Source organism: Labrus bergylta, chromosome 23 (genome assembly GCF_963930695.1).
Source record: "Labrus bergylta chromosome 23, fLabBer1.1, whole genome shotgun sequence".
NCBI classification, from domain to species: Eukaryota; Metazoa; Chordata; class Actinopteri; order Labriformes; family Labridae; genus Labrus; species Labrus bergylta.
This window is the reverse complement of record NC_089217.1, coordinates 18,455,501-18,527,589: the sequence shown is the minus strand read 5'-3', so window position 1 is coordinate 18,527,589 and position 72,089 is coordinate 18,455,501. Positions and strand designations below refer to the sequence as shown.

The window sequence follows — 72,089 nt, the reverse complement described above, 5'->3', positions numbered from 1 at the left end:
TATTCTTTAAAAAGGTTCTCCTCTCATCATTTTCGTGCCGGCTGGTCTCGAACATTCACAAAATTATTTTATAGTTAAAAAATTGACATGGCCCTAATCCTCCGTCGTAGGTTCAGGTTGTACGCGACGTGGAATGATAGACGTGTCTCCATGAGATATAGATGGTGGTGTTATTAGTTTGTCAACTTTACACAGGCAGTTTAGATCTTTGCAGTTCAGACACAAACTCCACTCTGATCTGTCAGGATCAGCTGAGCCAAGAACACATGATTCACTGATATACGATGATGCTCCTGAAATGCATTCAGGCTGCTACGTGATGACTAAATCGCATTATGGGAAACTGGATCTCCACGCAGCAGGCACTGATGTTGCACTGAGAAACGCACACACCTCTGAACTCGTAATCGCGAGATTATTATCGCGTTAATTCAGAAAAAAACAGATGTATTTTTTCTCATGTGAATGCAATACTCTTACTTAACCTACCAATACACGTTTATTTCACTGTGCCAAAACTCTACCTGCACTGCTGTGTCAAGGTTCGAGAAAAACGAGGAGGACCCAGATGCAGATCTTACAAAAAATTATTTATTCAAAATAAAGATCAAAAGTCTACAACAAAACCCAACAGGAGAAAACAAGGAGCCACAAGGAGACACTAGTAAACTGACAATCGACATGAACTGACACAGAAGGGAAGAAACACAGAGACTAAATGGACATGGGGTAATCACACAGGTGAGACTAACGACACAGGTGAAGACAATCAGGGCAATCACGACAGGGATAAACACAATACCAGAAACACTGAGGACAATACAATATAAATCATGACACACAAGTCAAGAGTCTAACAAAACACACTAGAACACAGAGATACACGAGGATAAGAAATGGCTAAATAAAAACAGAAAACACTGAAGACAAAACTAGGGAACATTAACACACAAGGGAAACAAGCAACACTGGGATAAAACAGGGAAACTCAAATACAAAACCAAATCATGGCATGCTGTGTATTCACAGAGCAGTGCTGGTAGAGTTGTGACAGACACAACAGACATAACGTTATAGCCTCATGAGGATTGATTCCTCATTTTCACGACACGTTTAAAACAGATACAATCGCTGATCATATCTGTTGCCTGAAAACAAATAATTAAAAAAAGAACTGCCACTTCATCAACTTTACACAAATTCATGACACTCTTAAACCTGCGTGTTTAAATCACACTCACCAACATATGTACTGTAGTCCCGGGAGTAATGGACAGGAGGTTAAATCTGCAGAGTCTGAAGTCCCACTGGTGGTTTATGTACGTGGCCAATCAGACTGTACCTGCTCCTGCGCGCCTCCCTGACAGACAGTTATGACTGGAAGGTATGTGTAGCGGTTTGTGCATGTGTGTGTGTGTGTTAACTCCTCAGTAAGGAAAGTAGTTATTGTCCAAAAAGTCGCTAGAAGTCGCTAAATGACGTCATCGCCTAATTTTCAGAATTGACTATTTGCGTGTGATTGTCATGGACGCTGTAGGAGAGAAGAATAACGTCATGGGAATAAAAAAAACACCCTTAATAGGTTTAGAACTACAAATGAACTTTCTTCTGTTGATTATTGTTTTTTTGTTTGTTTATTTTTGCCATTGAAATAGGCCATCACTTCTCAAAATATATATATTTATATATAAAATATATCAAACTGTATTTTGCACCTGTATATTTGCACACTTGACTGCTTTTTTTTAATCATACTTCTTTATTTATCTATCATACTATGCACTGGTAGAGCTAGTATTTTGTACTGTTATTTATGAGTAACAGCTACTTGGACCATCCATACCACTTTTTTATCCTGGTATTGTGGGCTCATGTTTTTTGTATGGGTGGGATATGTATGTATATATGTGTTGTGTTGTGTGTTTGTATGTATGCTGGCTGCTGGAACACCTAAATTTCCCTGCTGGGATGAATAAAGTATATCTTATCTTTATCTTATCTTAAAATAACTTACATTAACTTACAACATTACATAAATCCATTTTGTCCTGTATTGTTAAATGATAAAATATCAAATTTAATCACAATACTTATGTGGGGTGGAATTGCTAGCAAGCTAGATGTTTAACTACTCACCTTGTGCTCTCTGTGACATGAGTTGGCAACACTGTGGAGGAGCTGTCCACTTGTTTCACAGTTCACAATATCTTGCAAAAAAATCTTGCAGTATACATTCCCACACAGTGTGCAGTGTAAACATAGCATACTCAAGTCCAATGTGGGTTAATGTAGTCTGTGTTATACGCGAGTTGGGGGGTAGGACAGATGCAATGGAGGCAAAAGCAGGAGTCCCATGAGAGATGTGTGTTTATTTTTCATGAGGGAAAGACTGAGCTCTTTAGAGAGCCTAATCAGGTGTGGCATCAGAGCATGTTTGATCAGTTAAAAACTAGAGTGATCTGATTGATATACACTGTACAAATCTCTACAGGCGTATTTTGAACAGGCTACTCTAAGCAAGTCGATAAGATTGTCAGTGACCCATCCCATGTTCTCCATACAGAATATGAGCTGCTGGTTTAGAGTCCTATGTTGACTGAACAATTGGGAGCTAATACCTGCAATATAACCTGATCCTTCGTAATGAGGGAGGAGGAGCGAGGACTTGGGTGGGATGCCTGGGGGAAGATACTAGCTGCAGTGGCTCGACTGTCAAACCAGTTAGAAAACAACAGGTTGTGCTGGTTTACTCTGTGTCTCCCTCTTCTGTGTCGTTGCCCTTCTTCTCGCACACTGTGACGGGTCTTCATGCCTTTAGACCTCCCTGATGTTGTTTGTTATGCAGCCTCTGCTCCACCTTCCTTCTGCACTCCCCTTGCACGCGCTTCAGCTCTGCCAGGTCTTTTTGGACTTCTTTAAAGGCCTTCAACAAATTCATTCTTGAAAGTAATAGTCGAGGCATTTCTCTTCTCAAACAAATGACCATAAGCTGGTCAGGTAGCTGATGACACTACACTGTTGCAGCTGCCATTGAATTCATTCAAACATTTTCTGCAGCAACAGGTCTCAGTTTGAATATCAATAAATGTGAACTATTGCCCTTACCTCCGTGTAAACCCCCCCCCCCCCAAAAACAGTCTTATTTGACATTTGTTAAATCCCGAGACACAAATTTAGGGATTACAATAACAAGCTGAGCAGGAAGACAGGTAAAGATCACCAGGTTGGGAAAGGATATGCTGGAGGCCAACAGTCAATGTCTACATCCTGTATTTGTGTTTAGGATATTAATGAGGACTGTGCAAACAAGGACAGAGGGAAATGAGCAACAATTGTTAAACTTAAAGGGAGGTTTCAGAGCACAGGGTGAGTGTCATGGCGGACAAGAAGGGGGGGATGTAAGGTCCCTGGGTGATGGTCAAGTGCCAGAAATGCATTGTACTGTACACCTCTGCTTTACATCCATCGGCAACTGCTTTCCTGTTCCACAAGATTAAGATCCACAGACACACACTTATCCCAAACCAGTTCAAAAACATGTGTATGGGGACTCACCTTTCCCTTTGTCCCACAGAGACGTAAGAAACATCAAACTGCTCCTCATGATGTCAGGAACAACTCTGAATACTAATTAAGCTTTAGTAAAAAAGTCTGGAGTAGGGCTGGGTGATATGACCTCAAATCAATATCATGACTAATTAAACATTTGACCTTGATTACAATTAATAAACAATTATTTTGTTTTTCGCCCTCACAGTTCACTGACGAGGTCTCTACAGTAACTATGCTCAACTATTAAAGCTGGGATATGTTTTTTTAATGAAAGAGTGCATATTTTGTATGTACTTATGCACTTGATGTTTGGATGATTTATTAGTGTTGTTTATGTATTTATATGTCTCCAGCTGCAAACAAATGTCCTTGTGGGGACAATAAAGATACCTTTGACTTTGACCTTTTATCTGATGAACTATTTTGTTTTTCTGCAGTGTTGACACAGGCTCTGTTGGTAGAGTCGGTCCTCTCAACTGAAAGGTCCAGCTCCTGCAGCAACATTGTCCTTGGGCGAGACTCTTAACCGGAAGTTGCTCCCTCTGCTTCATCAGTGACATATGAAGGTGCATGAATGGGATTAGTTACCTCTCATGGACTCTTTACTCAGCAGCCTCTACCATCAGGGTGTGAATGTGTAGGTGTGACCTGCGATAAAAGCGCTTTGAGTAGTCCGAAGGCTAGAAAAGCACTATACAAGCTCATGTCCGTTTAGCATTTATTAATCCAGGATCAATGAAGGATCCATTCTTTGTGGTCCAATTCATCCTGAAAATCATTTCATGTTTTGTAAAGCTCGACCTATAATCCAAGTCTGACACAACAATTATTAATGAAGAGCTTCAGAGTGTGTTCCACTGTCTTGTTCTGAAATATGGTGCTCTAACATTGCAGTGAGATGTCTTAATGATTCACATGACACATCAACAGACGCTCTATGAACACTTTATTGTAGTCGTAGTCTTTCATAGTACGCCATGATGGCTTTGGTCGCGCTCACTGAGAGTACAGTCACTCCCAGAAAGCCTATCGATCCAGCCACAACGAAGATGACCATCATGTGCTCCGCCCCTGCAAAGAGATGGACACCAGTCATTGGATGTAACTCTGAATGAACTGAACACAATACACCTCGAATTGAAAAGTCAGTCGACTCCGATAAGAATATCAACATTCAGATTAAATAGAATTGTAGGATTTTTTTTCCAGCAGAAATTCAATACATTTAATCTTGTGAAAAAATTATCTTACCTGGAAAAAAGGCAGAAATCAGTAAAAAAGACCTTGAGCTGAAATGACTAAAAATCATACAACCTGAAGCATGCACATTGTTGTATACACAAGTCAAAATATAAAGTAAGAAATGTGTCACTTAAGATGAAGGGAAAGTGGGAAGCAGTCCCTGTTTATCCAGATTATAAAACTGAAGGTTTCTCCTTGATGTAGAAACTCACAGGATGATGGTGTCGTTCCTGTTTTCAGCTTCTTGTTGATCATCAGAGGTCCAGCAGACACAACAGCAGCCCGCCTACCCGTTCTGTCAACCCGACTCGCTGACCTCTTCCTGCGCTGCTCCCCGGTGCACTTCTACGACCAAAATCAGTTTGTTATGATCATTCGTTTCAAAACTTTACTCACTGTCAGTTTCAGGGCATTTACACATAAGGCACAATTGTTTAGGACCGTGGCTGAGAAAGATGTGTTTATCTTATAGTTCTGCTGTTTTTTTTTTTTTAACTCTGCAGAAGCGCTGAGTAAAATCTCAATGACAGGAACCCAGCAGGCTTTCAAAACATAATCAGCTTTGAAACCGGGACTTTCAGGTTTTTAGTTATTTCTGCTTCACATGGTGTTCCTCTCTTCAGCACAGTCTAAAGTTTACAAAAGGACCTCCAATCATTTCAGTTACATCCTTGAAACTGAAGAATTTGGAAGCTGGGTTGTTACCGTCGCTCAGGACAGCAAAACATGGCTGACTGGAAACTTTTTGGGCAACATTATTTTGTGACCTTTTTGTATCTCTACATCATTGTAAATGAGGGAGACCTCAATGATTTAAATAAAGCTTTGAAATGAAATGAAAACATCAAGAGGCTTAGAAAGGTCGGTAGAAATGTACACTACCGCAGTGACAAGGAACTGCCATAAGGGGGCAGCAGAGAATATGTGTTAGATGCAATAATTATTTTTAAAAGAAAGGAATATTGATGCTCTTTTAAGTCCTTTTCTTGGTGCAATTCTTAACCTTGTTTTTCTGGCTGTATCAAAGAATCACTCCCATGATTCCCCGCCAGCCTCAACATTATCTTTTGTTAATGTTTTGATTGGGAGCCCCCTGGTGGAGGATTTACCTACAGTGCGTTTAAGTTGAACCTTTACATTTTTCAGCAGGACACTGAGCCAATAGTTTGATGATTTACATGTTCTAACCACCCTTCAGTTTTACCTTTTCACAGTCCTCATCATGTCCACATATGTTGGCCAGGCAGTGAATGTAGATCGGCAGCCGCTGGGGCATGGTGAACACCTGAACAGAAAACCTGCTCTCCTGGGCCGCGCCGTTTACAGAGAGCCAGTGCAGTGTGTGGTCAACGGGACAGCTGGGTAGAAGAGAGGAGAATGTTCAGTATCCAGTTGAAATGTTTTACTGGAACGTTGCATTCCCACGTTACAGGTTTCAAAAGGACACAATACTGGATACCTCTTTTGTTACCAACCTGCATATAGTTCTCATGCATAAAAACGTCACCTGACAAAACAATTGAAAGGGAATGCGCTGTGATGGGGACAAATTGCAGAAAAAAAAAAAAAAAAAAAAAAACAGCCAACAGCAGATCAACATCTACGTCCTGACGAAGGCCATTAGGCTGAAATACATCAGCGGCGTCCACTCTTCCTTCCTCTCTACTTGAACCTCTCACACATAAGAGGGGCCTTGACCGCTAAACCGAGTCAAACTGGTCCACTGCTGGCTTTCTTTTGAATTTTTTTTTTTTAATGCTAATAAAAGTCACAATTAAAAGCATTTCTCTGAATAATAATACATGGGACCCGTACAAAATAATCCCTCTTACTCATCTCTCTTTACCCTCTGGAAGGCTGTGGATTTCTGGCTCTGCTCTTCTTTTTATATTTGCTCTTTTTTTTCCTGTGTTTGGGACTTTTCTTGTCATTAATAGTTGGGCAGCTGTGTGGAGCGTTTAGCAAGCCTTTTAGCTCGTGGCGGTTTCAGTTACAGATCAGAATCAGAAATTCGGTTGTTATTGTTACTCTTAAACACAAAACAGCAGTAGGAAATATAGAAATAATGTATAATAAAATAGAGATAATAAAAGTAAAATAAGATAATCTACGTACGAAGCACAGTGACTTAAGTTGAAACAATATTTACAATTATGAATATACACAATGAGCTGTGTTAAACAGATATTCCACAGCAGTGTTTCTCAAAGGGGGGCACGCAACAATTGTCGTTAAAAAAAAGTTGCACCACAACAAACAAATATGATTTCTAGGAAGACAAATTAATTAACAGCATATATTTTCTATTCAGGCACTATTTCCAACTTGAGGATATTCATTTATAATATAGCTTGCATTATGAATGTATGAAGACCACATGCATCGATTTATTCATGTTCTTTTCCCAAATTATTTCCTGAAAAATGTTCCTGGCAGGACAAGGGGGTACTTTGCTGATAGAAATTCTGAAACAGGGTACACACAGGCAAAAAAAGGTTGAGAACCCCTGTTCTACAGTGTTCTGATAACGCTCAATATGAACAACATTTTGACTGGTTTGTAGACAGATTGCACAGTTTTAAGGTTAAATAAATAAATCCAGGTTAATAGTCCTGGGTCCAAGTGTCTGACTCTAAAATCTCAAATATGATTTAAGACCAGTTCTTTTAAAAAGTGTTGATTCTTTTGATACAAGCAAAACTAACATCTACACCGCCTGCATCATTTTAAAAACACGGCATTAAAAAGTGTCAAAGTGTCTAGACTTTGGACAAAAATATCGCTCACTCATTTTTACTGTGAAACATTTTTCCCCTTACCCATCGTGAAGAAGTAGACCCTGCACGTCGTCCTGTGGGTTAGGGCTCTCAGTGGCCCAGCACGAGTCCACCTGCAGCAGCACGTCTGAAGCGAACGAGTTGTGCGTCTGCAGGGCCACCTGAAGGAACAGCGTGTCCTCAGGATCCAGGCTGATGGTGTCCCTGTATCTGTCGGTGAACGTCAGGTCAGTGAACAGGCTCATGTTCAGGCCCAGCTCCAGAGAAGAGTTGAACTCCACCAGGGAGAAAGAGGAGAGCCTACAAAGACAGAAATCACATGTTGATGTTCTTCATTTCCTGTTCAGGCTTTGATTTTTAATTCGAGCAAAGAGGAGAAAAATTATTTGCATCTCACCACTTCTTGTCCACTCCGACATGTGCGTTACGGACATAATGCCGGGGGTAGACACACTTCCAGACGACCTTGAGATCCCTCCGGCTGATGGTGTGCTCTTTATTCAAGGACACAGCCACAGTGTTCTGGTACTCGATGTGGGTTTTGTTCACCTAAACACACATGTACTCAACAGTCACACATCTTATACAGAATGTGATCGCAGCAAATGCTAATTCATGATAATAATAACTTTATTTATATAGCACCTTTTCACAAAGTGCTTTGACAAACAGCAAAAACAAGAACAAAGCAAACTAAACCAAACACAGAAGAACATAAATAACAGCAAGAATATAACAAATGCAAAATACTAAAAATAATTAAATACAATTCAACAGAAAAGAACCCAAAGTGCACGATACACAACCAGACATATATAACCCGACCATCATAAGAACCATCATAAGAACCATCATAAGAACCATCACAAGAACCATCATAAGAACCATCATAAGAACCCAGGAACACAAGAACCCAACAACACGAGCTGAGACCAAGAGGAATAAAGATTTAAAAAGATGTAAGAAACTAAAAGAGCTAAAAGCAAATAAAAAGAGAACAGCAATAAAGGTAAGAGTAGTAAAAGAAATACAAACAAGGGAATTAATTATAAAAAAAAAACAATAATATTGATGTCTGCTGAGAATTTGAGCCAACAATAATGATTTTTTTTTTAATCCTCTAAGTTTAGTAAACCGACACCGTACTGTGTCAGAAAATTGTATCTGTTGCATCCGGACTTTTGGAAAGCTCTGCACAAATCTGTCAATCACTTAGCAACAAACTATATTTCATCACCTCGGTGGCTCACCTGCCTCTCCGTTCCACATTCAGAGGAATTCCGTGAGGTGCTGAAGTAGTAGAACATCTCGCTCTCCTCCACGGTGCAGCGACCATTGTTCAGCTTCACGTCCACCGCCCCGCCCAGGTGAGACATCAGGTAAGGTTTGGCTATTCCTCCACTCACCAGTTTATCCAGACACTGGCTGAAAAGACCTTTCTCTGTCTCAAAACAAATTAAGAGCAAAGCGTGAATCACTCTTTGATACTGATGGCAACTCTTAAGGTGGAATGTCAATGTCACAGTTTAACATGCAGTTCTCCTGAAGTCCACTAGATGCTGCTCTTTCTAAACATTACATGGAAACTACAAAATGAAGTGTTATACTGTAGTAGTGAATGGATCCTGTGTAGACCATTCTCTGATCTGCATTACTTCATGGAACTTTCTATACCCATCATTCTTCACCGTCTTTTTTTTATTGACTTTCACTTTGAAAATAAAACAAGAAATACCCCTGAAAAAAACAATATGAATATTTCAGGGACACACATGATCTTTTTTTTTCCCCATTGCATCCTCCCTCAGTCTTCACTTTAAAATGTTTTTTTTTTTTTTTGTCCACTATGATGATAAAGTCCTTCACTAAGGCTCTTTGCTCAAATTACAGTCATCATATATATTTGGGCCACAAACACAACAAAATAAGAATCTTTATAAAATTAAAAAAAAAAAAACAAGGAGAACCTTTGATTAGCTTATTGACAACTTCTAAAGCTTACACATTTTACTTTTTGCACACAGTATCACATTTCTGAGGTCTCAACTGCTTGTGTTTGGATTAACTTCTTTACATGCGACTGTTTCAGGCCAAGTGTGACAGACTATGGGATCAATTCACAGAGTTATACATCTTAATTAACCCATCTGTCACATAACTGCATTTTACTTATCATGTTACTTCAGCATCTTTTGCACTACTCACCACTGCAAGGTTTCATATTTAGTCATGTAAATATTAGACTTTTCTTATGTTTATTGTTGATATTTAATGTTGTACCTGTACATAAGAGAGCACAGTTCAACAAAGTTAAATTCCTTGTGTGTCTAAGCATACCTGGACAATAAATCTGATTCTGAGTTACAGGCAGAGACAGAAAGAGTCTATGAGCGATTAAAGGGGGAGGGATGAGGTTGCAGTCTGCAATTTGGTCACTAGATGCAATTAAGGCCACATTTAAGCACAAGAACAAGTTGCTAAGGGGCACTGTAATGCCGTATTTGTTGGTGTATACTGTAGACTCTTTCCATCCACAGAGCACTTTGTTGGATGCAACAGTGGGATTTGTAGTTTTTGATGCTGTTTAATGCTGTAGTATGGGTTGATAGTTGATGGAGTGACTTTGTAATGAAACAACCTGCAAATGCATTGCATACACTCCTCCTTTAAAAGTAAGTAGTACAATTGTACTAGATATGTTATATTTTTTACCATTGCAGTGTGGACTTGAAACTGCACGATGTTTGATCAAAGCGCTCACGTCGTAGTAGCCGTGTCGGCACACACACACGTAGGAGCCCAGAGTATTGATGCACAGAGATTTAGGGGGACATAAAGCATGCTTAGAGGAGGCACACAGATCTGGACCTGAAACAGAACCAAAATAATGAGATACATCCCAGGAAACACAGGATATCTGTATGAATTCTGTGACAGATTTTAGACTTGTTTTCACCGTCACCTACCATCCCAGTAAATGGCGCCGTCTGCTACAGTGAAGTTTGTTGAATTCAGAGAGTGAATGAAATCCAGCTGATCGTCTACAGACAGAGGCACGTCTTCATCAGCTTTGGATGCATCAAAAGACATAAACAGAACCTCTGTTTCGTTTGGCTCATCTGCAGGTTCAAAGGTGGCGAGCTCAATGCGAACCGGCAGATGGAAGTCCTTCAAAAGATTCTGCAGCTGAAAGACACAAAAACATGCGATGCTTCAGAACAAAGACAATGCACTGACAGCTGTTCAAATGTTACTGCATTACGTAGTAAGGACTCCAAACACTAATGTTGTGATTTTCCATGTGAAATAATAAATAAATAGTGCTCAATGTTGTTTGTCGGAATTCAAATGTGCGTTTAATCAACTTTGAAATTAGTCACCTAGGAACATTTAAAAGGTCACATATTATCCAAAACACACTCGTATATGTCCCTAGTCTGTCTACACACCCCCCAATTATAAGAAAAGTCCATCCTCTCCGTCTTCTGCCTGCTCCACTTCTCAGAAAATGTGTGCTCAAACAGGCCGTTTGGAAATGTACCCTTCATGACATCACAAAGGGCAGTAACCCCTCCTCCAGGTGGGTAACACTCCCACAGCTAGGTGTTTGTTCTGCCCTCTGAGTGTGCCTTCTCTCCTTAAACAATAGGGCATTGAGAAAGCCCAAGTACACCCAAGCCCTTCCAGAGAGGGGGCGAGGTCAGACACAGCTCATTTACATATTTAAAGGTACAGACACAGAAACAGTCTGTTCTGAGCAGGGCTGAAATAGAGGGGTTTATAGACATGATCAAATACAGGATCAGAGTGGATTTAGAACAAGAAACTTCACACACATGTTGTGAGGAGCTCTGAGACTTATTTACACTGGTTGAAGAGGAGGAGAATATGTGACCTTTAATATATACATGAACTAGATGGTTCCAAAATAAATGCATGTACTGGAAAATACACTGTATTCACTGGTGCATATCTCCGTCTTCGAACAGTTGTAGTGTTTAGATATTTAGAAAAGGATGAATTTAAGCAGAGAGAACAAATAATACAAAAAATCCTCTGATCTCAGAAAATATGCAGAATCACAAGTGATGTATTCTGCTCAGCACTGTATAAAACCAACGTCTGACAGTGTAATCAACGATGTTTGTAAAGGAGTTTTCTTTTACCTTGTCTTTGACAATCTCCCCCATTTTAACTCTTGGTTCTGACACGTCGTCCTGCAGATCCTCATGCAAAGACCAGGGCAGGACCATGGTGAGACCCATCGTAGACATGTCTAACTCCAGATCTGTTGAAGACACAAATATAGACACTATGTTCTGGTATGCCTATAAGGACTTTAAATCATCAAACAAATCAAGTCATAATCAGATTTAGGCCTCTCCTGGAGAAAATGTTCCCGTTTCTTGTTCTCGACAGTTTGTCTCTCTTTTATTAAATTCCCACTTCATGAAACATTTGTTTCACTCACAATAACCATCTGAAGAAATACAGGCTGCTCAGTGGATAGTCTAGAGCAGGGATGGGCAACTTTGGTCACAGCAAGGGCCACATTCATTTAATTCTCACTGCCAGAGGGGCCAAATTGTAAGATACAAAAACGATTACAGTCAATTATGTCTCCAATTTAACTCAACATATACCAGTGATCAATTATTATCATAGACATATTTCTGGTTTTCATGATTTCATGGCAGATTTTGTCATGTTTTTCTTCATGTTTCCATTTAATTGATATGTAAAAATTGACCCAAGGGCCACGTTGAGGGTTAATGGGGGCCGCATGTGGCCCCCGGGCCGCCAGTTGCCCACCCCTGGTCTAGACTAAAGGTTCCTCAGACTGACCTAGATGCAGAGCAGACTCATCGGCCATCAACAGGAGCTCCGTGTAAGAATTTGTTCCCACGAAACACAACTCCGAGTGTTCAGACTCCCACAGTCCGTCACATTCCTCCCACACATCCAGGACGTAGTTCTTCCCCTCCTCCAGCCCTGTGAGTTGGAGCACTGTGTTGCTCACTCTGCTGCTCTTGATGATGGGGCCGTTCTCCAGAGAGAGCTCGTATAAGAAGGCCACCGCTTGCTGGCTCCTGGTGCTGGACGTCCAATGGATGGTGGAGTCGTTGGCGCGATACCTGAGGTCGGACACGCTGTGAGGTCCTGGGTATGCACACAGACACAGCAGGTCATACATCTGCATAAACAAAGATGGACTTGTATTTATGTGCATCAGTCAAATAAAGTTTGTCTTGGTGGTAGTGACCCCTGTTCACTAAACCTAATTGCATATCTCTCTGCTGATTTTGTCATGAACATGTGTGATATCTCCTCCTGCTTCTTTTTATATCCTGGCTGCAGTTTCAGGCTTTCAAAAGTAAAAATGTAAAAATGTAAAAATGAGCGGCCGCACAGAGAAGGCGGAGCGCTCAGAAAAAAAGATGCCTGGCGCTTTGCTTTTTCTTCAGGCGGCCTCCTGCTGCTGCAAACCCTAAAATAGGATGGAATTCTTGTTAAGGATTTTTAACCTTCTAACCAGAGGACAGCTGTTTGTGTCCAATTTTAAAACCAATGATCAAATCATGACATATACAAGTTTGGATGAGAACAGTCGTTCAAGGCGGACACAAACAATGGTCTCTTGTACTCCTTGGTGGAAAGGTTTCCTGGCAGGAAGCCCTGAAGGAAAATTCAAGGCAGCAAGTGATGGCCAATCACAGCAGAGTACATTGGTATGAAGCTGAACCTTGTCGGAAAAAGATGTCGTCCTTGTCGGGAAGATTTCAAAGCAATTTTTAAAAATGTAATTAAAGACTTGTAGATTTTAACCCCCCACACACACTACCTCCAATTCAACTGGCTGACCTGATGATCTGTCCTCTTCCTTTATTGAATCAAAGTCATGCAGGAGTCATTTCAGTCAACACTACCTCTTATTGTCAAGTCCTCTAGTGGTGAACACCACACACACACACAGAGAGAACAGCGAGTTCCTCTTAGGCGCCAAGGGGCTTGGCATGATAATATTTATCTGCAGGGTCAACTATCTCGTCACATTGGATCTTTCTCCTGATCAGCAGCTGAGCTTTTCATTTCAACTGGAGGTAAAACAACACATTTGCTACTTCAGTACCATGGACAGCGCCTTAGATTTATCAATGCACAAACCTTAGTAAGAAAAAAGACATGCACCTTGAGAGCCCACCTGCTAACAAATGATCTCTTTACAGGATGCAAGTCAACAACAAGGATGCATTCTGGATATTTCTCCTGAGAGTCAAAGTAATAAAATGGGGAATTTGAATTTGATCATTGGCTGTTTCACATCACCTGTGTGAGTTTCAATCGTCTTGGTGCTCATGATGACGCTGTCCCCACATAGTGCCTCCACCTTGGCTTGGTAATGTTGGCATGGTTGCAGCCCCCCCACAGTGTAGTCTGTGAGGAGCGTGGTGCCCTGCAGTGCCCCCTGGTGGTGAACTCTGAACATGGAGATGGACGAGCTGTTCCTCACTTCCCAGCTCAGGGTGTAGTTGTCGGAGTCGAACGCTGTCTGACGCAAGACCTGGATATTGGAGTGACCTGAGGAGCATAGGGGAGGATTAAACTGGAAACTACATTGTTTATAGTGAACTGTAAAACAACTGTTTGTTGGAGAGTTTACTAAAAAGGCTAAAAACCATCGAACTGCTGGCGCCTAATATTAAAATAATGTCTGACGCCAGTAAAAAGAAGTTAAAGGATGCATCGGGATAACCAAGCGGCTCTCTTGAAAAATTAAGCAAATGCGGGAGTGCAAAATCCTGCAGAACCCCAGAAGTCACATACACACCACAGCCCAAAAAGCCAGTTTTTACAGCATAAATTAATGATATGTGTTATTATAGTTAGGTGCGTACAGTAGCTGACATGATTGACAGGTGGGTGAAATGTAACTGTTCATCAAGAGGCTTAAAACCTGCCTCAGCCTGTCGTTAGGTTGACTGAAAGTTAGACTGAGACAGAATTTCCAACATAAGCCTCCAGAGCCCCCTGCAGGAACAGATGGCTGAAGTCACTCAGGCTTCATCCATTAATATTTACAGTCAATGGTGATGACAGGTGACTGACACCAAACTGCAGTGAATAAATACAATAATCTTGCTCCTTGTTAGTTACATTTTGTATCCTTCAGTCAATCAGATCACATGATACATCATTATAGGACTGTCTTCCAATATTTCAATAATTGCTGTATTTGGATATCATCGTTATTGGCCACATAACGTAACCCATCCTATCGTGAGTAACCATGCCATTCACATCACTTCCTGGTTGTATTTGAGGTTTGAATGGCTTACCAGAGTTGCCATCATTTCGGACCATCTTGCTGTAGCGGGTCTTCATCCCTGCCTGACAAACCGCCTGTAGGCCAAACGTCACCTTGCTGCAGGGCTCCAGGTCAGACAGGGTGAACTCAAAGTTGTCCTCTTTGTGCCACAGGGGCAACTTCTTTACGATGTGGTTGGCACTGTTGAGGAAATAGGCGGTGACTAAGAAGAGGGAGAACTTGTGGTTCTCGGGAAAGTCCCAGGACAAAGATATGCTGCGGCTGTTCCACGCTGAAACCTTGAAGTTTCTGGGAAAGTCTGGGTCTGGTGGGAGAGACAGAATTTAAACCTGAAATAAAAGATCTCTTTGTTCACTTAAGGACAGCTTAAAAAGAACAAGAATGACAAACGTTAATTCCCCACATGTAAAAGTATCAGAAGATGAACAGTCAAATGCAAACTAACATGATGTTGTGTGTCAGGCCACTTCAAGTCTTTCTATGTGATTTTTCACACTTAAATGTAATATAAATGAAGTATTTCCTCTGAAAATAACTCTGTGAGTCATGACTGTCTACAATGGGTGTAACACCCGAGTCCCACTGTCTGGGATGTTTTCAGAGTTCTATCTTCAGTTTGTTTACATCGCCCGGACGGCTGGCTGACTCCTCCCCTCATGTATAAAAGTTGTTTAATTGAGGGACTAGAGAAAAGAAGAATAACATACTGTACTCACTGTTTAACTGTGTTTCTAGATCACGCTCATTTCAGGTAAATTTACATGCAGTGTGAAGATACCAGCATAATAAAGATCGCTAGCACTAGCATGCTAACACAACAATGCACCGCGAGTTGTTTTGGTTTCATTCTGGTGTTCAAAAAATAAAAATCGCATATAAAGCATTTCATGAATATTTGTATCGTATGAAATCTTCTTTTAGCTTTGCCTTGGTCTTCACAAACCACAAACCCCAAAACAATGAGCCATTCAAAGATAATGCTCTTTAAACACAGAGTCTGGGATCAAATCATGAAACTGGTCTGTTCCACAGAAGAGAAGGATTGTAAAGTTGGATTAGTTCAGGGAATCCTGAGCTTAATTTTGTCAGGATTAAACCTCCAGTTTGTGTTGTTCAGAACATAATATTTATTTCAGGGCTTTTTGCCTTTATTTGATAAGTGGATATAGAGTAGGAAACAAGGAGACAGAGTGGGGAATGACATGCAGGAAAGGAATCTTCAAACTAAGACATAAAAGAAGGTACTTACATGAGATGTTACCACTTGAGATAAATGAGGATCAATTCTTTCTGTCATCTTTGTGAACTGGAGGAACTTAAGGATGTCTGGTAATCAAACCTTGACTGCTTACCTGTAAAAGTAGAGAGGCAGGTGGAGGTCTGAGAGCCTGCTACGTCCACACAGGCCACATACGGACTGCACGAGTGGAGAGCTGTGAAGTGGTAGCTGCTGTCGGTGGATGTGTCCGTGCTGAGGGTCTGATAGGAATCCAGTTCAGTGTGGTGCAGGGTCACAGTACTGCTGACAGCTCCACTGCTCTCCACCCAGGACACCATCAGAGAGGAGGTGGTCCTGGACTCCAGCCTGACAGGGAGACGTCTTGTGTGACCTAGGAGGAGAAAAAGTCATCGTTTCAGTCATACAAGATGTTCAAGAAGACCGGAATACTCAATGAAAGCATGACTGAACTCTACATTCAAACATTTTACTTGCATTATGTGCTCACATTTAGATTTATTTGGACTATTTTGGTTTAATGGTCAGCTAGAATCAGGGCGGTAAGGGAGTCCCCAAAGACGTTAGGTCCAAATAAATCCACAGAAAAGTTTGACATCAGCTGAGAAAAGATCTAAAACGTTCTAAAATGTACATACTACCATCTCAACGAAAAAAAAAAAGAAGGCTGAGACTAAACATAAAACACTCTTACCAATAGTGAGGAAGAAGTGTTCATCCTGGTGGAAGAATATTGTACCAAGTTCACACGCAAACACCTCGTCTGGACTCATCATATCCAGGGTGCTCTAGAAGAAGGAACCAAGCGTTGTTAGCGAGACGTACCAGCGTCTGTAAACATCCAATCTGTATTTAGCTATCATAGTCACCTTAGTGAAACTTGTTGGTTTGTTCTGTGGTTGCTGCATGCCTTTGACTTTAGTGAACCATGTACCTTAAAGTGAGTTAAACACATTTCATCTAACATTTAATAACTACTGCTGCTGCCTGATGGGTTGAAATTATCAAGAGGATAAAGACGCTTACCAGGGGCGATTCTGAAAGTCCACGCCTGAACGGAGTCTCCATACTTAAGTGTTAGCTTGGTTTCCACAGCTGGAGACAGGGTCAGGGAGGTTAATTTACCCGCCCTGCCGATGGATTTGACTGATGTTTCGTTCAGCCATATGTTTCCATTCTGCCTAAAGAAGAGGAAAACAATGAAGCCTCTGTTAAAACCAAGTGTTGTCCCAAACATCCAGATCTCATCCACAGATCTGTGTGTTAATGCTGTTCTGTATATCATCACATGCACCAGTCACAATGATTTAATTTAATTGAAGGATGGATGGCTCTAATAACATGTGGGCAATCTATACAGATAATAGTTTTATTCATTCATGGCTTGAAGATGAGTTCTAGATCTCATTTAGAGAAATTTTATGGCTGCACAGATGAACACAGAGTATACATGGAAATACAATACAATACAATACTTTATTGTCCCCCAGGGGGAAATTTGTTCTCACAGTTTTGCACGGTTGGTACACATGAGGAAAACATATAAAGTTGAAGTATGGGGAAGTGCTTGCAAAACATCCACCCATTCAATTTTCATTTAGCAAAAAAAAGCCGTAAGAATCATAAGTAGAAGTCGGTATAGAGATCCATCAAACCGCTATTCATTCAGTTAAAGTTGTTGAAATTTCATGAATTAGTTGATTACAGTATTCTGCAAATTATGTTTAAAGCTAATCAGAAAACATTGCCAAAAAACATCCAAAACAGATTTGAAAAAAGGGAAAGCCGTTATGATTTAAAAGGAACACAGATCTTTAATAAAATGAGATTCAGAACCAAATGGAGGGAATGTTGTTTTACTTTGAAAGGAATCGGTTTATGGAACAATCTCAACAGAGAAACTAAAGAATCAAAATCAAACATGATCTTTAAAAGAAAAATTAAAGCCAGTTTGTTGAATAAATATGAGGAAATATGTCAATGAGATGTAATGTTCTGTTTTGTGATGCTGGGACAAAAATGTATTGTGATATGCTTTGTACGGTGTAAAATGAATTGTTAAGGAGGACCTACGATGGGGCTGACAGTGGCTGTGTTTGCCTGTAGCCAATCTATTTTAATTGTTCTGTTTTGTTTTAATTAATGCTTTGTGAAAGAGGGGCAGATTTTATAAGATTAGTCTTCTTTCTGCTCCTTTTCATTCAAAATTTGAGATTTTATGTTTGTTTGTTTTTCTTAACTTTATTGTTTGTTTGAATTAAATTAAATGTACAAATAAAAGAAAAAAGATATAACAGCAGGTAGAAACACATAGCAAGGGGCCCAGTCAGCGTGGAAGCTTGTTTAGGGTTTCAATCGCTGAGGGGACAAAGCTCTTTTTGAAGCATGCCCTCTTACAGGTCAGGGTTCTGTCCCCTGCCTGCTTGTCTTTGTTTTTTTTATATTGTACTGCGTATACGTGTGTATGACTGTACGTGTGTTGGACCCCGAGAAGAATAGCCAATGCATATGCTGCCACAGCTAGAAACCTGTATTGATGACATCTTAGTGTATTTGACATATAAAGCACTGCTTATTGTATGTGTCCCTGTTACATAAATCAATAAAAATATCCCAACATCATCTGCTGGGGTATAGGGATAAACACTGAAAAAATCAGGGGGTGTAGTGTAGGGTATACACTTGTTTGTGATTGTTCAGTCTCCATACAGTATACCCACATCTAAATCTCCTCTGATTCACACCAATATCTGTGGTACGCTGCAATTGTTTTCTCTAGGATGGTAAAGGGATGACTCTCCCTACTCCGTCTCTAATTGGCTCATACGTACTAACTAAATATTCAAAAGGAGAGCTACATGGGCAGATTATCCTCTCTGGACGGGCCACATTAAAAAAAAAAAAAAAAAGTATACCCACGTCTTAAGGCACCACTACACCACTGGGTGTAATGTTAAGCTTTCCACATATATATAGTCATAGATTTGATACTGTCATTCGTAGCTTGGAGGCCATAAAAAGGCCCAGTGGGAACATAGGGCCTAACTTGGGGAAACATCCCTGAGGGAACATATAGGGCTTAATTTTGATGCTAATGTACGTTTAAAAGCATTAAGAGTTAAAACGTATGAAGACTCAAATTACATTTTTCTAAAATACGCCGACTTCATCAGTAATATATATTGAGTCATAAGACATAAGCCCGTTATGTTTTACCATGTGTTCAGACTTGCTAATTAGCCTAGAAGACTTAAATGTGTGGAGTTTGGCGCCAGGTTATCTTCACAGAAAATAAAGCAATTCAAGACCAAAACGTCAAACACGTGACTTTCTCGTGCTTACCTCTCCAGAACATTGTCTTTGGCCATCCAGCATATAGAGAAGGAAACGTCGTCGCTTCGTCCTGAAGAAACACCGTTTTTTTAAGTATCTACAAATAATGATGTAAACTGAAGGCTAATATGTCCGATTCTTTGAGCTACTCACCAAACGTAATCAAACGATGCAGCAGTATTAAGATGAAAGAAAACATTGAGGAGTTCCTGAAATAACAACATTTGATTAATTCACTGAGAGCAAATGAAAAGAGAGCTTTAGAAACAACCGGGAAATCGTATTTTCTTACATTTTCTTTGAAATTCCGTCAAAGGAGCGCACGTTGTGTTTCTTTTAGGGTCGATGCTAGGCTGGAGGTGGAGGTGACGTACTCCTAATGAGAGACAGGTGTGTGCTGCGTTCAGGTACCTGCAGTACCTGAGTCAAGAAGTTCCTGGAAATCCTGATATAACACGGTGACGGTTACTCTTCTTTTTCTGTGGTAATATAATGTAGAAGACGTCATTATCATCATTATCTAAAGCAGTGGTTCTCAAACTATGGTACGCGTACCACCGGTGGTACGTGGGCTGATGCTTCTCGTCTTCTCTGAAACTGGGTTTGTTTCCCCGACATAGAGGAAATCATTGACCAACACACACGCACGCCAAAAACAACAACAACAACAACACGGCTATCTATGGGCATGACAAACCATATAACCTACAAAAATAACTGCAGAAATCCATAACAGATGCAAACAAACAGATGAACAAATGAACGATCAGCACCTTGGACAGCGCCGCGGCACGTGATGCACAAACCTGCGGTAAAAGTGTTCAACCTTTAAGGTGCACTTCCCACTCACAGGGTGCCTGCACCCCTTGCAGGAGACAATGGTCATGTTTTTCTTGCAGTGCGTGTTTGTCTGACACTGCCTCCTTCTCAGCTCTTGTGGATGCTGTGGCTCAGTGGGCATCGACGTCAGACTGGCCTTGACACGCAGGTGTTCCTCTCTCTGTTCCTTTGCCGGCTCAAGAATGATCATGTATCTATCTGTTTATGGTCTCTATCTATCTATTTGTATATCCTATCTATCTGTCTGTATATCTATCTGTCTGTATATCTATCTGTCGCTCTTTGTTAAATCCCTGCGCATATATATGAAGTCTATAAATAGAAACAATAACTAATAAAAATTAAAACAATCCAGAGAAATGTATCATTTTCAACTGCTGTCAATATGAAGGCGGCGGCGGTTAGAGGTATAAATGCTCAGAAATCTTGTGTGTTTTATTTTAGTTAAACATAGGCTTCAGAAAACATACAGGACAAATATTTAAGAAAAGTCATTGGATGAGAGGCTCGTACGTTTTTATTTAAAAAGAGTTATTTGTATTATAAAAACCCAAACCGTCCATCACAAGGTCTTGGCGGTTCTAGTGTTAACGCTCCTCAGGAGTCGAGAGGGATTTTTTTTTTTTGAAAGGCAGTTTTGCTATGTTGAGCGCAGAGACTTATAATACAGCAGCTCTGGTTGCACGGAACCTGCGGAGCGCGCGCCTGCACTCTCTCGCTCTCTCTCTCCCCCGCTCCCTTTCGCTCTCTCTCTCCCCCCTCCCTCTCGCTCTCTCTCTCCCCCGCTCCCTCTCCCTCTCGCTCTCTCTCTCCCCCCGCTCCCTTTCGCTCTCTCTCTCCCCCCTCCCTCTCGCTCTCTCTCTCCCCCGCTCCCTCTCCCTCTCGCTCTCTCTCTCCCCCGCTCCCTTTCGCTCTCTCTCTCCCCCCTCCCTCTCGCTCTCTCTCTCCCCCCGCTCCCTTTCGCTCTCTCTCTCCCCCCTCCCTCTCGCTCTCTCTCTCCCCCGCTCCCTCTCCCTCTCGCTCTCTCTCTCCCCCCGCTCCCTTTCGCTCTCTCTCTCCCCCCTCCCTCTCGCTCTCTCTCTCCCCCCTCCCTCTCGCTCTCTCCCCCGCTCCCTCTCCCTTTCGCTCTCTCTCTCCCCGCTCCCTCTCGCTCTCTCTCTCCCCCCGCTCCCTTTCGCTCTCTCTCTCCCCGCTCCCTCTCGCGCTCTCTCTCTCCCCCGCTCCCCTCTCTCTCTCTCTCTCTCAAGCACGCAGCAATTTTATGAATAAATGAAAAATTAAATGAGAAATATACGACGTGTTCGTGTGGGAAACACTGGAGACTAAATATTCTCAAACAGGTTGTTGGTATAAAGTTGTATTTTTTATTGTGTTGCACTTTTTTTTTGATTTGGGTAAATGTCAGAGTTGTGTTAGTTTAAGTGTCAGTTCTAGCGCTAGCCCTTAGTAGTCCTGTAGTGTGGCTGCCAGCAGTCAATAATAAATAACCTCCTGCGTAAAATGTGTGTAGAAATAGGCCTACAGTGTATTTTAACATCTACCATAATGGTGATATACTTGGAGAGACAAATATTTTCGGAGGTGGTATGCAGTCTAAAAAGTTTGAGAACCACTGATCTAAAGGCTATGAGATAACTATTTATCAGGGTCATAGCCAGGGGCGTTTACAGATTTTTCTGACTAGGGTGGCCCGCCTGGGGCACTGACTTATGCAGGGGTGGCATGCAGTTTGTGGGTCCACAAATTCATTAAATGTTTACCCTTTCTATCCCCACTAATGACATGTACTCCTAAGTAACACAATTTGACAACATAGAAATCTTCTTAGTTTGATTATTTAGGGACTCAAAAACAAATGGGCAAAGTCAGAATTTAAAGTAGCCTACTTAAAAAAGTGCATGCAAACTCTTGCACGCTGTCTGAAAGATCTTAATCTTTTGCATTGTCAGGAAAATTATTTTGTAATGTGACACCTTAAAATCAAGCTTTGTCCTTTTGTTTCTTCTTTTTAGAGATTATGTTTTAAGATATAAAGTGAGATGTGTGTCCCTCTCAGATTGATTCATTTTAAGTTCTTCTACCATTTAGCGGAGTAATTGATGTGTTTTTGTCTTTTTGTGCGTCTTTCGCTTCCATGACTCCTTGATCCTTCTGCATGTTGTTTCAGCAGAAGGCCTGCAGGGGGCGATGTAAAGCCTGATGACGTTTGCAGGTGATGTTTTGAGCTGCACAGTTTTTTGTTTTTTGAAGAAACTTCAGTCACTGACAAACAAAAACAGGAGGATAAAAATGTAACACTTTTTGCTTATTTCTGAAGCTTTTTTTTTATAACTTATCCTCATATACCTTCTGTGTGTGACACTGTGATTAAATTATGGTAAGGACAGACGACTTGTCCCTCATTAGTCGTCCTGCATCACTGTCTCTTTTCAGGGTCTACTGGACGGCACTCAGCAGTCACACAGAGCAGCTTTTGTCTGATGAATCTTAACAAGCCATGAGCTAAATTGGAGTCACAAGTGTGCACAGTTTGCGGACAGTTTCAGGCTGCAAGCCGTCTACCTCTGCTTTATTCCTTACAAATCATGATCTGAGCAGCAGAGTCTGGAGGAGTGTGAGAGTGTGAGAGTGTTCTAGCACAATATGGAGAGCTGGCTCTGTTTTCTGCTGCTGTGCACACTAAGTTCAGTGCCTGCCTCGGGAGAGCAGACAAGAAATGATGATGACATCGACCTTGTCAGCTTTCTGAGGAGTATCTACTCGGGGCTACTGGTGAGAGACGAGCCGTTCATCATCAACAGAGACTTTGAGATAAACTCCCTGAAGGAGCTGGGACGCCCTGCAGACTTCTCCATCACGGAGCAGACCAAGGATAAACCAGTCAGACAGGATTCAAATGCAGCTCCGGGACCTGTGGTGTTAACTAAAGACGGACAGATCAAGGGGGTGACGGTGGATAAGAGTCATATTTTCTATGGGGTGCCGTTTGCGGATCCTCCCGTCGGGGCTTATCGCTGGAAGCCCCCCAGACCTGTGAGTCCTTGGCCGGGGGTTTATGATGCCTCCTTTCCCAGGGCGGCGTGCATGCAGGCCTGCAGTGGACCAATCTCAGAGGAGTGTTCCCGGATAGTAAGATACAACAACAATTCTATAATTGTGGTGATATTTCACTTTCTGGTAAAAGACTTTGAACTTGTGGTACTTTGGCACAGAAACTTTTGGTAACTGTTGATTTTGGCGACCCCTGTCGACAAAGTGGTACCTATTATCTCTTGGCTTATTTTGTCTTGCACGTGTCAGTTGTGATTTACATTTTTTTTTTTTTTTTTTACAAAAATCTCATCCTGCTTTGTTGAAAGAGTCAAATGTATCACTCATCGAGAGGATTCTGGCAATAAAATATAACTCTTTAGAGACAGTAAATCTTTATGCTGATTTGTATGTATTAACATAAAGACATCAGCTTTAATTAGTTTTTTTAGAAGAAAACTCCTCACAGGAGATTTAAATACAAGGACATCATATAGATGCATAAAGCTAAGTTAAAGTTGACAGAACTAAAGAGCAGCCAATATTTTAACGAGTCTGAGCTAAGCCATGCACATATTTAAGACGGATCGTTCAGACTCCAAGATGGTATTTATTTATTACAATACAACTATTGTATGCCAAGAAATTGTATTTTCATCTTGTGCAGCTCTTGATACACCCAACTGTCTCTCCCTGCAAAAGCTTTACCAGGGCTAGCAAAAATAATGATGTCATGATTCTAAAGCAGTGGTTTAGCAACCCTTTTTCCTTAGCGGTTCCTTGGGTTTCACCTAAACCCAATGTTGTTAGCCTTTAAAATGTTAGTGTGTTACCTAAAAGTTGTTAAAAAGACATCAACATTAAAGATAATTGTACCAGAACAAACAGAAATTCAAAGATGAAAACCAACCGACATTGTTTTTGATCAACAGATTTAATGAACATTTTCTCTTTGGTCCTCAAAAGGTGAGCGAGGACTGTCTCTACCTGAACATCTTCGTCCCTCTGGATGTGGACTTCAGCTCCCCTCTGAGGAGCACACTGCCCGTCATGGTGTGGATCCACGGCGGGGATTTCATCGCTGGTTCTGCCTCCAAGCCGCTGTATGATGGACGCTTCATCAGTAACTTCACACACACTGTTGTCGTTAGCATGGAGTACAGACTGGGTGAGGAGCTTTAATGTGGACATCAATGAGGTTCTTTAAGGCATTATCTTAATTGTACTGTTTGGAGCTGGAGCAAACATCTTGTGGAGCTCTTTATTCATATAGTTAAAATAATATTGTGTTTGTTGTTGAAGTACTTTAGTGTATGTGTGTGAAGCTTGATGATGTGCAGTATTATTATTTTAAATGACTGAGCCTGTTGGTAATTACTCTGCTGTCCCGCAACACTGAAAACAGAGGCACGGAGGAAAATGAATGTCTGGTTGGAGTCACTTACATCTTTCTGATCATGTCGATTCGTGCATGATTTAAGGTGCCTTTGGGTTCCTGGTGTCGGGGAAAGACCCCCACACCTCAGCTGTGGGAAATTATGGGATCTTGGACCAGCAGGCGGCTCTCCTTTGGGTCCAACAGAACATCGCAGGGTTTGGAGGGGATCCCAGCAAGGTACCCAAGCAGACACACACACACACACACATGCACAACTAGATTACCCCCCCATCAGTTTTTCTATGCCCACTCAAATATGTATCACACAACTCTAACCAACATTTAACTCTCTGAGTATTTTCCTGCATGTTGTTTTAAATACATTTGAAAGTAGGCCAATGAAAACAAATGTCCTATAAATGTTCCACCCTCGTGGCAGAATTTGTAAATCCATAAATATATGAACACAGATAACTGTAAAGTTGTGTTACACAAGTTTGAATCCATTTCTTGGGAAGTAAACCTCTTCTTTTTTCCAGGTGACAGTATTTGGGGAGAGTGCAGGTGCTCAGTCAGTGAGTCTTCACCTGATGATCCAGAGCAGTAAACCTCTGTTTAAACAGGCTGTGCTGCAGAGTCTGCCCTTCTCCATCCCTCTCAAGACCAGGTGACTGATGTCTCACTCATTTGTGCTTTTTGCTAATATTACTAAATATTACAGACTTGATGTGCTGACATAAGCCTGAGTTTTCCTCTTTAACTTTCTGACAGTCAGAGGGATGTTCTTGTGTCGCCTGCATGCTTCCAGTCACAGACAACCTCGATCTGAACTGTTTTTCTGTCTCTATTCGACTCTGTCCCAGACACGACGCCCTGAAGCTGGGAAAAGACTTCGCCAAACAGACCAACTGCTCAGTGAGCGACATCGTCTGCCTGCTGTCTCTCTCTCCACAGGCCGTCCTGGCCGCCCAGATGAAAACAAGTAGGGCGCCCGAAAAACACCGGCCCACACTCAGCAGGTTTAGAGCAGCGCTCAGGGCTGCCCACACGTTTACATAAGAAGGCTGATATAGTATGTTTCTCCAAAAGATGATGAAAAAGATAATTTTGATCCGGCGCTCTGACTTATAGGAAAACAAAGTGGTGTAATCTGAGGGATAGTGGCCCTGAGGGGTAATTAGAGGGATTTACTGCCTTGTAGCACAAATCGACTGTAATATATCTGCAGGGGTGATGCTGTTATTGATCAGCTGACTCATGATAACATGACCAATTCCAGCCCCAAAAAATCTGTGGATATTGGAGACAAAAATGTCAAGTCTAGTGAATTAGGAAAAAGGGCGTTCAAGTATGCTGCTCTGCGGGAGCTGGTTTCCTTGAATGTTTTTAAAGGTCGCCTTCATGATCTGGAGGCAGAAATATCTGACTGTAGATGTTTTAGCTAACTCGTGTTGCCCTTTTTGATCGCTTTGTTGCTGATGACTTATGACAGATTCTGATGAACTGGTTCTTTTTGTGATTCCTGTATTTATGTTTTATTGTTGTTCAGTGTTTTATGTCTGAAACCCTGTAATTGTGCTGCTGCCTGTCTTGGCCAGGACGCTCTTGTAAAAGAGATTTTTAATCTCAATGAGACTTTTTCCTGGTTAAATGAACAATCAAAAATAGTTGCATCATTTTCATGTTTCACTTCCCTCTCTGGGCTGCACGGTGGTGCGGTTGGTTAGTGCTGCTGCCTCACAGCGAGGTGGTTCAAATCCCCGTCAGTCAGGGTCCCTCTGTGTGGAGTTTGCATGTTCTAGGCTAACTTGTCACTCTAAATTGTAAATATGTGTTTGGTTGTCTGTCTCTATATGTCAGCCCTATGACTGACTGGCTAACAGTCCAGGGTGTAACCCCGCCTCTCACCCAATGACAGCTGCGATCGGCTCCAGCCCCTCATGACCCCGATTGGAAACAAGCGTTCGAGATAATGGATGGATAGTACTTTCTCTGTACAGCTTTGGTCTGAAAGATACATGTCCTTTTTTTTGTGTAAATCAGATGAGTTTACCACCGGACGCGATGTGTTTTTTGATTTCAGGTTCCAAGATTGTGAACCCGTTTAGGTTTCTGGAGGTTTTCGAGACGTGGGGTCCCCACATCGACGGGGAGTTCATAAAAGAGCAAGCTGTGACTGCCTTCCTGAAGGGCCACTGGCAGAAGGAGAAGCAAGTGCTGCTGGGTAAGAAACCAAAGCAGAGACAGTAAACTTCTTCATATTTCTGTAGAGTTAGAATTCATATTTGATATTATTAGGTATTATGAATAGTTCAAATAAGGAGCAGCAGTAGACCAAGAATGAAATACAAAAATTAAAATAGAAAATAGATAAAGTAGACCATGAAGCGCTCCTGTATAGATCCTTGCTTGTGTTGTACTTACTCTCAGAAGTCCGCCTCTTTGGACAAAAGTGTCTGAAAGGAATTATAAAACTGTTGAAAAAAGCTAAACAATTCTTCCTCCACTGCTCAGATGACTACTATCAAACCGTTTGATTTTTGACTTTGACATTTAACATTTACAGATTTATAAAAAGCTTGGCCTGAGGTGGGGAACTATGTGAATGCACTCAGAAGCATGTACCACAAATCATGCTGTAAATATTTCAGTGAGAGAAAGACTAGAAAAAACTTTTAGAACATGTTTTCAGAATTGAGTATCAGCAAAAATAAAATAGAGCAACGCCAGGAGCCCATTGATGTGAAGACTCCCAAGATCCTTACAGAGCTAAAGGCGATGTTAGAAATCCTGAGTAAAAACTGAGCAGTCTCGTCAATACAGGTGAAAGCTGCAGCCTAATTACTTTTGGGTGCAAACCGCCTGAAGTCATGACAAGAAGTCAACATGCAGAGGAGACAAAAGACAAAAGGGTTGTGTGAGTGTGTAACGAGAAGGCTGCAGGCAAGATCCAGTCTACAGGCCGAGGCTGATCTTTTCTGTCCTTTAGGTACTACCTCAGAGGAAGGGGTGATCTTTGTGTATGGTGTCTTCAACAAGCCGGTGTCTGCAATAGAGAGCACGGTGTACATCACCGCCATCTTTAAACAACACGCCCTGCGGATCCTGCACAAGTACCTTCCTCTGTACAGGGACACCGACCGCAGGAACATGCTCGCTCAGGTAAGAGGAGCTCCAACCGCAGACAGTGTCTCTATATGTCAAACATATGAGGAGGAGCATGCTTAGTCTTTGTGTCTATCGGTAATTACTGAAAACACATACTGTACATCACAAGTACATAGCTTTTTTTTGTTTTAAACAGGAAGCTAAGGTTCAAACTCTTCAAATTTGGATTCTTATCACTGGCCGTCGGGGGGGGGGAATCTATTTTTTGCAAAAAATAGTGATAGTGTGCAGAAATTCCCCCACTTCCCCTTTGATTTATTACCATATCAAAGATTTTCCTAAAACGTTTACAGGCCTAATTGCGTTTGTAAGTCTCGTCTCAACACAATATGGTGTTCATTTTGTGAACTATAGTCCCATTTATCGGATATTCTTAAATAAAGCTGTAGTGGCTATTTGTCCAAAACAAAAAAAATCTAAATAAACTAATATCAAACATAATCAAATGACCACTGATGCACCATGGGGGATGTGATGCACGCAGGCAAATAAAGTCCAATGTCCATGCAAGAGATCTGCGGTTTTTTTTGGTGGTTTAATTGGTTGAAAAGAAAGCAAACAAAAGAACAAAAAAAGCCTCTCTTGCGCTGGTAAAAAACCATAGGCCCACCCAGGTGCATGCTGGTCCTCTACCTGCCTCTTAACCTGAATAACCTCTGGTGCCCACAGTGTTACCCAAATACCTAACAAAAACACTAGTGCAAAACTAAATTTACTAAACAAATAACTAGCAAAAGAAAATATTACCCAAAATCTATTCTAAATAAAGAAAACATGAGAATAATTAAATAAACAATAACACCCAAAAATTAGTAAACTAAATACCAAAACTAATTCAAACCACAATTAAATCGCTCTAACAAAATCAGGGCAGGATGCTGCAGGGTCGAGCTGCCTTTGATAACAAAATGCTGGCCTGTAAACCAGGCTGGGTAGAACAATGTGTAACCACCATGTCATTCAATTATTCTTACTTCTATTGTATGTTATGCCCTGCCTTCTGAGACGCTAATGCAGAGGTCAGATACACGTTATAATCACAATCTTAGCCCGATCCAGCAGACGTAGGGATTTGGATTTTCTTTTTTTTAAACATTGCTGTACATATATAAGGTCAACACTTTTTTATTTTTTATATTCAGGTAATTGCAATTTAAATTACACATATATTTTTATCCCTGCACGGGTTATGTACATTTCTTGTATAAGTCTATTTTTTAATTGCACAGTTTAAGTTTGATTCATCTAGGGGTATTCTTTAAATCTTTTTTCAGGTTAATATATATGTATGGGGGGGTGGGCGTCGGTTTTGTGGTTAATTTGTAACAAATGTTTCATGTCATGTACGTCTTTGTAACCTGCTACTGGATCTGTCTATCTGTCTATCTTGTCCCGTAGAGTTCGTCATCGCTAACCACATTAAGGCCACACAGGCTTCCTGCCTTCTCTGATGTGTTCTGTCACGGCAGTAATGTTGACCAATGAGAGCACAGAGCTCTCTGCACGCACAGTAGTTACGAGTGTAGACAAACAAAATGGTGTAGCCAAAGAACAATGATGAAGTTTGTGCTGCTCGATCGACCTGAGAGAGTAAAAGTTTCTTGAGCTCTTCTAACAGTTGTTTACACTCTTTTTTTTCCAGGTGTTGTCTAGCCCCGCCCCTCTTTTTCCAAGCGTCATTACGGTCAATCGTCATGATTGGTCGGGTACCATCGTGTAGTCTGTCATGTCTGTCGGTCAATAAATGTATGACTCTGTGATCTCCCGAGCTGACACAGTGAACGTCAGAACAAACAAAAAGAGCATTAAGTCTGACATCGGGCTAAGTTGTTCCGGCTTTGGATACATTTTCCAGGAGGCTATGTTAGGCTTCTCTGTAGGAACAGGGTTATGTGACATTAGGTCAGCACAAATGTCAAGCTGCACAGTTGCAGATTCTCAGTCTTGTTGAAAAAACACAGGAGAGTGTTTCTCTATCATCAACCCTCTTTCATAAAAAAAGCATGACCCCCAAAGCTTCCCCTCAAACACTTTTCATTTTGTTCAAACCTTCCTGTAAACTGTTAATTTAAACAAAAAACAATGAAGAAGCAATGGATGAAAAAAAATATAATCAAAGTAGCAAAGTGTTTTCAAAAGACTAATTATAAAAAACCATTTGGGATGCTGCGTTTCTTCTGTGACAGGACGCTCTAATTAAAGCTCAGAGACAGTAAAAGTTTAGAGAGAAAGGTTCAGTTTATAAAAAGGCGAGGGAAGTGAAGCGAGCAGTTTTTGATCAGCAAATTGTATATAATTAAAATGCTTTCATTTGCTTTGTCTTTACATTAGAGGCTCTCCAGTGGCTGCCAGGAAACTGTCAGCCAGTTTTTAGCAGGATTATTTTTAGACAGTAACCTCTTGTTTGTCTGTGTTTAAATTAGTGTGAGAAATGCAAAGAAATATGGCCGCGTGTGTTCACTATAACCTGCACTTTAAGAGCTTATTCTCCCTATATTATTACACTTAGACTAAAAGTAGACACACACAGTCACCCACCCACACACACACACACACACACACACACACACACACACACACACACACACTTTGCATCAATAAACACCCATTCAGGGGCTTAGAGAGGCAGGCAGTCATGCATGGATCGATGTCCCACCCAGCCCGAGCTCAGCGTGAAACGAGGACTGTCTCTGGTTCCCCCTCCAGCTTCTCCACGTCTAATGAGCCTGATGGGGAATTCTAAACAATATTTCTCTTTTGCAAAAAAAAAAAAAACCACTAGCATTAGATCAGATAAGCTAATGATGAACTTTATCAACATTCAGCAGACTTCATATCCTTATAAAACAGCTCCCTTTCTTCTCAAACACAGCTCCTGTTTCTGTCCTACAGAGGGAGCTAAAACTCCAGCATTTCTTCTTTATTCTCTCACTCCACAGTTTTTCATTTGTGTTTGTGAAGCATGTGCAGCGACTGGAGTCAGAGCGTGTCTGTTTGTGATGCAGCCTGTGCCAGAGCAACGCAGTGGGGGGGGGGGGGGGGGGGGGGGGGGCATGCTGCTTCACTTCACGTCGACAGAGCATGTGAGCGTCTTCTTTTTAAGGATGTGTCCATTCAGAGCAGAAGTGAAGCCACTTTTCACACCTCGCATCGCTTTTGACACTTGACAGAAGGATTATTTGTGTTTACTGAGCATTCAAAACCCTTCACCTTTCCAGATGTACTGAACACCCAAATGCAGTTGTGTCTGGGTTTATGACATCATCCTGAGGTTTAAAGAAACTGTACTTGGATATGTTCACTTCCACTTCCAGTTACTTGAGGTCGACTAAAGTTTGATGAGCTGTTAGCTTTGTCGAGCTAAGTTTCAGGGTTTCTAGATTAAACCGCAACAACATCTGTCTGATTCCGCAGAGGCGGAGCCAGACTTTTTTCACTGGGGTGGCGATCGCCATTTACAGGTGATTGCTTTCTTTCTTTTTTCGCTGCTACTGCTGTAAGTATTTTCAGGAGATATCCATCATCTCCTTTTATTCCTTCTGGCAGATCACCCAAATAAACAGAGATACAAGTCACTGCATCAGTAGTTGTCCAAGAATCTGCTTCATGGGGACTAGAGGTCCATAACAGCAGGCCGTCCCCTCCAAGAATGTGGTTAGTCGCTAAGATTTACAGACTCAGAGAGAGGGAGAGAGAGAGGGAGAGAGAGGGGGGGGAGAGAGATAGGAGCTCAAGGTGCCAGATCCCCCGGTAGTCTAAGGGTGTCACTGCTACTGTGCAAAGCTGTGCCAGCTATTTGTTCACTTTGTGCACAAACAACACAATACACATATACACATTGAAACGGGTGAACAGCTTTCTAAATGAATGTTATAGTTAATTGTTAATGCTAATAGTCTGCAGCTGTAGCAGCTCAACATGAGTTGCTCCATATTTTGGGTGTGTAGCTTAAATCAATAAAACAGCTTTTGTGATTCACACTGCCATGCCTGCACTACAACAGACTCAATGCAGATTTAGAAACCAGGCTTCAGAAGAATCAGACAGTGAAGAAGATTGTCTGCTATAGTATCTTAACATAAACTCATGCATTCCTATTTTTTGTCAAGGCGTTTTTTAGTCTACGGTTTTCATCCATTATGCCTTATCACAGTGTGTTTATATCTTAGTGTTGAGCTGTGAGTTTGTAGCTGTGGAGCTGGAGTAGTTCATGATGACACAGAAGAAGACCTCCAGCAGTTTTTTCTCCTTCTCAGGATCGTTGATGCAAAGTGCGAGATGGAGACCTCTGGGTGCTGCAGAGGGGTCACAAGGTGACTCTCTTGGACATATTTAGTATTCAGTCACAGTTCATGGAGCAGAAGGGAGACTGTGGAGTCACAACTGTAGCCTGACCTCCCACACACACACACACACACACACACACACACACACACACACACACACACACACACACACACACACACACACACACACCTATTGCATCTCTTCATGAAGGGAATTTCTCCAGAGAACTGAGCGGGTCAGCAGAAATGTCAAGCAGTCCGTCACAGAGGAAGCCGATGTGGAGAGCTCAGTGTCCAGCCTTTTGTCACATTTATAGTTTTGTGGTGTGTATTTCCTCTCTTTTACACAAACTCAGATAACACAAAGATATACCCCTCCATTCGGACTGATATGAAGCTGCTGAAAAGCTTCTGGCTGAAGCTTATTGTGTCAAAACTGGTTCACAAAACTCACAAAAAAAACAAACTGATTGACTATTTGTTAATACAAAAAAATGACACAAACTTTTGTAGTCTTTGAGAAAATTGCATAAAGGAAATCAATCATTTGCTTCTGATATCTCGGGCCTCTGTACAACATCACACAGAGATGTGCAGATCCACTCAGTTTGAGGGTGTGTTTTAATTTTGAGTGGACGAATATTTGCTTAATTTGCTTTTATAGTAGTTGGATTACTTGGCACTCTGTTAGTGCATGATAACAATGTGACACAAATGTTGGGAAGGAATGTACCCAACAGCAAACACTGCTCTCATAGGTTAACCTAACTAGACGCTGTAGAGGCAGATTTTAATTTGAAAGGTTGCAAAAACAGCTCAGATGGTGTAGAAGTTGAACTGACTTTTCAGTTGATATATAATCATCTGTAAACTTTTTCCTCATGAGGTTACAATCTCAGTTGTGACCGTTTCAAGACTTATTCAGAACAGTAAGAGATTTTTTAGGTAAATTATCATCCCATTAGGAAAAAGATGTTAAAGGCCTCATATTCTTTTCTCCTTTTTAACCAGTTTAAGTAATTCTCAAAGCTCCCAAAACATGTGTGTGAAGTTTCTTGTTCTAAATCCACTCTGATCCTGTATTTGATCATGTCTATAAACCCCTCTATTCCAGCCCTGCTCAGAACAGGCTGTTTCTTTTTTCTTTACCTTTAAATATGTAAATGAGCGGTGTCTGACTACGCCCCCTCTCTGGAAGGGCTCGGGTGTCTCGGGCTTTCTCTCTCCATGCCCTTATGTCTACGGTGAGAAGGCAGACTCAGAGGGCAGAACAAACACCTAGCTGTGGGAGTGTCACCCACCTGGGGGAGGGGCTACTGCTCTTTGTGATGTCATGAAGGGAAAATCTCCAAACAGCCTGTTTGAGCACACATTTTCTGAAAAGTGGAGCAGGCAGAAGACGCAGACCATTATGAACTTTTCTCATAATTTAGGAGTTTGTAGAGACACTAGAGACACAGGTTGGTGTTAGGAAAACATGGTAAAGAGTATTTTGTATATATGTGACCTTTAAAGCATCGTGTGCTTTTGTGATTGAGAAGTCGGCCCCACAATTGTCTATCAATCAGGATAGAAGCGCAACAAAAGGTATTCACCCTGTAGGTCAAATATGGTCAGTTAGTGTTCAGTCACAGTATGCGCCAGTGTATGAATCTATTTGAACATGAAACAGAAATATATGTGTGTGAAGAAGTGAATGTGTGAATGTGTGTCCATCCCTCCCTCAGTCAGCCCGCATGTGTTCAGGTGTCAGACCTGCAGTTGTGTGGGCGCAGGTTGTGTGCTGCTGGAAAAGACACACTGGTTTCCAGGTAACAGGCAGAAGAAGACGTCCTATCTTCATTTTTCTTTTTTGCTTCCTTTTAGCCGAGAGGGAACAATCGTTCTTCGGCTGCTCTGCCCCAGCCCCTCTCTTTGTAGATATCCCGCTAATGAGGTTTATTCTCTTTCTTTTCTTCTGAAACACTAAACACACAAAAACACAGAAACAAAGAGGCTGCGGTGGAAAGCCTAATCCTCCAACAGTGCGTTACTTTTTCATCTGGCAAAGCAGCTTGTATTTCCAGGATTCATTGTCCCAAAGAACAAGTGAACGGTGTCATTTTTACAATCATACCAGAATTTACAACACTATATCAGCCAGGGCTCAAAGTCCCAAAGCTCCTGTACATAATTCACCTGTCATAAGAAGAAATCACACTTCATAGTGAGTTCGAGCTTTTACCCTCAGGTTGTCGTTCAGAGCTCCTGAGGAACACCAAAAGACTCCAGGTTTCATTTGTCCCCGTTGCAATGACTACATTAAATATCAGTTAGTCCTCAGGTTGCTCTTCTTGCACTTACTGCACATTTGTGTTCTGATTTTATAACTCTGTTTTTATTTTTATTTTACTGCGATGTTGTCCTTGTGTTTGTCGTCTTCTGTCTGCTCCTGCTGCAAGACCAATTTCCCCTTGTGAGACAACAAAGAATCAGTATCAAGACCGAGCAAGCTTTGTGTTGAATTAGACTGAGACGAGAAATGATATGTTCTTCATCAGATTTAGTGATAAGATACCATAATACAAAATGTATATACAGTTAAAAAGACATATAAATAAAGTTTTAAATGCTGACAAGTTATACATAATTTGTTAATCTGAAGGCCAGTAGTCTCTCAGAAAAGTGTTGTTTAGGGCAGGGGGGGGGGGGGGGGTTCCCAAACCAGAAAAAAACGATGCTAGCAACTGCAACCCATTGTGCCAAAGAGGTGGTCAAAATGTTTAATGTTGTGCAAAGCGAGGCACACTATTGCCCAAACATGTATTATTAATTTAGTAATTTAATGGAAGAAACGCTTGAAGTAGAAAACCCGTAATCTCTTACATTTTTGTATTTTTCACAATAATGGATAATATTTTTGATTTTTATGTTTTTGGAATGAATCATGCGACCTCTCAGTGTCTCATGACCCCCCGGGGGGTCCTGACCCCCACTTTGGAAACCACTGGTATAGGGTATTATATAAAGTTTCTACTTACACGTGTTTTGTATCATTCCATTCAGAGTAAGCCTCTTCATGTGTTATTATTGTAGCATGAAATACATTGGAACTGGCTATATTTAGAAAAAGGTGGGAATTAGAAATAAAAGACTTCAATTACAGGAAAAAAACAACATGACATTGAAAAACCAGTGAGGGACCTTTGTGTGATGATGCCCAGGATTGAAAAAGTGTTTTCAGGAGATGAGGAAATGTATTTGTAGTAATAAAAGAACATCCTTTGTAAGGCCACGGTTTCTGTTTGTGTGCTGTGAGTCACATCAGTTCATGAAGGGCACCCATGAAAAAATGACAACAAAGGCGTATGAGGCTTAAATTATCCTCCTGTCTGACACAAGCAGCACTGTGAGCCTCTGTTTTATATCAGGATAGTATGTGTACTGTGGCAATGCTTAACATGGATTTTAATTAGTTTAGAAAGGAGGCATGCCTAATCATCAATCAACCTGATTACTGCTCAGGATAAATGGTCAAAGTGAGTACAAGCATGAATCTTTGCACAGGATTTCATGGGAATTGGTTCTGTATTTGAGGTATTTTTTACTCAAAACCACAAAAGTTAAGGTCAAGATAGTGCTAAGCAACACGTCAGAGGATCAACATTTTTAGAAGCCCATTACAACAAAATAATCCAAGAAAACATCTTCCTGGGACCAATAATGTCTGTACAAATACAATCTGCTTTGAGATATTTAGGTTTAGAGACATAGGCTCTAATTAAAGAAGTGTTAGCCTCCTTCATGTCACCAATACGTTTGTGGACTACAGTTTGTAATCCTCAAGTCGGGCATTTGTCCCCATCTTGAGTTCTTTTTTTTTTAAAGCCAGAGGTGATCATCTTTGTACTAGATCTGTGGATTTATAAGGAGCCAGGGTCTAAAGGGTCTCTGGCCAGACACACCTAGTATTGTTTCCGCAGAAAGTCTGAGTGAGCTGATGTGAGAACGCATCCCGATACTTCTCCAGAGAATGTGTAGGTGTGACCTGCAGTGTAAAGGCGCTTAAAGACAAGCTTTCTAGTCCAGTCCATTTACAAATCCATGAAATCACAGAGTTGACGGACAGACTGAATGTTCCATCAAGCTAATCTGCAAGCTAACCGGGTGTTTGTCTTCCCTCTCCCAGATTGTCACAGACTACGTCTTCCTGTGTCCTTCCAGGAGGTCGGCGCGGGCAGCCACAGCAGCGGGAAGCGAGGCGTGGATGTACACGTTCGACCACGTGGCGTCGGATCACCGCGTGTGGTCAGGTCTGACTTTCTGCTATCAGCACGTCTGCCACGGCGCCGAGCTGCCTTTTCTCTTCCACTCCGCCTCGGTTGCCAACTTCACGCTCTCGCCTCCCGAGAAGCTGCTGTCCAATCGGATGCTGTGTTACTGGGGCGCCTTCGCTCACACCGGCAACCCCTCCTCGCGGGTCCAACAGTCGACTTTCTGCCGAGAGCAGCGTCTCCCCGTTTGGCCGCGCTACTCTGACACCAGTGGCTGGCTGATGATGAACCTGACAGTTCGGTCACACGCACAGGTCGGAACCAGGAACCATGTGTGCGACTTCTGGGACCACCTGGGAATCTATTAGCAAGGGACAGGGTGATGGGAGGGGGGGGAGGGGGTGTTGGGCTGCTTTGCATTAAAGTAGAATCAAAACATGCTGACCTCTTTGTTCTGGAGATGAATTGTCCTTCACAGCCTACAACCTCCTGGTAACTCCGCCTCCCCATCAGACTCCGAGATACTCGTCTCAGTCATGTTTTTTCTTGTATTCTTCTTGTTTCTCGTCTATGTAAAGCACCAGAGGGTCCTTTGAATTCAATTTGTCTTTATGATAAGGAAGGGCTACCTGAATTTGTTTGATTTTTAACTTCTTATTATTTTTGATAATTATATTCCTGTTTCTTGAGCTGTTGTGACAAAAAATTTCCCCCCAATGGATGTTAACCCTGAAACAGAAGAGGGCAAATCCTTTGAATGTAAATGTTCTTGGTCTTCTATAATCAAACTTTAATATCTCACCACTTCTGCAGCTGCTGTAAAGAATGCACATTTAGTCTTTAAGTTTGAATAAAGAGACGCCGGTTATAGCTGCACCTAGACACAGATGCCCTAGCAGTGAGGTCATGCCGCATGAATGGGGCAAAAAGCCCCAAAAATGCATTTAAAAAAAAAATCTCTCTCTGAGTTACTGAGCTGGTTTGTTGTATTTTCTCTTAATGAAGTTTGCCGTGCTGTTCGTACCAACTGTCTCTGTGTTTTTCTTATACACAAAGACGCCGCCGTCGCTGCCATGGTGGGAGAAGAGTTTTCCAAACTGAAAGCAAATAAATACACAAACAGTCAGAGTTTGTTTTTCCCTTCTGAGAGCTACACAGATGCTCCTGACATCAACAGTGTTGTCTTTGTCCAACACTTAATTCCAGACTGAACGTCTCAACAACTGTTCAGAGGTTTCATTCAGGTGACCAGCGTGGAGGCTCGGAGGGTAAAAAAACACTGGCGGCCATGTTTCTCTTTCAAACATGTTTACATCACCTTGACGACCACAGAAAAAAAACAGAGACACTATTAGACACCTGAGACCCTTACAGCACCTATAGGACACTATTTCAATCTCTAAACTCAGCAAAGTCTTTATCAGAAACTTAATTTGGCGATATTTACTTTCTAAACCTTAGACTGTATATTAACATGGACAGAGCATCAGGCGCCTGGGAGTGAAGCCAAAAGAAGCAGGTCGGATTTTTCTAGAACCCTGGTTTAACACTGTTGCTTTGTCCACCACACAGCTTCACCAAACACGCTTAAAACTCAGCATGTTTTTATGAAAGCACTTCATTTGGTCGGAAAAACGTAGATTTTCCTCGTCAAATTCCCTGATTCCGAGACAAGTTGTAAGTCCTTAATGATGATTGTTTGTTTTTTAATCTGTATTGCTCTTGTTTCATGTACTGCACTTTGGTCAGCTGTTGCTGTTTTTAAATGTGCTTTATAAATAAATGTGATTGATTGATTGATTGATGATGTCATCTCAAGTCCAAAGTCATCAATTCTGTGACTCAACTCAAAGTCATGTGACTCGAGTCCAGACCTCTAGTCAAAATTGAATCAAAGGATGACTCAACTGGAGCTGTGAGGCTATTTTCCTCAGTCGTCTGAGAGAAGCTTACAGCAGTCCAGTCACAAGCCTGTTCCTCTGACCTCCAGACCTCCCAGTCGTCTCACCGTAACACCTCCAGAGACCTCTGACACAAAGTCTACTGCGGACTCTTCTGTTTATACTGGCAATTAAAAAATAACCACAATACACACATGCAGAAGCGATTTTATTGGCTGTTTACACACACTCATTGATTGGTAGAGTCTGACATGTGGGGCGTGTGTAGTCCACCTCATTATTTCTGCAGACATTCACTTCGCTGTCATTTGGCATCAAACACAGCCGGCACTGCGACAGAGCTGTCTGAGACGGCCGCACAGCTAATCAATTTCTGTTCATCCCCGCTCCTCGCCCACTGATGGACGCTCACAGGGGGTCTCTCCCCCCCCCCCCCCCCCCCCCGCCGAAATCCTGCTGCTTGTTATAATGACAACTGATAACAGAAAGACTGAGTGAGAGGGAGTGAGAGCTGCCCGGATCATTTCGGAAAGGTTATGGAATCAATGTCTGGCTGTCTCTCTCAGGCTCTAAATCACGGCTGCTGGCTTTGAATGTTTGCATTCCAATAAAATCTGATTAGGGGCACTGCAGCTGCAATTAAAAATCAAATGACAGCTCCATGTTGCAGCCGGCTTGCTGCTCTGGCTAGCCAGGATACAGCAGGGTGGGAGTCTGTTGTACCCAGCACAACATGTTTTTATTCTAAATTGGCCTCAGGTCAAAGCAACCTGTTTGATAATTTGTGTTTTCATGCCCAGAGAATATTTAATGTGTTGGTAAGGTAGGGATAAAGATACAAGCTCAGCTTAGCATTAAACGGCTCACTGGGCTCTGTAACTTCCTCTGAGGAACTCCTATTTGTGTCCATCTTTTCTCTTCAGTTTTAGATAGATGTTTGTAAATATTTATTTTTTTCTATATCCCAAAGAAATGTCTGGAAAAATTAACAAACTGATCACTGAAATCTCAAGTTTGTCAAGTTTTAGCCAAAATATGACAACAACTTTTTTGTATCATTAATTGCTGGATGTTGGGAAGGAATCTATAGATACTTAAATTACAGCATGTCTGATTTCATAATGTCTTATCCTCTCAAATGTCATTTGTTTCATGCTTTGGTTTCTTACAATAAATGCTAAATTAAATCTCCAGCTCGATAATTGTTTGAAGACACACGGTGCACTTTTTTGCCTCTAATGAAGCACATTTAGTTTTTTCTTTTTTTTGTTGCTCCTGGCTGCATGAAAGAAAAGCAGCAGCAGCACATATGCTGAGATTTGTCTCGACACGGCGAGGGCTCAGGGGCAGATATGCGAGCTGAGACGAGATTAGGACTGCTGTTGTTTATTTCCAAGCTTAAAAACAGAGCAGAAGGGCCTCTGGTAGAAATATCACATAACGTCTTCAGTTACAGTTCTGCTTTGAATGTGCCCGAAGTGAGACGCTTTCTTCTCTTACATTGAAGGGCTGCAGGTGAAGATCATCGAGGACAGAGTATTGCTGAAGGACATTCATCGTGCTGTGAACAGAGCTGCTCGATCTTCAGCTGCACAGTATCATCTTTCATTCTGTGGCGCTGCAGATTTAGCAAACATTTAAAGAAAAGGCGAGGAGTCACGCGAACCTGAGCAAGTGCAGACTTTTCCCTCTTTGGTGCAGTGACGATTTGAACTTGACATGAAGGAATCATTCTGCACACATGAATAATCTTGTTTGCTTTGTTAGAGGATCCATGTTGGTTTCATGGGAAGGTCAGTAGCTGGTGTAGTATCGGCCAAGCTTTAGATAAGGAAACAGCGTTCTCTCTCTTTTTAGAAGAAAGTACAGACACTGTTCATTGGGTTGTGTTGTGTCAAATACTTTGAGCTAACCTTTCAGGTTCAGTGTAGTGATGCTTAACATTTAGCTTGATGACAGAACATGACTGAGCCTTTGGATTACAGCACAGGTACAAAAAGGGACTGAAGGATTTAGTTTTGAGAATCACTGAGAGAATCAATGCTGTGCTGCTAATCAATCAACCAAATACCACGCCAAGGAAAGGATCGGCTAAATTATACTACCCACAAAAAAAATCTCTTGTTATGGAGAAGTCAGAAGAGAGAAGAAACTAACTTTGGGATAATTTCCATCAGGTTATGTCACAGTCATTCTGCTTTGGCTGAAGTTTTCCCATTATTTTCTTACACCACTGGGACACCAGATCCTGATTATATACGTCCATATAATCAAAGTCATGCCCCTCCATAGGGGGTCTGAACAACAGTGGCACATGCACAGCAGGGCTACAGGCACACAGCCCCCATACAAGTGGCAATTAAAAGTGAAAAGTCACTTAATCAGCTGTTTTATTACTCTATGATACAGAAAGCGTGTGCATATAAATTGCTGCTTTCAGAAGAACTGTGCTTTTGCTGACTCGCACGCCTCCGTCTCATTCTCTGGAGATTTACCATGAAATGGGAAAGCAGCAGTAGCAGCAGCAGCAGTCGGGCCTTTTTAGTTTCCCTCCCCAACCCTGAACCGAACGGCTCCCACGAGCTCTCAGCATAAACTCAGGAGGTAGACTACGGCGCCATTTGGCCATAAATCACAAAAATTGCTGTAATTCTGAGCGGAGGCTGAATTTGTGGGTGGGAGAGGAGAGAGATCGTTGAGCATTCAGGCTGCAGTTTGCTACACTTTACTGTAACAATAATATTTGAGAGCATTTTATTTTTGTACTGTACCGTGCCAAACACCTAAAGCATCAACACAACATTGGTGTTAGGGGTCCCGTGTGTCTTACAGCCTTAGAGCATTTTTGGCCTGAATTGATCTGACAGGAGCCGTTTGTATTTGGAAAAAAAGAAGGATAGTAAAAGAGGATAAAAGACAGAAAGCTCTTTGAGATCAAGCTAATGCTGGTTGAAGAAAAAACTGGTCAGAGCTGAAACAATAACCTGTAAAACGTGTGAGAAGTTGCATGATTCGAAACATACTCTCTGAGGATTGTGGCTATGAGTGACACAAGTTCAGATTTTCCATCCATCCATTTTCTTCCACTTATCCGAGAGCACTTGTCGCTGTGGCAACAGGGAAAGTTGGGAATTCCATCTCCCCAACTCCTCCTGGGGAATTTCTAGGTGTTCCCAGGCCAGGTGGGATATATTATCCCTCAAGCGAGCTCTGGGTCTACCATTGGGTCTCCTCCCATTTGGGCGCGCCTGTAAACCCTCCAAAGAGAGGTGTCCAGGAGGATCCTCAAAAGATGCTCCAACCACCTTAATTGGCTCCTTTTGATGCCAATGAGTAGTGGCTCCTACTCCAAGCTTCCACAGAATGTCTAAACTCCTTACAATATCTCTAAGGCTCAGCCCAGCGCACCCTTCGGGAGGAACTCATTTCGGCTGCTTGAATCCGCGATCTTATTGCTTATGACTATAGCTGAGGGATGGGATGAAGATCCACTGGTAAACTGAAAACTTTCCTTTCAGACTCAGCCCCTCTCTTCACCATGACGATCCACTACACCTGCAATACTGCCAATGCTAAACCAATTCTCCTGTCGATCTCACGGTCCATTTCACCCTCACTCATGAACAAGACCCTGAGATACAGCTCTAATTTTTCCAGCGTTAAAATGAAAAAATATGGATTACTACAGCTTTACTTTAGTTTCCCCCCACATTTTAACCCTGTGCTTTGACTTTAAACTGTACATTTCTAAAAAAAAAAAAAAAGAAAAAAGTAATGGATGTTGTCCATGACACATTACTGGAGGACAGGATTGTCTTTAAAAGAAATTGGTTTAAATGGTGTTTTGGAGCTGCATTAAAGCTCCTGTGAGGTATCCTTCGGGTTGTGCTGATTATGGCGCCCCCCTGTGGACAGAACAGGACAATTAATACCTTTGATAATGCTAGGGTTGTGAAAATAAATGTGTAATCGCACTACGAAAATTTGTGGCATGCATGTACAAAAAGTTTTGCCCCAATAATATCTCCTTATTAAACGTGACTCAAGGAAATGATTTGACAGGACTAAGCAGAAAACGGCTTTGTGAGGACATTTTTGAGTCTTTGAGATGTGGCTAAATACAGTAAAAAAAAAAAAAAAAAAAAGAATATCAAGAACAAGTCGGAAAACCCTGTGAGGAAAGTTGCTTAAAGGGAAAGTGAGAGATATAAGGATGGTCCTTCACAGGGACTTTAACATGGCCCGGAGGTTAGCACCGTTTCAATTGCTGTCATTAGCGGCTAATTAAGCTTTAGCGCAGGGAACAACAGAGCACAGTCTCGGCCTCCAGTTGATGTATGCAGCCATTGGGGCAGCTGTGTTGCGTAAATTTATAGCTCCGTCCGCGAGCCCAGAGCTACCTCGCTGACGACCGAGATGGTTCAAGGTGCACCTGTCTGCTCCTTAAGTTAACTGCTCTGCTCATCAGACACAGTCCCACAGGCCGGCGCCTTTATGGAGCCTGAAATAAAGTTAGTTTATGAGGCCGTTTCCTCTTTATGTGGAATAATCGTGTCAGTAAGCACTCGCAGCGGCACAGAATTTTAATACGTGGCGTGAGCAGCTGCGGTCTGCTCCATCAGGTTGAATGAAATTGACCTGCAAACGTTGGAGTCTGTCAGCGAGCATTAGCTTATCATCCTGCAGGCCACACAGACGAGTCCTCCCTGAGAGGAGGAGTGACTCATCAAATGAGCTGCAGTCAGAATGTTACGTCCACGTTTGCATGGATTCAGACATTTATATTCAAAGACAGGTCTGACAAGCATCAACAGGCAGGTCACAATCAGAGTTCATCACTATAACAAATGCTTTTCTCTCCATCAACTTAAGACTACAAATTAATTACTGTGATATCAAGGTTTACAGAACTTTCTCTAGGAACCTGTGAAGGTGTGTTCAGATAGAAATCAAAACTTATTTTCACATTTTATAATTTATGCCAATTTGACTGCTGGGATATTTGTGTCCATTCACCTTCTATAATCTATAATGCTGGCCCATATTTAAATACATACATACTGTATAATGTCAGGATATTGGATGTCCATACTGAACCTCTGCAACGTTTTTTAAACACGAGATACACAGTTGTTGCCGTAATCCCCAGACGTGATTTCCTGCCTGATGATCTAAGGGACTGGAATAGGTTGTAGTCTTGTCTTGTTTGGAAAAAAAAAAAAGTCTTACTAATTCAGTCAGACAAAAGTAATTTTAGCTCGAGCATTGTTCTTTTAGATGACGTGACTGACAGTCATCCGTCCTCCTCAGTCAGAGCTGCTGCAGCACATAAAGAAGTGATTGATGTCTTCATAAAAGCAGATTGTCAGCCGGACAGACGCTGTCCAATTAGCTGAGGGGGACTCGTAACTTTGTCCGATGACGGCTTATTTTAAAAATAATTAATTTGTTAAACTCTCCATATAAGTGAGATTAACAAGGTGTTCTAGCAACCACAGAACCCAGTCCAAATCTTTAAAAAAAATGTGTCAGTACTTGGTCTGTAATCTTCTGTTTTTATTCTGGTAGTTGTTTTTCATGTTTCACTTTTAAAGATCCGGCCTTGGGGAAGGTCGTCTAATTACTTCCATCACAGCAGGAGGGACGCTGCTGTGTGCCGGAGATGATGACTGTCGTCACTCCCAGGAGGAAGCGTGCGCGCGCGTGTGTGTGTGTGTGTGTGTGTGTGTGTGTGTGTGTGTGTGTGTGTGTGTGTGTGTGTGTGTGTGTGTGTGTGTATTTGAGATAGAGCTAGAGATAGCGAGAGAGAGAGAGAGAGAGAGGAGGGAATGAGGGACTGAGATAATTCTGATTCATCCCACAAGTTTGTTCCAGCACTTTCAGACCACAATTTTTAAACATAATCAACCTGAAATATTGTTGATTTGTTCGCTGCAGGGGGAAAAACTTGTGATGCCATCCTTCCACCCGAACCGTATATGTGAGACTAAAGTCAAAGATATAACCAGGCGCCCTATGTTCTGTTTTTTAGAGCTCAACTTTCTCTCTACTTTTGTCTTCTTAAGAGTTTTATTCCACTTTAATGCCTTTTTTAAAATGTGATGTAATTGATACAATCGAAGCCTTGGTGTGCTGGGATCGCTCCCCTGAAGCAGATTCAGATTTCTAAAGGGAGACTTTATACTGTTCAGCAAGGAAAGGAAATGCAATGTATGAGGTTTGGCTGTGCCTCTGGTTGATAAAATGTGGTCCATACGAGAAGGTTTTAACATTAGGCAAATAGGCATAGAATGAAATAAAATAATATCAGCTTTCCAGTTGTAACTTATAAGAGGGCAAAACGCTCGGTCTTAATAAAGTTGATCTTCGTACTATAAGTGTTGCTGGAGCTTTTTGACCTCGTCTAAGCCTTTCACTCTTCATGCACTTTGGTAGTTTGTGACGTTGTGCCAGAAAATCCTCTGCTTCATGAGTTGTAACCTATAAAAACGCAATATTAGATGTTTTCTTTATACAGAGATGAGGAAGCTCTTCCTCCCAAAGGTTAAGTCCTTAGCTTTTCTTTTTCTAATTTAACATCTTTTTCTATTTTTTTTTCAACTTTACTAAACTTTAAAACAGAGAGAAACCTCGGTGTAACTTACTATTAGTAGTTCACCTGAGACTCCTGAGAAACTGATGAACATGCCCCACACCGAGGGATTTAACGAGTCTACAAAGTAGACATATCTGGAGGGCGGCTTTCACTTGGCTTTTGATCTGAACACACATGGTAGCTTCTCGAGTTGCTAATTGGACTGTAAACAATGCAGCGCACGGAGAAGGAAGTCTGGGCTGTAAACTGTTTATGGCAAATAGCGGACTTTGCCAAAATAGCTTCGAGGTTGGCCATCATTCCCAGAGGCACATTTCTCTTCTTGATGTCTGACGAAGGACACATGTGGTGATCATTTCTATTCAAATTGAACTGGAGCAACTTCTGGTGTGCGGACTTTGCACCCTACAGATCTAATTTATGCATGAGGAGAAATGGATGGCATGCAATCCCTTCTACCTTTCCTCCTTCATCATGTATTTGGAACAAAATTCAATAGAGCTTCATTTATCTTACAATAATGTACAAATGGGAAAGGTTCTGAACACACATTAAGTAAATTTCTAACCTTTTCTGAAGCAGCAACTCCGTGGCAAGTGTTATTTTTTTTAAACCTTTCCTCACCCCAGGCTCTAAAAATATCCACAAGTGAATCACTCGGATGTTTCTGTCCAACACGCTTATGTTCTGTTTGAATATTTTATGCCTTTATACGACTGTCCAAGCGGCCATTGTTCCCCCATTCACTTTATAACAGTAAGGAATCAACTTGATGTGTCTGAGACTAAAAATAGACAATCCTGCAGAGAGCATCCTCTGTTGGATTCCTTTATGTTGAAATTTTTGGACTGTGCTGCTCAGACTTCTGACGATTCAAAACACCGCTGAGTGAATTACTGGAAAATCATGCAGAAATGCAATGAAAGGCGATTACTCATTATTTTAATGTCCCTGTTTGGCGCTCACTCCTGAGCATTGGATTGTGCACTTTCCCACCAGCACACATAAATCTTTTTGCCTCCCAGTGGTGAAGTATTGATTATTACTCCTGTCACCCTCCTGCAAGATATATAATGGCCGTTATGCGCGTCGGGTAAGTAAATATCTCACGGTGCTTTCAGCTGTTTAAGACCCTGAAATGGGACTGCTGTAGGCTCGCTTACATTGACAAAAGGCCAAATCGACAGATGTTATCCAAAACCAGCCAACAGTCTCAGCGTGTTTCCCTCCAACTGCTCGCCTCTCTTTTCACGTTTTTTGCCCTGAGCGTCTTTCACAACACATCACATTCCCCCTGTGTCCACACTGCCACAGCCAGCCTGCGTCTTGTTTGTTGTGGTGCCCTCACTCCGGGCATCATGCAGGCCGGACACTGTGTGTGATTGAGTGTGTGTGTGTGTGTGTGTGTGTGTGTGTGTGTGTGTGTGTGTGTGTGTGTGTGTGTGTGTGTGTGTGTGTGTGTGTGTGTGTGTGTGTGTCTTCAGGGTGGGTCTAAGTTTATTTAGACTCTCCCCCGACTCTGTGAGCGATGGCTGAAACCAGAAAACTTGCAGGGCTGACAACCTGTCATCACACACACACACACACACACACACACACACACACACACACACACACACACACACACACACACACACACACACACATCTTTAGGAAACATTGTCAGGATGATCTATCTCCGTTCAACAGAAATAAAACTACTATCTAACATGATTAGTTATTATTACACAACCTTGTTCACATGTATTCTAAAAAAAGGAGGTAAAAGTAAAGAAAGAAGGTGATTGGCTTCTTTGTATATTTGTTTTATTTATTTTGATTTTGAAACTGTATTAATCCCTGAGGGGGAATTCTGGTTTTACACTCTGTTATTTTAGAGACATGCTTCTCACACACATTAGTTAGTAGAGCATTAGTGGAGAGATGTTACACACTACTACACAGGGAGTGCACCAGAGCAGGCTGGGGGTTTGGTGCCTTGCTCAGGAAGTGACCCAGCACCTCTCCATCTAACAGACTGACTTCTGTATTTTTGGTCTGCACCAGGTCTAGAACTGGTGACCCTCCGGTTCCCAACCAAAGTCCCTACAGACTGGACTACGGCCACCCCAGAAGAAACTGGCTTTTGGAGCTGACTTATAAAACACACACACACACACACACACACACACACACACACACACACACACACACACACACACACCAATATATTTTAAGGAACAAAGTCTGTCACCATCCCCGCCCTCTTCTGTAATCTTCCACTGAGCTAAAGAACAAACATGACAGAGCTGTCAGGTCGGAGCTGCTGGCTAACATGTAATCCAAGCGTCTTTGTCTCTCACACACACGTACACATACACATGCACACACACACACACACACACACACACACACACACACACACACACACACACACACACACACACACACACACACGTACACATACACATGCACACACACACACACACACACACACACACACACACACACACACACACACACACACACACACACACACACACACTGGCTAGCAAGCATGTCCATGTTTAATAAAGTGTGTTGTGCTTCTGTTTCAAGGTCACACAAAGTATTAAGTAGTGTTTTTTACACTTCAGGTTTGTAATAAATCTGAGCAGTGAAGCTGTGAGCCAACGTGGGAATTCTCCAGCAAACCTTTTTACAACACCTTTTCCAGATTCTATTTCAGTTTTTTAAACCTCATCTGAACTCCAGTTTCCTCCTTCAGAGCAGAGTGTGTGTTGCTCGATTTCCTTGCTTCCTAATGAGTCTCAGATTATCCCTCAGAGCAGTAACATGTTGCATCGTATCATCAATAAATCACTACCTCATTAATTGTAACATATTATTAAGGGCTACAGACTTTTAAATAATTGCTTTGATCAGCGGTTGTTAATTATAAGGAGGGGACGATCATTAAGGGAATTTCCTTTATAGTCAGACCAGTAAAAATGTGATTTGTCTATTTGATGAGCAAGCCTGATGAAATACATGCAAACCTCTCTGTCTACATATTAAAGGACAAAGAACTGTTTCTCTCTGGTGATTCTTCACCTGTGCATCTAATTCACCAGCAACTTGAAGGGGAATTTCGTTATTAATGAATATTTACATATTTTTGGCATCTTATGACACTTACATTTTTTTAATTGCTCATGTAAATTACTGAAAAGCAAGAATATGAAACTTTTCCTCCGTTAAATAGTTTCAAAGATGATGTTTTAGTACAAAAACTTTCAACAGGGGGAATAGCGTCTCTCCTATGTCCACAGATCGCCCGGAGCGGTATGTAAGTTTGGCAGCAGGCCGCAGTTCTCTGGTGAGAAGTGTGTACAGATTTATAGTACAGTGGTTCCCAAACTGAGGGGTCACAAGACATTGAGAAGGGGATCGTGAGATTCCTTCCAAAACATTTTAAAAAATTTAAAAAATCACTTTCTCAAAATTGCATATTTTACCCATTATTGTGAAAATATTCTTCTTCTAGCATTTCTTACAATAAATTACTAAAATAATCTTATGGTGTTTAGGCTGTTTGTGTTCCTTTGTGTCGTTCTAATGCCAGTGTTGGATCGACCAATAAGTGTTGCCCGGTAAATGTTTTAACCACTTCAATGGACAGTATGTGTCCCCGGTCTCTAACACCTAGGCAGTCAGCTTGTCTCTTTACTGTTTGATACAATGACTGAGGCTATAAGAGGAAGAGGACGGTGACAGATGAAGCAAAGAAGAGAAAAAGAAGAGTGAGACCAAGCAAGAGTGCACATCCCTGCAGATATTATTCAGAACAGATGAAGTGTAACATATGGATGTGTCGTGTGTCATTGTTGTCTCTAGTTTAGCAGCTTTACTGGATGCAGAAAGTTGTCTAACATAAATTTATGTCTCAGGTTTTCAAACAAATGAATACATATTTAGTAAACAAATCCATCTTATGTCAAAGAGTTGTCTCTGCAACGGACTGTGGATGCTAGTAGTCCCCCCCCCCCCATAAACTTCTGTTTCTACAACCTTCAGTACAAGCCACCACGTTAAAGTTTTTGCCAGGTGAAACTGAAATTCCCTGAAAGTAAATATTTATCGGCTGCAGCGTGGGCAGCAAGCGTTGGATCGTTTGCAATGAAAAGCGATCTCCAACATTTGCATGCTGTCAGGACAAGGTGCAAGAAGCAAGCTCTGGTTTCACCTTTAGCCACACCCATCTGTGATGTCACACAGTGTACCGACACATCGTGGACTCGAGCTGTTGTCAGAAACCGTTTCCTCACTGTGAAGATGCTCCGTTCAGCTTTAGGAAACCAAAAGTCAAAAAAGGCTTTTTTGCTCAAATATGCAAAAATAAATGTAAAATAACTGCTGACTTTTAATGGTTTAAAACCTCCTCAATGATAAAATCTTCTAATGCTTAAAATAGTAGTCAAGAGTAATAATATATTCTAATTTGAAGGTGTTGTTTCCGGTGTTTTGCAGGGCTAACTGTAAAAGGACCCAAACTCTGTCAAGTTCAATAAAGGTTGGCAGAAAAAGAATCAAGCTCCCTCTGTTAACAGTTTCCTTTCATGTTGACAATAAGGTCTCCACTCTCATTGTTCCGTACTTCCTCCTACACCTCTCGACTTGCAGAGAAGCGTCCCCCGAGGGAAACAGGAAGCCACCAGCTGCGGGCCATCGCCTTTACCTCCTGAGTGCATCCCTGTTACCTGATCGGCCCTTACAGCTTCTCAGAAAAGCATCCATTACTGTGAGTCAGAGCCTTTCTTCTCCGTCATGAATGAACACCCACACAGTGTGTTCTACTGCGGACACCGGTCAGGATTATTCTATCATTTTCTATCATTTTAAAGTTTATAAAAAGGTACCTCCGAGTGGCTTCTTCTTATTATTTATTCCCTGTTTGTGTTGCGTGATTGAAGCACTGAGACGGACTCTCACAGTGACAAGCAGCCGCCGCTCTGTTGGAAATATTATGTTAGATGACCTTTATAGAGCCTCCTATAACTCACGCAGAGGATAATGATTTCAGGTAAAGTCACTTGTGCTTCTTTACTCTCCACCCACTCAATTACCTTGTTACTTAATACCACCACCCCCATACATGTTGCTGGGAACGGAGACATTATACTGGTGGGAAACCAGTAAGACAAGAGAGTAACGCACACAGCAGTGAAAGACTGCGGTTTGTTCTTTTGAAGGTTTTACACTTTCAACGTCAGTCAAATCATTTTGAACACCTTCAAATCCATACACTGTATAAAACATGGACGTAGTCTCAGTGATGTCGCCCATTGGTTTGTGAAGCATCTGAAGCCAAACAATGGCGGTCGCCATTTTGGAAATTATATCTCCACCTCATTTTCATTTAATCTAGTAACAGGCAAAGAGGTGCATATGAGGCGGGCCTTCAGCCTCCTGACAAACAGCCACTACACGCCTGCCTGTCCGTCAATTCAGCCTCACTCCTAAGCAGTGGTGCCTCAATAAGTGGGTGTACTCTTAATTTTTTTTCCCCAAGTGGTCCGTCCAGCAGAGTAGCCTCTGTTATAAATAGTGACATGTAAGACTACACTTACATAGTATGTGTGTATTAGCCAATTAGAGATTCTCTCTTCACAAAAAACTGCAGCATACTACTGAATACTGTCAATCAAGAAGTGGGTATACCATATGGAGACTGAAGAATAAGAGGAGTGGCTCTCTGCAGTTTGAGACATTCTAACTCTCTTCTCTCAAGTTTTCCTAGTGGACGGTAATGGACGGTCCACTCTCCCAAAGAGAAAGAGAGAGACAGAAAGAGAGAGAGAGAGAGAGAGAGAGAGAGAGAGAGCGAGAGAGCGAGAGAGAGAGAAAGAGAGAGAGAGACAGAGATATATATAGAGAGAGAGAAAGAGACAGAGAGACAGAGTGAGAGAGAGAGAGAGAGAGAGAGAGAGAGGAAGGGAGGATGTGTTAAAATAAACTGGTGGGAGGTTTTGGCAGCTGCCTCTGTCCACTCTGTTTCAAAGAGCATTCACACCTCTGATTGTGTGAAAAAGGATAGAAAACCCACCATCCACCCCCCTCCCACTCCCACTCCTCCTCCTCTTCCTCCTGCTGATATTGGCTTCAACTTGGAAATTTTCCTTCCGAATTTGATCACATTTGGGGATATGTGTCGTGTGTGTGTGTGTGTGTGTGTGTGTGTGTGTGTGTGTGTGTGTGTGTGTGTGTGTGTGTGAGTGTGTGTGTGTGTGTGTGTGTAAGAGGGGCAGCTTTCAGCTCTCACAAATGGAGAGATCCACACGTGCAGCATCCTTCTGAAGTCACTTAAACTGAAGTTTTTAAGATAAATCCACCTCCTAAAACAACGTAAGTGTTTTGCTGTATTTATTTACTCCCACTAACCACTTCTGACTACTCAAAGCACTTTTACACCTCAGGCCACACCTACACATTCACACACTGATGGCAGAGGCTGCTATGTGAAGTAACTAATCCCAGATATGTAGTGTATATCGCTGACAAAGCAACCACTTGCCCACACACATCGGACATGTGGCTGCAGGAGCTGGGGATCGAACCCCCAAACTTCAGGTTGAGAGTTGACTCTACCCACTGAGGCAAAGCCGCCCCATGTCATGAAAACATGACAATATCACAGATACTGACGATGCAAACTCATGCAATGGGCAGTCTCACATGTAATACATTTACATACCTAGCTAATATTTAGTCCTAATCACTACAGTGTATGCATCACCATAAGCCTGAGTGTGTGCACGTGTGTGTGTGTGGCAGTGAGACAGAGTGTGTAAACAGTGGCTGATTCTGCACACTGCATACATCACAGACAAAAGACACCCCAAAAACACTGACAGTTCCAGTAATTGCATTCAGTGGATCATAAAATTGCACAAATTGCATCATTCTTGCCCCGATGACAGGGGAGGAGGCGAAGGCGATGCAGTCCGGCCGGGGGTTTGGATGCACACCGCGTTCCAATGCAGTTTCTCTTAATTAAAAACCAAGGGGTGTTGTGTGCATAGCAATGCGTCACCTCGGCTGTGGCCTTCACCGACAGCCCCACCGCATGAGGAGTTTCATCAGTTCTATTGGCTTTTTCTCTGCCATATTTTCACCTCTAACCTCGTACACTGGGTCTCTTTTGATTGCCTCTGTGTAAACATGTCGGACACACATGGATGTTTACATCTCAGAATCGTTTATTTCACTGCAAGTGTTTCCTCAGAGAGAGAGACAGAGAGAGACAAGATAAACTGTGTGAGTGTTTGTGTTTACCCAGAGACAGTCCCCTTGTTGGCATTTTCAGCTGAGCATCAACCTTTTTTTTTAAAAGGTGTCATATGCAGAATTCTTACACTAAAATATTTTACTTAATTCAAAATGAACTAAAAATACGTTATATTTATTTTTTTGTTAAGTACTTTACATTATGTCCACTCTTTCCCTCGGTATCAAAGCCAGAGAAATACATGATTTTATAGTTGTAATGGTACAAGTCTTTAATGGTGGCCACCATTACAGACAGGACATTGCTTAACGTTGCCATGGAAACACCGGATGTTACGTGAAAGACCGCTGCATAAGGAAGTCGGAGCTGCTACTGGAAGCTGCCGTACTGTTGCTGTTTGTGCTGCTGTGGTAAAAATGTCATGTAAAATATATTCGGATACATTAGCTCGTCGGTAAACATATTCTCTTTCTCAGGTCGGTTTCACCCGGTCGTCATGACTACGCAGAGTTCGTTCTCATCGCGTGTAGTGGCTGGAGTCGCAGATAGAATCACTCCAATGATTCCCCGCCAGCCTCATCGTCATCTTTTGATATTGCTTTGACTGAGAGCCCCCTGGTAGTTCAGAATTAAAATCCTGTGTGCGTTTAAGTGAATCGACACATTCAGCATGGAATATGAACCGGACATTGATCCTTGTATTGATTAAGTCATGACTTCTCTTCAGATACATCTTAGTGAGATGAGAGCTCTTTAAACTTGTTAATATGTGACCTTTAAAGGAAGAATGTGCAACTTTTTGATCCAGTAGATGTCGCCCTTGAGCACCAGCATGAAACCAAAACAAACTGCGACACACCTCCGACCCTTCTCCCCTCGTGTTTGCACAAAGGAGTTATCCATTTGGAATGCACCATAATGAAGCACTAAGAGGAAGCAGCGGACAAAATTCTCCTCGTCTCGAGCTGCATTGTTGTTTAGTTAGCTGCACATTACATGTAAATTTACACAGAATGAGAGAGATCTAAAAGCGCTTACATGACTTTCAAATAATCAGTGAGTATGTTCTTCTTCTTCTCTCTAGTCCTTGACTTAAACAGCTTTTATACACAAGGGGAGGAGCCGGCTGTCCTGTCCATGTAAACACAGTGCTGACAACAACACAGTCAGTGGGACTCGAGCTTCTCACTCATTGTAGACAGTCATGACTCAGAGAGACATTTACTCAGGATAGACTGGATTTCTGCTGTATTAATGTGTAAAATGTTGCACATTCTGCCTTCAACTGATGGAGTTTGTTGACGCGCAAAAATATTGAATTCAGATCACTAAATTAATAATCTTGTTTTTGGTCTTCCACATAAACATACACAAAATGTGCAGCTTTAATGAACAGATTTAACTCCATTCATCTTTCAAAGACGAAGAACTCAGCTGCAGAGGAATGACATCTTACTGATGTTAAATAACGGAGACGAGTTCAGACTCCTGATAGATACATCAGGTCCATATGAAACGTATCTGACAACTTGTTGATGGTGCCTGTTGAGGAAATGCACGGTAACAGTGTGAACACAGAGGAGGTTTAATGAGCTCTTAGGTTTCACTGCATCCCACGCTGCCTGCCTGAACTGTCATCCCCCAGCATGCATTGCATGTTTTATTTAACGTTGAACTATGAGGGGAGCTTGAGGTGAAGGCTCACGTTGTTTGTCACCCTCTCATGCTGTGTTCACGGCGTGATGTTATTTAGATTTTTAAAACAATTATTTCAGATTGTTTCAGATGTTAGAACATGATGCAGCCTTTTCATTAATAACTAATTTTTATGCATTAAACATATTTTATAAAGTAAGCTGGAACAAACAGAATATTTATGAATAAACTTTGTAAAACATGTTGATCACATTCCCTTGTTGGATTTTATTTGTTCCCACAGCGATGCTCATTTAGAAGACGCTTCATCGCGTTTATTATTCCCTTTTATTCTCATTCATACATGTGGAACAAAATAATTATGATGGATGATTGTACGAGGCGGATTGTCCTGAGGTTATTCTTCACAGTGATTATGGTGCTTTAGTGATGCAGTCATTAGCAGTACAGAGAGGTCAGAAGAAGAGCTCCCTCAGCTGTTTGTCTCTCTGTCTTTAATCAGGTTTGTATTGTTCTTCAGCAACGATACGGTCAGTGGATTCAAGCGAGTCTACTGCCTCTTCCTTGAATGTTCATTTTCTATCTTTGGTCAAAAAAGGAGTAAAGAGGAATGAAGTAAGTTAGACCATAACTTGAATATTAACAGTGTCATGATGTACATGATGGTTGCCCTCCCTTCTCCATGTGTGTGTTGTTTGTAAATCCCTGTCAGTCTCATCCTCATGTTTCTCTCCCCTGTTCAAGTTCTGTGTCTGTGTCTGTGTGTGTGTGTGTGAGTGTGGTGGTTTTGTCTAAAAACTTAATTTGTTTTGGCCAACAAGTGCAACATCATACACTGATTGATGAAAAGATTTTTATTTATCTGTGAATAATGCACAAAAATAAGAAGGGGTAGGACCAGAAAAGTTTTTAACTTTATTTATTTGTTGCTATGGATCCTGAGGATCCGTTAGTTCAGTTAGTTTTTTTTTGTTTTTTTTCCTTTTTATTTTGTGTTTGTATTTTCTTAACATGTTAAATAAATTGACTATTAAAAAAAAATCAAATACAAAAAATCTCATCCCATGATCAAGACGCACACTAGACAGACTCTGGATTTCCCTCTACTGGACAGAAGATTGTTTCATCAACTTGTTTGGTAGATTACTGTCTTGCTTGCCTCGGGCTCCCGTGTTTGCTTCACTGCCTGCCGCTCGCTCGCTCTCCTGTGTATCCTTGCCTTGTGTGACGCCGTTTCAAACGGAGCCGAACCACGGGTTAGACGCCACACAGAGATTCACTAAACACTGCGACAGTCACTCATCACCTTATCTACCATGTAGGATCCTGGGACCCTGCACCCCCCTCCCCTTTTGCATGTTTGAATCACTTTGTTCATTAAATAACTCTTTAACTCCGCCTGCTTGTGTTCTGAGTCATGCTTTTGGGTCCAGATGTCGTACTATCCCGAACAGACAGAACCTTAAAGGCTGGACTTCAGAAGAGAAGTAACTCAAGACCCTGCTCTAAAGGTCTGAACTTAACAGTGTAAGAGTTTATTACAGGGTACCAAAAATAAAAACCATTAACAAAGAAAGGGAGGCGTGTTTGTCAGTGTGCCGGCTGTATGCGGCTGAACTAAACTATCATAAGCAAACTACAACAAAATCAAAGTGCAACGAGGATCTGTGGTGATGATGCGAGGCTGGGAGTGAATGAGAGAGAGTGACAGATCTTAAATAGCCTACTTCTGAGAGACTGGCCAGGTCTGCCCAGGTGTGGCAGAACACCGCCCATCAGCGACCTTCAGGGGAAACAAAACACACAAAGACAGAAAGGTGAGCAGGCCCTGAAACTAAACAAAAAAATGCACCTGTGCAAACATTGAGTCGACTCGCCTTGGTGTTTATTTTTAAAACCAATAATTTGATTTGTGCATTTGTAGAATTTAACCTCATTTATTGCAACTAAATCTATTTGATCAGAGCTGTTTCAACCCGATCAAACCGAGGCGTAGTTAAATCAAACATGTCTGTGCAAACCTGATAAAAACAGGATGCCATGCTGCATGCTGGAGCTCTCCCTGCCAGTGAGGATATATTCATTAATATGTAAATGATGATATTACGAAGGCACAGTTGGTTTAGCGGTTAGCACTGTGAACTCACAGCAGGAGACTCCTGTGATTGGATGCATCATATTTTGATGTTAAAATAAACTGAGGATAGTTCTGCCCTGTGATTGACTGGTGAACAGTCCAGGGTGTAGCTACCCCACCTCTCGCCCAATGACGGCTGGGATTGGCTCCAGCTCCAGCTCCAGTTTGGTAAACTAACTTGCCAGCATTAAATTCATGCAACACAACAGATAAACAAATTACAGACATCAAGTGCATCGAGGCCGATACTGGTGTTCAACCTATAGATTGGTGCATTTCTTTATAGAAGGAGTACAAAAGAGAACAAGAGTTTTAAAAGTAGTTACAAAAATATAACATGAATCAAGCACCAGAGGAGGTTTGTGACCCTGTATAAACCAGCTCTCTCAGAACGCTCCGTTTAGGTGTGTGTCTCTTTAATTCAATGAGACCCCCCTGAGTTTTCCTCGTAGACATTACTCCTTCACTAGCAAGAATAAAAATGACCTGCTCAAAAGTTTTGTTCTTGGCTGGAGGTGGAGCCCATGGGTGGAGATATCAGGGGAGAGGAGGGGATGTTTTTTTTTACCAGAAGAAGAATCCTAGAGTGTCAGCTAAAGACACAAATCTCTGGCACATGCTAACATCTCTGTTGACGAATCTACGATACGTAAAACACTAAACAAGAATGGAGTTCATGGGAGGACACCACGGAGAAAGCCACTGCTGTCTAAAAGAAACATTGCTGCATGTTTGAAGTTTGCAAAAGAGGACCTGGATGTTCCACAGCACTACTGGCAAAACATCCTGTGGACAGATGAAACCAAAGTTGAGTTGTTTGGAAGAAACACACAACACTATGTGTGGAGAAAAAAAAGCACAGCACACCAACATCAAAACCTCATCCCAACTGTGAAGTATGGTGGAGGGGGCATCATGGTTTGGGGCTGCTTTGCTGCACCAGGGCCTGGACAGATTGCTATCATCGACGGAAAAATGAATTCCCAAGTTTATCAAGACATTTTGCAGGAAAACTTAAGGCCATCTGTCCACCAACTGAAGCTCAACAGAAGATGGGTGATGCAACAGGACAACGACCCAAAGCACAGAAGTAAATCAACAGAATGGCTTCAACAGAAGACAATGCGCCTTCTGGAGTGGCCCAGTCAGAGTCCTGACCTCAACCCGATAGAGATGCTGTGGCATGACCTCAAGAGAGTGATTCACACCAGACATCCCGAGAATATTGCTGAACTGAAAAAGTTTTGTAAAGAGGAATGGTCCAAAATTCCTCCTGACCGTTGTGCAGGTCTGATCTGCAACTACAGGAAATGTTTGGTTGAGGTTATTGCTGCCAAAGGAAGGTCAACCAGTTATTAAATCCAAGGGTTCACATACTTTTTCCACCCTGCACTGTGAATGTTTACATGTTGTGTTCAATAAAAACATGAAAACATATAATTGTTTGTGTGGTATTAGTTTAAGCAGACTGTGTTTGTCTATTGTTGTGACTTAGATGAAGATCAGAACTCATTTTATGGCCAATTTATGCAGAAAACTAGGAAATTCCAAAGGGTTCACATACTTTTTCTTGCAACTGTACATGTTCAATAACAATGTAGAAGTGGATTATTCATAATATGACCCCTTTAAGATCCGTCCTTTATGATCTGAACTGATTGAAGTTAACATACATTTCCTTCTCATTAGACCCCAAACTGCTTGTTTCTTTTACCTTCACAGGTCAAAACAGTCGTCTTCTTCATGCCTGTTGGTAAATTAATCCATCATACCTCATCACAGTCTGCAGCAGAAGAGACTCTTTCAAACATCAATTGACAATTAACAAAGACTTCATAGCAGGCAGCTATTTTTCTACAAAGAGCCGTGTTCAGACGCCTTCCTCTGCCGCAGTGTAGATAACGAGAAAACAAACGCGAAGCTGCAGAACAAAAGCATTTGCTCTCTTTTGATTCACCGAAGAATACAAAAGAGTTATTGACAGGCTGAGACAAACGGTCGGGGTTTTACTGTTGCACGCACACACACACGCACGCGCGCACACACGCACGCACGCACACACACACACACACACACACACACACACACACACACACACACACACGACTCAGGTTTTCAACACTGCAGGCAGGAAGCCTCTGGCAGCCATCTGCCTTTTCCTGAATTTATCTGATATTGTAGGATTCAGAGGTAATGAAAGCCCCGGCTGTGTCCGTGAAAAGGACACACTCTGGGGAGGGAAAACACAACAAGCTCATTCTGAGCAATTTGTCTCCATTAAAAAAAAAAATCGTCTCAACAGGAGCCTCTGTGAATAAATCAAACCGTGATCGAACATCCTCCATGCCAGATGCCCACGTGCGTTTTGTCATTCCTCGCAGCCGTTTAATAAAACAAAGGCTTCTCTGCAACCTTTGAGTGTTGCGATTTCCATGGCAACCACATGTACCGTGTCCATAAGGTTTTCTGAATGCAGCCCAGATTTTTTCAGTGAGGGCCACACTGAAGTGTAGCAGAGGAGGACACGCGTGTCTGAAAAACAACACGCTCCGTTTCAGAGGCAGATTGCATGAATTTAAAAAGGAAGACGAGGAAATGGGCACGAGGGGAAACAATCTTTAAATAATGCAATTTTCTGTTCAGCCTGCTCACAGTCTGGGAATTTAATTTCCAAATTTTGTGTGTGTACATCAGAGTTGACTCCTCGTGCGGATATCTGAATGTGTTTCTGCATTATTATATGGAAATAGTACAACCGCCATACTATTCTTTATATTTGAAGAACAGAGAAATGTGGGAGCGTGCCTAGGTTCCCACATTTCAAAGATTGTTTTCAAAATTAGGTCCTATGTTCCCACATTTCCTTTTTCATAAATTTGTATCAGATTGTATCCCCCTTTCCAAATTTGGTAGCCAATTACACCCAACCTATTATCCAGTAGCAATGGACTACAGATGGAATGTAGCTTTTAGTTAAATCTGGTGCGCCCATCTCTTTGTTTATTGCAAACATTTAATGTAAGTGCGCATTGTTCTTTTAAATAAACAAACTAAACTAAGTAGCACAGAGGCCTCACATTGACTAGCTTCCGGTCAGATCAGTCGAATGAAGCGTAGCAACTGGACGCAAACCATAGTTTGCAGTGCATCAATACCTCTGGAAAGCCGGGTTGGCATAGAGACGGGGTGCTGCTGGGATGCTTGGAGTCACTTTAAAGCCCTCTAGAGGTGTCATAGGCTCATGGAGGAAACATTAAGGAAGGAGGATGCCTATTTGAAAACTCCTCTGTGTCAACCTGTCAGTGTCATCAAGTCTACTGCGCTACTCTCTTGGTGAGTGTTTTTGGCACATAAAGGATATTTACATCTTGTCCTGTGTTTTCTTAGAAATGTGGGAACATAGGGCTGACCCCCGTACAGTCCTGAAGGTGGTTAAAGCCTTTAATGATGCGCACAAGCATTAATAAGCCTAACCAAACACTGACTTTAGAGCAACACAAAGGAACACAAAAGCCTAAAAAACACACTATTAAAGTCATTTATATTTATTGATTACATGTAAGTATTTTTATGTAAAGACTGTAGCACTATGGTTTTATTTTAAATTTAAGTACTGTATTTGTATGTATTTGGACAATACTGGATAAAATATGCTAATTTATATCATTTAAAATGTTGATTTGTTTAGGGGAGGGCATCTCATGACCCCCTTCACAGTGTCTTGTAACCCACAATATTGTTATAGGTATGTTTTAACTTCAAGTGACCAATCAGTGGGGTCTTTTTTTTAAATTGTCCTATTACTCGGATCCTCATTTAAAAACTCACATATAATATTACAATACTAGATGCCCATACTTAAACTGGTTAAGGTCTACAAAAAAAAATCGTTTAAAACATGAAATGCTCAGAAATCTACCATTCACGTTTCTATATTTACAAAGTGTTTGATCTATATGTGCAGATGATTTAAGAGAGGCAGGGGAGGACATTAACAAAAGGGCAATTTTTAATTAAATGTTTTAAATATACGCCCAGGCTGACAATATTATTTGATGCTGTTAAAGGAAAACTGAACTCATTTTGTTAGAACAGTGATACACGATGATAAGCATGATAACACGCAACAATGGCACTTTGAAAGCATGATGATCTGAGATGATCTTAGCCCGTCCTCATGCATGATGCATGTCACCATCAGCATCATCATCACCATATTCATCTGCATCTCATAAAACTCAGTCAGATAAATAAAACAAAGATCCCATGTGAAGAAAACCGTTACAACTTGATTCTATTACTATAGATTAGTAGATTGCTGAATTTAAGCAAACATGAATGTAGCCCCTCAGAGGCAGACTTCAATCAATATTCAGGGAATGGAAATGCTTTTTTAAATTGATTATATCCACAGAAGACGAGAAGGAGGGCAAAGACCTCCCCTCTGTAAACTGATTATACACGTCAGTCAGAGCCGCCACAGGATTCACAATCAGACGTTTAAAAACAAACACATTACCTCATCTCTTATGTCAGACGTAGAACTACAAGTCAAGGGTCAACATTCACTAATGCTTCATGTTATTTTGATAATGGACAGTGGCCTTGTTTCAGGGAGAAGTGGACGATTTGAGGGGACATATTATGAAAAATCTACTTCTACAGTGTTTTTGAAAGTATATGTGAGTAACCTGAGTGTCTACATACCAACAAAATGTGAAATAAGTCTTACAAGACAGATAAAAACGCTCCATTTCAAATTTTCTCTCCTTGTGACATCACAGTGGGATTCTGGTAAAAAAAAAAAAAAAAAAAAAAAAACCCTCCCCTCCCCTGGTATCTCCACCCATGGACTCCACCCCCCAGCCTAGAAAAAAACTTTTGAGCAGGTCCTCCATTTTCATTCTCTCTACAGAGGAGTGATGTCTACCAGGAAAACTCAGGGGGGCTCATTGCATTTAAAGAGACACACACACGAAAACGGAGCGTTCTGAGAGAGCTGGTTTATACAGGGTCACAAACCTCCTCTGGTGCTTGATTCATGTTATATTTTGACCAAAGCACAGCACAGATGTTTCATTTAGACCACAGGGGACTGTTTGAAAAGGTGGAGAAGGAGGATCATATGTCCTCTTTAAAGGAAGAATGTGCGACTTTTTGATCCAGTAGATGTCGCCCTTGAGCACCATCTTGAAACAAAAACAAACTGCTGTTTGGCCACACCTCCACCATAGTGAAGCCTCCGCTCTCCTCCAGCGGCACACCTCCAACCCCACAGAATGAGAGAGATCTAAAAACGCTTACTTGACATTCAAATAATCAGTGAGTATGTTCTTCTTCTTTCTAGTCCTTGACTAAATCAACATTTATACACAAGGGAAGGAGCCGGTCGTCCCGTCCATGTAAACACAGCTCTGACAACAATACAGCCAGCAGGACTCGAGCTTCTCACTCATTGTAGACAGTCATGACTCAGAGAGACATTTACACAGGATATATCTGATTTCTGCAATATTGATGTGTCGCACATTCTTCCTTTAAATAACAGTAAATATGATTTCTACAGATGATATAGGAGTCTCGAATCATGAAACAAAAACGGCAAACCTGAGTATTTCTCCTCATTAAGCTGCTGGAAAGAGTTGGAGCCAGAAGAGACAATTAGGAGAGGACCTGTCACACACGCATTAGACTGAACACTGAGAGCTTCAGCTAACAAACAGGACTTTACTCTGTGCAAGAGACAAGACACAGACTTAGTATTCTCTTTGAGGAATAATAGAGAATAATCTGCCACAGTTTGGAGCTTCTTTGATAATACGAGGCAGCTTCTGAAGTGTGCTGTGAAGTGCGTCCAAATCCTCTCCAGGATCAGTCTGTACAGAGGTCCCAGCCCCCTGGATCATTAGTTAAAGTGAAAAGAATCACATGTCCGCTGCTGTTGGTGTGTTTTCAAAGTCGAGTGTTACTCTCTTGATGAGGGTTGGTTTTGGTCTTTGGGTTTGTACTCCACAGAGGGGGAGCGGGCAGAATCAAAAGAGTCGATAGCTGGCAGTTTCCTTCTGAAATAAGCAGGAAGTAAAGATTCAACTGCAAAAAAGGAAGAGTGTTAGACTTTAGCCATGTCTGACCAAGAAGCAGGGCAGGGTTTAAATAATACATGCAGTCTGAGAAGCCAAGCCAAGAAAACGCTCTTCTATATTTAGCTGTGTTAAAAAAGATACACCTTCATCAACTTGTACAACGAAGGTGGAAAAAGTTGTTTCAGGAATAAAACAGAAGAAGACATGCACGGAAAATATGAAGCTCTAGACTATTGATGTCTTGGTGAATGTGGCCTATTGGTCTATAAATCTTGGTTACTAATGTTTTCCTGGGAGCTCCTGAGCTCTCAGGTCTTGTAGGTTCCTCGGGATTGTTGGTGAGGACGGACTGCTGCTATGGACTTCTGTGGAAAGTCTGTATTTTCTTTTACAAAGAGAAACCGTTTGAGGACAAAAATATGATGACCAGACTTTTTGTTGTTGTTGTTAATTAACTCTGGTCTAATATACCCGGCCTTTGACTTTCTTTATGTTAACTTTTATTTGTATTGATACATTTGTAATTAATAAATGGTATCTCTATACTTCTAGGGTATGGATTTGAAATCATTTGCATTCTACCGATTGAATAATAAAAAGAAATAAATACACTATGTAGTTTTGGTAGAGAAATGTGAAAGTTGGAGAAATGTACAGATTCTGTGGTATATGTTCATAACTCCCAGTAGGCCTTGTCCTGGCAAAGAAGCCCAGGCACTACCGTAGGACCTTTGACCCCAAAACCATCGCCGTCCTCATTCATGCATGACCTGCTCCGACAAGTGTGGACAACCGGAACGCAAGGAATACAAAGCAGAAGTCCTTTCTGCATATTATCCCATATGCTCTTTTTTAAAGTGTTTTGAGATAACACTTGTTTTGAATTGGCGCTAATGACTGATTGATTGATAGACTGGTAGGTTATTTGTATGGTTTAATTCTTACAGTCTTCTTTGTGTCTGTTGTCTGTCCTCTGTGTTTCCACAAGTGAAAGAGTATATAGTATATGCCTAGTATTATTTTATCTGTATTGTATTTTTCTTTATTTGATTTATATAAAGTTTGTTTTGTTTTTTTTTCTTTTACTTTTTGCCTTTTTTTATTCGAACTGGACACAAATGTTTTCCTGGTCGGCTACCTTTTTTTTTTCTTTGGTGAACTTGGAGATGTGCAGAAGGGTTTGAAAAATGTAACAGAAAGTTAACAAACCCAGAGACGTAATGCTCCAGAGGTGGTGAGAAAGAGCAGAGAAGCTGGCAAAGAGAAAAGAACAGCAGGCATGTCCACTGGAGCTCAGCCTTCAACGTTTCCAACATGTCATACACGAGTCAGTGTTGTATAAGCCCCCCCTCCGGGGGTAAAGCCGGAGTGAAAAAAGAGTTTACATTCACACATGCAGCTCCTCCTGCAAATATCAGAAGTTTTGTGTGAAAGCACTTTCTTACTCTACTAGTGAAAGCAGCTGCTTGTTTGCTTCTTTGTTTGGGGAGTTCGAACACTTTGGTCCTATTTATGTAATGTTTCAACTTCCTTGTCCTCTAGTTAGTTGATGCAGAATTAACACAGAACAATATAACCCTACATACATTCAACTAAAGATAAGTGAGATTTCCTTAAATCCTTAAAGTCAATGCTTCAACCAATGAACAGACAGGGAGCAGGGACAAACAGGCCAACAGGGACAGGCGCATCACTTTGCTGCATGTATGTTTTGCCTTTATTTTGGCTCTTTGCAGCATTCCGATTAAATCACACATGTTTTGGAAATCTGCACATATTTTCAATTTGCATTGTATCTGAATTTGCAGTCTGAAAATCCTAATGGAAAATTCAGTTATTGCAGCACATTTGCACTTGTCAGCCACCATACACCCCCCAGCTTCTACTAGAATATGAATTTGAATTTGGATGACAATAATACAGTGAATGTGAGCGAATAGATTGATGAGTGGCTGCAACATCTGTCATCACATCTGCCAGAGGATGGCATGAAGGACGTAGCAGAGTCCTGTTTACAACACCAGGTGTACCGTTTGTTACAGACGCATTATTTTAAATCAGCTTGTGTAACTGTTTGAATGTCCACTTTTTTCATTCAGAAACTAAACCAGCTGTTCACACAAAGCTCTTTACATTCAATACAGCGACCCCAAAGGCTCTTTTACATCACCTGACAGCCCTCTAATTCCCTCCATCAGTTGAGATTCTAATTATGGCTGTGCAAGGTAACATGCTGGTTATTTCCATTATGTTGTCAGGATGTTTTGACAGATGCCGCTTTCCCAGCGTTGCAGCGAGCTCAGCAAGCGGCACATGAATGAATGTAGTGGTGAGGAACTATTGACATTATGTGGGATTTGTTGATACCGTGTTATTTCCCCGGAGGCCCCTCGCTCTGTTTTCTCAGCAGCAAACATAAGCTTGGAGATTGAAGGTCTTCTGACCATCACCAATACCTCCTGACACAAACCGGGCACGCTCTGCCAAGTCATAGACCGGGCCTTTAATCTCACAGCGCTGGAGATTGAGTGTGCAAGAAGAAAGAGAGAAGAAACCCCACAAAGTGTCGAAAAAGACCCCTTTGATAAAGAAGGAGATTCTGTGTGCATGCGTGTGCGTGTTTTTTGAATCTTTAATCAAAACTCAGCCTGAGAAGCTGTAATGTACCCAGCAGTGTCCACAAAGTTCTAAACATCTGAAGTCCTCTCTTTTATGCAAAGAGAATATTTAATCTCCAAACACTGTCGGGTTGGTAATGGGGGAAAAGTCCGCTAGCGGCTCTCAGGGTAACAAGAGATTTCTCTTTCAAGGGGGAGAAATATTTTCGCTCAATATCTTTCCGTTTTGGACCGTCGTGCTCCTTTTTTTTGTTTTTTTCCTGGCCCTGGTGTAGTGGTGGATGAACAGAAAGAGAAAATCCTGATTCAGACAACAAACACAACTTGAAATGATTTAAGAGATCCACTTGAGTTTACTAAAGGATCTCAGTCTAAACACTGTAGAGGAGCAGCTCAGGAAATGAACGATATGTTCAGCTAACAGCTCATACTGTGAAGGGTTTCTCCTTTCTCAGATCTTTTTTTCTTTTCCAGTTAAACTAAGATAGAATCCCTGCACACTTTTGTTACATCAGTGCTGTCATAGGACAAAGAAAATCAAAAAATGCATCAAATTAAAGAGATTAGATCATGAAGCGGTTGGAAGCTTCTTGCATGGATTGAGAAGTTATCTGTTGAATGTTGAATCAATCAGTGCCTCAAGATCTGCCTGAAGATTGTTCAAAAAGAGCCCAGAGAGTAAACAGAGGACATGGTTTACATACTCATTAAAGTGTGTGTGTGTGTGTGTGTGTGTGTGTGGGGGGGGGGGGGTTATACCAATGGTGATCCAAACCTCGCACTGATCACTCCACACCATAGAATAAAGATATTAATGAACAAAGTTACATCACCACTCTATTACTGCAGGGGGCTCCACGCGCCCACCTGTCAATCAGGTCAGCTACGAGCCTTATTGTGAATAAAGTTTATTCAGAAGATCTCAGATAAACTAATCCGCGTAGCTTAATAAATTGTTTACTAATATAATATTCACCTTAACCTAAAGATTAAACCTACAGGAGACATCTCAGACTAATGAGAGAGTTCCTGGCCTCTGTGTCCGGCGTGATGACATTTAATGTCCCCGACAACCACTGTAGTCACATTTATCCACTTGTTAGCAACCGCCTTTTTAAAGACGAGTAAAAACTTCAAAATTCACAAGTGGTAAACGTAGTTTATGTGGTCTAACAAAACACCAACATCTCTTAAGCTTTTGTTAACCACAGACCTTATTTCAGGCATCTAACCACAAACCCATTCAAAATCCCCATTGACTTTTAGACAACAGACCCCATGGCGCTCAAATGCTGACTTACTTCTGGGTTTTAAGACTCATTCCTGTGGCGCTCTATTGGCTTAATTTTTCCAGAGGCTGCCGCTTACTCCACACTCTGAACTCTGTATGATGACACAACCACGGCTGAATGTACCTGTAATTTTTTGGCGGCATCTCTTTTTTGTTTTAACATCTTTAAAACAATTCTGTTTTCAAGAATATGTATCATGATTGGTTTACATTTATAAGGTAAACTTTAGGATTGTTTTTTAAAATGTTATTTAGAGGCATTTAAGTGTTACATCTGTTCAGTAAGTCAGAATCGGTGCAGACTGGTTGATGGAGGTTTGAACAACAACTACTGAGATATGGCTGAGTCCACAGGAGTGCACAAACAGCGTCAAAGTGAGTAGAGAGAGGGTGCAGAGAGCGGTTTGAGAAAGTCCTGTATACGCTCCATTTAACATGGAGACAGCTCGAGTCTTATTTCGTCCTGTTAGTCAAAAAGGTAAGACGTCATCTTCACAGTCGTTTCATCAGCGAGTTAGCAGAGCAACAGAAGCAGCAGCTTTAGTGCTCAATCTTTGTGTCAGGTAGGGTGATGTTTGTAGGTCACATTTGTTACAGCACACGAGCAAAACATAAAAAAAAAAAAGAAGAGAGAAATAGGCTGAAAGCACTAAAAACATGTCAGATGTTAGGAAGCATGTAGCTCAAGTAATAAATAATAATTTTGACCAATTGGCAAACTCCGAACCATAATCAGGATCTTTTTGGACTCAGAGGTGTGGTCCCCTGCTGGCCATATGAAAGAATGCAGGTTTAAGGCACTTCAACATTGCAGTGACTTCTCTGAGTGGACGCTATGTCCACTTCATAAATAAAGTTTTTACTCATGCGCTCCTGAAAGTTTCAGGTGGACACATGCACCTCACAGCGAGAGACAATCGCTGTTTGAGGGGGGGGAGGTGGATGACATGACGTAAAGAAGTACTGGGAAGATGAGGCAACAGGGTCCGCTTTACAACACTATAATGAGTCATCTTTTGGCTTTATATCAATGCTACTTGTAGTTCGACACTTTCCCACTATCAAGAAAAGAACAGAGAAGAACACAGTGGTGAACAGAAAACATAATGAAGCCGTTTTGTTATGATAACTGGGATCTTACTGGAAACAGTGAATAGTCCTGGGAACGGTTGCAGTATGAAAACATCACCGACCCCTCCCGGTTGCTTGTGGTGAATTTTCCTGAATATTTCCTGCTGTGTTCTCACATCAGCTCATCCCAACCTCTTGTGGAAACTGTACTCTGGGGGCCGTCGGAGTGAAACATTCTTCAGTTTGATTTATCTAAATGGCCAATAGGGTTACCCCATGCACAGCCTGAACAAGTTCTCATGTGCGCACGTTTGCAGGAGCATACCATGAAAAATAAATCAAAAGTCCATGGCATACTGACAATAACTTTACTTTATTTTATCATGAGCAAACATTCGTCAATTTGCTTTCACACATGCACCTCAACCTGACTTTTGTGGATGTGTGAAAGCACTTTCACAAAATCAATGCATCTCAAATTCACTCTGCATGAAACAGACTGGTGTTATACAAGGTATGCCTGTCCATGCTTTCTTTTTATAAATCTCAAAATTAGAGGCTCAGCAATTCAATGATCCACTTCACTTTGGAGTGCTTTCACATCACAGAGGTGAGTACAATGTTAATCTGGAGACTCTTTGTAACCGTGCGTCAGAAAAAAGGCCTTCACACACACACACACACACACACACACATCCTACACACTGGCATGCACACATAGAGCCCATGGGAGATGGAAATAGTGAGGCAAGATATAAATGCTATCTATTATTTATAAAGTATCTCAGAGATGTAGCAGGGAGGGAAACAAGCTATGTTTTTAGGTCAGCGTGTGGAATCCATTCTCAGCTTGTAGAATCTCAAAAAGCAGCAAAACAGTCGAATCCCACTCGTCTGTGCGCGGAGAGAGAGACACTAGAATCCCATTTCTTAAGAGCGAGCGTGTTCTGGCTTTACAAGTACCAGCCCAGTCCATTACCCGGCCTCTGAGTGTCGACGTTTATGGCACGGAGAGATGCAGGGAGCGGCTTATTGGCGCCATAAAACACCATCACTGTCACATTGATCCAGTTTTATCCACTGGCTGACTGGTCCGGGCACCAGCAGCCTCTATCAATCAGAGACCATGCGGCTGCAGAGAGGTCGTCACCGCAGCAAGAAAAAAAAAAAAAAAAAATTGCATTCAAATGTTTTCATCTCCATTTGCCAAGTTAACAGACTGCAACTTTTGGCAGCAGATGTTCACGGAGAGTTATGGTTTTCCAGTATTTATTTATCTGCTGAAGGTTAGCTGCTCTTTTACAGATTTGCTTCCACAGCAGGGAGTCTTTCCTCACACACACACACACTCTCCACTGGTGTATTTTGAGTTTAACTGTTTTGCTCCACATATTCTTTTATTTGACAACTTGCCTCTTTCACGTCGTCTTTTCTGACCTCTAAGCCATCTCTATGCTCCTAACCTTTGTTTAAACAGTTCTTTGTTACCTGCCTTGTTAAGAGTTTTAAAGTTTTAAATGTTCACTTCACGGCTTTAGAGGCTCTAGTCCTGGAAGGGTAAAATAAATGATGCAAAAAAACACATTTCACACACTCCATTCAGCCATAACCAGGTCACTTTTTGAATTGATGTCCTGCAGCGGTCGGATTGTGGAGAGATTTTCTCTCCGTTTTCCTCGAGTCCAGAGCACTTTAAAATGCATAGACTACTTAATCGTTCTTCTGTCTGTCATCCGCTCACTCCCTGACTTTTTTGTTTCCTTGGTTTTAAGATAACTCTTTGACCCGTCATGTCATGCTCTTTGAGAAAAGGGATTTTTCTTTTGCTGATTTTTTTCAGATATTTCAGCAAAAGATGTAATAAAGTCCAAGTGATTGGAAAAGTAAAAACATTCCAAGGCTTTACCTGACTTGCTTGTGACAGTTCTTCCACTGCATAGGCAGCATATTCTCCCTGTAGGCACAGTGAGGGACCCAACCCTAACCCTAACACCCCTGAGTGACTCATTTAGCTTTAAAACACTCAAACAGCTGACGAGTCAAAAGTGATATCCACCTCGTGACATCAAACATTTTTCTTTTGTACCGTCCTGTTCCGCTGTTTCCATGTACGTTTTTGTTCTGTAACAAGTTCCTGTTCTTCATGGTTAAATAATTAACCTAAGCAATTAAGTAACGTTCGGTCCACCACAAGTTCCTTATGTTCTTTCAAAATAAAAGGAGATTGGTATCCATACAGAAAGTGAAGAACCCTTAGCTTAAAGGAGCACTACTGTATTTAGATTCAGAAGGAGTCAACACTTTACTGTCACTGCTAATACCACAAACACTTTGAATATTGTTATGGGCATTAGCGGCGTACATTTAAATGAGTTGTTGTCGTTTCTTTGTTGATGTTTTTTTTACTTATTCCATCTGAAGTCTAACACAGTCTTAGCACATGTTCATCATGTTCGTTATTTCTTTGCTAAATGTTGCTCAGTGCTCATGATGGATGAATGTCTGGCCTCTGTACATAATCTAACAAAGAGTAAAGTTAAGATTGATTAACATCACATAAATTTCAGTCAGCAAGATGTGAGATATACAACAATATTGAAAACAAGATCCCTGCTGATCAGAATTAAGCCGTCAGATTGGAAATCACACTGTAAAACTACTAAAACTGCAAACTGGACCGCAAGCTATCTCTGACTTGTCAGGGAACCCTCTGAAAGTCCATTGAGGAAAAATCCTCAAGGATTCAGCTCAATTCTAAAAATCTTCCTGGTATTTCTGCTCGGCCTGTGTTACTCCCCTCTGATCGCTGCCAGGATCTACACATTGGTGCAGCTCACATACGAAACAGAGAGTAAACCAAAAAAAAAGGGAAGCTACCCACGGTGCAGCTCTGCATAGAACAACAACAAAATAAAAACAACTTTATGATGATTATCGCTAAGAGACTCATTCTGACAGACTGGAAGTCGTCTTCCACACCTTCTTTTCAAAAATGGATCTCTGAAATGATGTCAGCCATACGAATGGAAAAACTCAGGTTCCTGAGGACAAGTTGGATTAAGAAATCCTTGGCAATCTGAGGCCCATTTCTTGCCTATTTGGACAAAGCTGATGTGGGTTAAAAACTCACCTTGTTACCACCACGGACCTCTTCTTAAGAGACTTAATACACAACGTATTTGGGTTTACTGAGTGACTGGCAGCTATGCAAGAAATCTCTGTTTACTTTTCACTTGTTTTTTATCACCTAATTTTTTAATGTACACGTCTGAGCCGTGTTTGTTTATTTGAATTCCTGTATGTCCTTGTATTATGCACAAAAGATAAAAACTGTAAATAAAATATTGAAAAAATAAAAACAACTTTCTTTGTTTAAAAAAAAAAAAAGATTTATTTTATTCCTATGTATTAATATGTTGACATCTCCCTGTGACAAATGTCTGGACCACCCACCATCTGAAACCGAGAAGCAGGGTATAACTTCAGAGTGTCCTGCAGCAGGGTCATCTCTCTGAATATTCACATCCCACCTCTTCCCTCAGTTCAACAGCATCAAGTATGGAAAGCTGTGCGAGGAACTTTGCAAAAGGTCAGGACACAGACAAATGCATATTGTATATAAATGTGCTTTTTCAATCTGTTTTGCTTGCATGATTGCAGTAAGCACATGACGAGGCTCTGTTAATAAATTAAAGAGATTGTGGGGGTTGCACCGGGCTGAATTTCTCATATGTAGTCTCATTAGTTATAGTGAAACCACAGTATAGGACAGGTATTGATGATAGGCCCTAAAAAAGCTCCCTATTGAGGAATATAATGTCCACATGTGAATATGAATGAGGCTCAGATGCAGTTTAATATTTCCACTCCGTTGTCTGCAGTCGAGAACTCTTGAGGAGGCTGGGTCGAGATTTCAGCAGGGAATTCTCTTTATGGGAACTAAATGAGGAGACGCATGGCAGGAATACAGATGACAGGCTTAAGCTCTGCTCATTTATTTGGTGCTTGAGCCAGCAGGCAGCTTGACAATGTGAGAGAAGGCACCCAGAGGTGTATCTCACCGGAGAAGACGAGCACCAGCTCCAATTGGTTAAAAGCTGACATTATCCTAAAAATAAATAAAAAAATCACTGAACACCTTCGTCTTCTGATTCATCTGTTTTTGTAGGTGTAACATTCAAAAGAGGTCTCAGTTATAGGTTTGGCATTTTAAGTGTAGCATAAGGAGGGAGGAAAAAAACACTTTTATACTCTTATAGTATATTCATGGGAAACATGTCTGCTGTTAATGCCAGCATCATTAGTGTGCAGCTACACTGAGCCGTCAGAAGTGGACATCCTGTTTCAAAAAGGCCCCTCTATATTTAAACGTTCTGGGGTCATGGTGATAATACTCCAGGAAGAAAATGAAACTTAAATCAAATCAAGAAGCAATGACTCAGAGCGTTAGTCCAGATACGAATGATGCAGACGGAAGATTATGAAACTTAAATTCTGTTTTCTAGATTTAAGAGTTAGTCAAACATGAGCTCATCGGCCAATCAGAGCAGAAGAGGTTAAAGTCGTGATTGTCATGACCTGATATCAGAAGAATAGAAGTGCTACCCCTGCAAGAGGGATACTTCAGTAGGGCAGAGGGGTCGCCAAACAGCAGTTTTTTGGGGTTTTTTCACGCTGGTGCTCAAGGGCCGCATCAATCAAGGAGGGCAGTGCTCAGTGCAGTTGGTGCACTGAGCACTGCAGGACGTAGTGTGTACCTTTACTGATTGTAGCTAATGCTAGCAAAATCTAACCGCCACCAGTGTTTGGCACCTGCCTGTGATATTGGCCGGTTTGCATCCTGTCCAATTGCTGAATTTTATCCACAAATACACTAGCTCCCCGCCAAGAAATAATCAGAGTCAGCCAAAACAAACCATGAAAATCCAGTCAGAGTCTCTGCAGACATAGTCACCACCACACAGAAGTGATGATAGAGCAAAATTAGAAAGTCTAGATTTTATTTTTAAGGAAACAGCTACTGACTATCTTTAACTTTTTTACAGCTGCCTGATGTTTTTTGTTTGTG

The 72,089-nt window shown here is 41.5% G+C and overlaps 3 protein-coding genes across 3 annotated transcripts in view; 1 reads left to right on the top strand and 2 right to left on the bottom strand.

Moving 5' to 3' along the window:
* LOC109995713 (NXPE family member 3-like) overlaps positions 1-1,364 on the bottom strand; it is a 15,035-nt gene extending 13,671 nt beyond the window's left edge. Inside the window, exon 1 of the mRNA XM_020649531.3 lies at positions 1,242-1,364. The gene's annotated coding sequence lies outside the window, so the exon portion shown is untranslated. The remainder of the gene's footprint in view (positions 1-1,241) is intronic.
* A 3,117-nt stretch (positions 1,365-4,481) lies between these two features.
* On the bottom strand, positions 4,482-19,927 carry LOC109995715 (uncharacterized). Its single transcript, XM_020649533.3, has 19 exons — positions 19,761-19,927; positions 19,622-19,677; positions 19,478-19,538; positions 17,162-17,316; positions 17,005-17,069; positions 16,830-16,923; positions 16,251-16,508; positions 14,909-15,202; positions 13,899-14,150; positions 12,417-12,731; positions 11,738-11,859; positions 10,538-10,757; positions 10,284-10,439; positions 8,822-9,012; positions 7,969-8,120; positions 7,614-7,871; positions 5,999-6,152; positions 5,007-5,139; positions 4,482-4,623 (listed from the first exon to the last, which is right to left on the bottom strand). Coding segments are annotated over exons 1-19 (3,063 nt in total). The 5' UTR covers positions 19,763-19,927; the 3' UTR covers positions 4,482-4,498.
* Positions 19,928-22,932: 3,005 nt separating this feature from the next.
* LOC109995709 (cAMP-regulated D2 protein) lies at positions 22,933-38,224 on the top strand. Its single transcript, XM_065951576.1, has 8 exons — positions 22,933-23,437; positions 24,305-24,506; positions 24,820-24,953; positions 25,256-25,383; positions 25,580-25,698; positions 26,800-26,940; positions 27,706-27,878; positions 36,339-38,224. Exons 1-8 carry the CDS (start codon positions 22,952-22,954, stop codon positions 36,789-36,791), a joined length of 1,836 nt encoding a protein of 611 aa, XP_065807648.1. The 5' UTR covers positions 22,933-22,951; the 3' UTR covers positions 36,792-38,224.
* The last annotated feature ends 33,865 nt before the right edge of the window (positions 38,225-72,089 follow it).

Coding starts and splice junctions, on each gene's coding strand:
- LOC109995715 (XM_020649533.3), bottom strand. Junction 11,860..12,416: donor TGAGTCTGCTCTGCATCTAG/GTCAGTCTGAGG, acceptor TGTCTTCAACAG/ATCTGGAGTTAGACATGTCT. Junction 9,013..10,283: donor TTCAAGTCCACACTGCAATG/GTAAAAAATATA, acceptor GTTTTGAGACAG/AGAAAGGTCTTTTCAGCCAG.
- LOC109995709 (XM_065951576.1), top strand. CDS start 22,952: ATGGAGAGCTGGCTCTGTTTTCTGCTGCTGTGCACACTAAGTTCAGTG. Junction 26,941..27,705: donor GGAGAAGCAAGTGCTGCTGG/GTAAGAAACCAA, acceptor TCTGTCCTTTAG/GTACTACCTCAGAGGAAGGG. Junction 27,879..36,338: donor GCAGGAACATGCTCGCTCAG/GTAAGAGGAGCT, acceptor TCCCTCTCCCAG/ATTGTCACAGACTACGTCTT.